Here is a 72,089-nt window from a genome sequence, read left to right as displayed (position 1 = left end):
ACTTCAGTAGATTCTTGTAGTTGGTTTGAGTGGAGTGAGAACTTTACAAGTCATACTGTAAAAAAAGGGGTATATATGTATATGTGCTGAACACGAGTATATAAGAGTATATACTGAGAAGAACTCAGAGCTTCCTTTTACAGGGGAAATGAAATGCACAATAAAAATCAATTAACCTGAAACTGAGAGAGCTGCTCTGACTCATAGCTGGAAATATGAATATTGTTTGGCTTTGGCTCAAAGGAAGCAGGCACATATAAACATTTATTCAAGTCTCTTTAAAATATAAACATGGAAAAAACAATGTTTTTTATAAGAAAACTAGGTTTGTGTGTGTAGGCAAACTGGTTCTGCTATGTGATCTGTAGTTGTGAAAATGTTCAGGTAGGAATACATTGCCTATTTCTCCCATAAGACATTGTCTTCTTTAAAGTGAAGACTGAGGGAATGAGTGCTTATTAGAAGGAGGGACAGGCAAACTTGTTTTGGAAAAAAATCAGAACAAACTGTGTTTTCATAGCTGTATAAACTGTAGAGAGTGGGATGTGCAGCCCCAAGCATGTTGGGCAGGGATATTACAAACATGTGCAGTAGGAAAAGTGTAAAAAAAAATGATTTATCTCTCTCTCTCATCTTCCCCAGAGCTGAGTATCTCTTTACGAGTGTTAGTGCAGTAAGTCAGTAAGTGTGAAAGTAGGTGACCTAAGGACCCAAGGCTCGAGCTTTTATCAATACAGCTGTGTGTAACCTAGGCTTTTCATTTTCAAGAAGGGCACCCTAAACACTTTGCCTTCACACGTATTTTACACTTTCTCTGCAGAAAGTGTCCCATTCACTAGAAAGTGCTGTGTGAATCCAGCAAGGCAGTCTGAGTGATACAAAATTATTCTAATTATGAGGAAAACATTCCTGCAAGAGAGGAAAAAGACAATATAAAATTTTACATTTACAAAGCATTTTGTGTATGTAAATTCCTACCTTCAGCATGATCTGCTGTTTCTGTCTTAATATGTTTCTGGTACTAACGGAGATACAGCTTTTGGACTCTCAGTGCTTCATCCCTGTAAGTTTGGAGTCACCTGTACACAGCACTTTTTTGCCCAGTTCTCTAAAATATTTTTAGCTTCTGTTATTACATCTGCACATTATAACCCAACACTGCATATCAAAATAAATGAGAAAAGGAAAAGCAAAATTGCACTTATTTGTAGTGGAGTGAACTGTTTCTTTTTAGGGAAGCAGAACGTACCACCTGCTGCATGAAGGGTGGCTACAAATAGCAATACATACAAATATTCAGACCTTCCCACACACAGCCTCATTCACCCACACACTCTGGCTGCTCAGTATGTAATTGTACTTCATTAAATTCAGCTTCAACAACTTGACTAAATCCTGTTGTTCTTTCTCAAACCAAATTTTCTTCATTTTACAGTAAATCAGCTTTCATAAGACTCAGAATCTGTGCTTGTTTATTTGTCATGGGACGGTATAATGAAAGTAACACGACCTCTGTGAATGTACAAAAATAGGTGAGAAATTTTCAAATTTCTTTATATATATATATGTAAATTTGGAATTTATTGTAAGATTATTTAAGGGTCTTATAAGCCTTTAGCAGTCAGATAAAGAAATTATTATTGCCCATTAAATGCGCCAACAAGTTCTATTTTCAGCACCAGGCAAGGTTTCCAGAACAAATCTCTCTTAATGAATGAATTGTGATAGAAACACAGCCAGATCCACAAGCAGATTCATTGGTATAACATGATGTTACTGCACAAAACATTTATGTGTCAAGCACCTAATGAAATTCATTAATTGAAGCTCAGCATTTAAGTCCTTGAGGTTATTCCTAGTGTGCTAGTAATGAGGATTCACAGCAGCTGAGAGACTAAGCCAGATGACATTGCAGCCTGTAGGAAATACTGCAGTGCTGTAGCAACACAAATGTAGCAATGCTTATCCTGAGATACTACAGGGAATGGTGACTTAATTTTAAAACAACACCTGTTTCATCCATTTGCACTCACATAGTATATCCCACATGTTAAATCCCATTAAAGCCTATGTGCCCAAGTAGACCATTTAGTATCCAAGGTTTTTCTGTTGAGGAGATGTGAACAGAATTCCTTGCAATGAAATAGAAGGTAAAGGGTCCTGTTCCTCTTCATATTTCTTGTATTGTCTTGTGCTGATTTTCAGTAGCTTTTCTGTTCCCTATGAGCTGACTTTCTATGAGTCTTTCCAACTCTTTAACTGTGAGCAGTGAGATTTAACCACCATGCTTTGCCTTTCAGTTTTGTGGTCCTAAGCAATTGCGAATTAAATATACTGAGATTGGCTTAATCTGTGGACCACCAGCAAATGAATTCTTGAACCATTTTTCTGATTTGTCATAATTCGTCCTAGAGCCTCATTCATTCCTCTTCAGAGTATTCCTGAAGTGTATTCACAGTGTGTGGTTACTTGTCAGTGTGTGTTTTTTCATGAACTTTAAGATGAACTGGTGAGTAAATAAGGCAAGTAGCCAGGGAAGCACATATGTAAATGGCCAGAATTGGACTCTGGTCACTGGAGAGACCATTGAATCTACCAGCTGATTATTGGGGGGGGCAGGGGGGTGGGGAAATCTGGAGGATAAAGCCAGGTGCTGAGCTGACCATGGCCTCTTGGGTTCAACCAAGGGTGCAGTTTGCAAATGTCAGTGCATGAGGCAACAGAAAGTGAGAGGATGTTAGGGGAAGTTGCTGGATAAAGTTACTGGATAAAACAAGTTACTGACCAGTCACTGAATCCACAATGCATGCGTGTGCATGTGGGTTCCAGCATGTATCAACAGCTAGAGTGAGGCTGCAGGCCTTGGCTCTCCTATGTCTGGCTCCTCCTGAATGAATGGGATCCAGCCACCATTTTCAGTGCAAACTGTCTAGGCCAGTTACTGGAGGGATCCATATCATATATGTTTAAATATTTTCACTAAGTGTGTTTTATCCTGATGGATGGGAGAGGGGACCTGGTGGAAGTCTCTGGTGTTGCCTATGTTTGCTCAAGTGCTGTGTTTTCCACCTGTGCTAGATGGTGTGTTTGATCATCTGTTTATTCATATTGTACACCTGTGTTTAACTGTGACCCTGCTGGGACCATCTGCTCAACACTGTTATTGGAGCTGCTGCTGCTGAACCTTTGTCCTGCTTCCGGATCAGGCAGCATCTAACACAGAGTGGTTCCTTTCCTGTTTGTGCAAAACACTTGACACTATCCAACACAATGCCATTATCTAAAAAGTTGAGACGTAGATTTGGTGAATGGACCACTCAGTGAATAAGATATTGTCTAGATAGTTGCACTCAGAGAGTTATGGTCATTGGCTCAATGTCCAAGTAGAAAGCAGTGATGGGTGGCATTCCTCAGGGGCTGGTATTGAGATTGGCATTTTCTAACATTTTATCCATGAAACTGACAGTGGGATCGAGTGCACCCTCAACAGTTTTATCAATGAGACCAGGCTGTGTGGTGCTGTTAACACGCTGGAGGGAAGGGATGCATCCAGAGGGACCTTGATAAGCTTGAGAGGTGGACCTGTGAAAACCTCATCATATTCAGCAAGACCAAGTGCAACATCCTGCACCTGGGTTGGGACAATCCCAGGCACAAGTACAGCCTGGCAAGAGAATGGATTGAGACTAGCCCTGGGAAGAAAGTCTTGGGAGTGTTTGTGGATAAAAAGCTCAATATGAATCAGCAATGCATATTTGCAGCCCAAAAAGCCAACCACATCCTGGGCTGCATCAAGAGAGGCATGACCAGGAAGTCAAAGGAGGCGATTCTCCACATCTACTGTTCTCCTGTGACACCTCACCTAGACTACTGTGTTCAGCTCTGGTGTCCCCAGCACAAGAAATATGTGGAACTGTTGAATTTCATGTCTGGAAGAGGGCCATGAAATTGATAAAAGGGCTGGAGCATCTCTCCTACACAAACTGACTCAGAGAGATGGGGCTGTTCAGCATGGAGAAGAGAAGGCTCTGATGGGAAGTTATAGCAGTCTTCCAGTACATAAAGGGGGCTTACTAGAAGTCTGGAGAAGGGCTTTTCATGAGGACATGTAAGAGAAGGGGAATGAATGACCTTAACCTGAAGGATAACAGGTTTAGATAGGATATTAGAAAGCAATCCTTTAAGGGTGGTGAGGTATTGGAAGAGGTTGCCCAGAGATGCTGTGGACTCCTCATTCCTGGAGGTTTTCAAGACCAGGCTGGATGGGCCTCTGAGTAGTCTGGTCTAGTGCAAGGTTCCCTGGCCACAATATGGGGTTTGGAGCTAGATGGTCTTTAAGGTCCCTTCCAATCCAAACCACTCCTTGATTCTATGATTCTATGTTTCCCCCTTTGTTCTTCCTGGCAGTGATACCAGTGAGATTTTCATGTACAAAATGTGCATGACTGATGTTGCTATTAACTCAAAGTTTCTAACAATATTAATTACTTCAGTTATCCCAATACATGGCATTCTAAAGAAATACCATTTTAGGAAGTGAACAGTACCTGCCACATAAAATGCATAAAGCTTTAAGCACTCTTTAGTTGGACAGATGAACATTGTGACATGCAAAATTATTAATTGTGTTTAAAAATGTGCACCAGTATTTATATAGGGCAATAAGATGACATAACAGTCTGTGAAAGTGAAAAATTATTTCTGCCGTGAGGAATTTATAGTTTAAACTTAGAGCTGACAACATAAGTGATTGCAAACACAAGAGTTACAATAATAGGAAAGTTGCATTTGCTATATTCTTGTTTACTTTTAATCTTGTTTCTGTGTTAGTGACCAGTTTGTAGTTACCTAATTGATGAAAACAGAAAGTTGCTCTGTGGTGAAGCAGTCACATAGACTAAGTATGTGGGGTTATAATAAAGAAAAAGATAGAGAGGAACACAGGACAAGAAGAAAGTAAAGGATATAAAATAACTGTGTGTGTAAAGAAACAGTCAAGACGTACAAGCTGAAAAGGAAGGAGAAAAAAATAGATAAAAAACCCACAGAAGACATGCTATAAAACATCCATAAAACTAGATAAACAATGTCAAACTATTTGTTACACATTCAAGATGAAGATGCTGAAAATTTCAATATGGTATTATCCTGAGGACTTTGGGACAATCCCCTTAGGAAGGGGGTAGAATAAGCCAGAGTGGTTTATCAGCAACCCAATCCAGTTACTCTTACTGTTGGAGGAGAGAGACCTGTAGAGAAAGCTATGGCTTGCTGGGTGCCTGGCTCGTAGATTTTGGATTGTTCTGTGCTCACACGGGCCCTCTAGGGCAATGGTCTCCAAAACTTTTTGATTGTACAGCCCTATCAATAAAAAAGTCTTGAGCACACACTGTCAATATATTTCATATGTATGTATTTATAAAGTACATACATTTACTACTTTGATATTATATATGTCCTTTATAAAACATACAAACCCCTTGAAAATACAAACAAAAAAAAGAAAAAAAAAAGAAGAGGTAAAGATGAAATGTTTAAAATGTTTTATTTATTGATTTTACTAAAAGTATTTTCTTCCATATTCCCCCATGGACTCTGCACCTCCGGGATGCAGGCACCGCAATTTGAAGACTGCAGCTCTGGGGTACCCTTAGCCAGATTAAATTATATGACAGTAATATACATTTCTGGGCTGAGTTTTTAATAGTTCCTTGCTCAAACAGATGTTTTCTCTTCTGGAAGTAGTCTTTTTTATTATCAGTAGAAAAGCGAAAGATGGCATAAGAGAGAAATTGTTATACAAGATGAGAAATGTTAATTGAGTTGATTCCGTTTCTTGGAAAATCTTCCTCATGGATTTAAATGTATCTACAACAGGAAGTGAGGGTCCTGAGGTTAAAAAGGCATTCAAAACGAGTGTGTAAAATAGGAGAAGCTTTTTTGTTAAATCCAGGTTTGAGCTGAAGATTGACACTACTACAAATGGTTCCTAAAATGAACTATCTTTTCTTGGCAGTAATTACTGACTCTGCTATAGCTTTCTGTGATTTGCCATTAAGATGAATCTACCTACTGTGGAAATATTTTTATATATTCTGCAATGTATGCTTTTAATCAGAAAAATGCAATAAGCTTATCTAGTTCAGAGACATATCTAGCTCTTTATCTGTGCATAACCAGTCTATAATAGGGAAACTAATTTGTATAAATACTTCTGTGTCCTAGGTATATGCTGAGAAAGTTTATTTTTAAACAGTCTAGCCACAAATATGAAAAAATGTAATTACTAAGATATTAAAATAGCAGAAAATTATTTTAAAGTCTCACCATATGCATTATCTTCCAAATGAAATCTTTCAAATGTTGTCTGTATGGACAGAATAAAAATGTTAGTTAATGAACAATACCATTATCAACTAAAACTTTAAATCACATGAACAATTTCCTTTGTTTAGATTAAAAAGTAACTTTAGATTCCATATACAATTCAGTGTGTTGTGATCGTTCTAATAGAGAAGGCAGACTTTTACACAGCAAGTAGAAGATGAACTTCTTTTGTTTTTTTATGTTGGTATAACCTGGGTGACCTTCTGTTCCTGTAAAAAGAAAACAAAATGCAAACAAAACTCACTGGACCATTGCAAAAAATGCTATTTCAAAAGCTGATCTGCTAGTATGTGTACATGTTTATTACAATGCACCAGAAATAAAATTTAAATTATATTTAGGTTATTTTGAAAGGACAAATTATTTGTGTCAAACTTATAGTTCAAAACATGAAATTACTATGTAACGATGAATGGCTTGGAAACAGTTATGCTGGACAAACTAAACTGTGAAGACTATGATTCAAGGTTATGAAAAAACATTTTCTTAATTTCAATCCCTGACATGGGAATAATATCTGGAATTTAATAGCTGGACGACAGAAAACAAAAAAAATCAAAACCAAACCAAAACAAAAAAAAAACTAACAACAACAGTAACAATGGGAAAAAAACAACCAACCAAACAAACAAAAAAACAAAACCAAAACAAAACCAAAAAAGAACAACAACAAAAAAAGCCCAAAATACAGGAGTAAAATTTTAGTCCTTTACAATAATATCCAGATACAGCATCCTACAGATCTCAATAAATACAAGATCAATCCCACATATCTTGCTAGTACAGTTATTGTAAGTATATATATATTTACATACTGATTATATATATATATATAATTTATACTAGGTCACAGCCATATAATCTGGAATAGATGTGGGTTTGTTACTTTGTCTTTGCATTTTCTCTAATCTATTTTCTGTGACATTAAGAAAACAAATGTAGTTGTAATTCTTATTACATTCTAAAAATTCAGCAGTGCATGAGTATTTTAATAGGTGTTTGTATATTGATACATCTTTTGGAATTATCTTTAAAAAGTACTGTAAAAAAGGAAAACATCAATATTTAATCTCATCATATTTAGTAGTCATGTTTTATATTACTCTAACTCTTTGTTAACGGATTTTGCAAATTACCCTATTGTACAATAGGATATGAATGTTTCCTGCTTTCCTCTTTCATTAATGATGGATAATTACTGAAGGAAAGATCACACAATGATCATGCTAAACAGCAAGATCAATTTTCATACAGTAGACTACAAGATTTGCTACCCTTTATGATGCTTGCATGTAATAAAAATTCCTATGCTTCTCAATGATAAAAAAACAGTAATATCTCTCCCAGAGGCATTATCTTTTTGGTTCTTATAAGAACAGTAGAGCAGCAGTACAGGCACAGTCGGGTTCCTCTAACCATTGCACATGATTCAGAAAAAGCAAAAGAAGAAGAAAATTATAAAGCAATTTTTCTTTTGTAAATCTTCCAAACTCTCAGTAAATCAGTGGCACGAGGACTCATAGAATAGAACCATAGAATAGAATTATTAAGGTTGAAAAAAACCCTCCCTGATCATTGAGTACAGCCTTTGGCCAATCTCCACCAAACAGACTAAACCATACCATTATGTGCCACATCCAGTAATTTCTTAAAGACCTTCAGAGATAGTGACTCCACCAGCTCCCTGAGCAGCCCATTCCAGTGCTTGACAGCCCTTTCAGGGAAGACATTCTTCCTGATGTCCAATCTGAACCTCCCTTGGTGTGGGTTGAGGCCATGACCTCTTGTCCTATTGTTAGCTGCCAGAAAAAGGAGACCAATCCCCACCTGGCTATGGTCTCCTTTCAGGTCGGTGTAGAGAGCAGTTAAGATCCCCCCTGAACCTGCTTTTGTCCAGGCTCTCCCCAACCCCAGCTCTCTCAGCTGCTCTTCATATGACTCACTCTCAAGGTCCTTCACCAGCTTCATTGCCTTTTTCTGTACATGCTCCAATATGAGCCAAGGTTGATTTTTTTCCTATGACTATTCTAAGTCTAAGAAAGTTTTCTTGGAACTCCTAAAGTATCTCAATGATGAATAGGAAGATATTTATTAAAACAAATTTTGAGGAAAAACAAGAGTCACAGGAGTAGAGGAAGAAGGCAAGTAGCTATAGACAAATGGGATCTCTTTGTGGAACAAGATTAGTGAAAGGCTTGTGACAGATCTCTGGCACTGAAGCCAGCTGGCACATCTCAGTCCATAGTTAATTATTACATAGTACTTAACTCTTTTACCATTCAAAACAAACTGCATGAAATTACCTATGAGGGATGGATTCTGGTCTACAAAAATTCATTATTCCAATTTAAATACTGTTTGAGACAGTGTTTTGAATAGGGCCAAGCTCACACTGAGGGCCATACTAGAAATTTTAAAATATGCCGTTTCACAGCTGGTTAAGCTTCCATGCCCAAAAGTCTTGCCTGGCAATATTAAATTATTTATGAGAGGTGAAACCTGAGTGTTTCTAAGAGTATCTGAAGTTCTGCAGGTCTGTGTTAGACTAGACTTAAACAATCTTTTCAACGTGCCAGTTACTGTTCTAAAAATCTTTTAATCTTGAAGGGAGAGTCTCAAGTTACAGGAAGAAATTTCTTTATCTTAGGAGAAGCTTTGCTCTCTCCATTAGAAGTCAGTTGTGCCTATTAAAGAGATGACAAAATATAACTGAGCCTTAAGGAGAAAATAATTGCCCATTAAAACACACAGAATGGCATGGGAGAAAATTGATTAGCCATTCAAACATGGTTACATCCACTTTCATCAGGATCTTCAGAGATGGCACAGAGTTTTTTTTACCTGTGGCACTGAAGGAGTTTGGTCCATGCTTGTGAAAGATTCAGGCCAATCCTTCTCTCTTCTCCAAAGGAGATCATTCTCTATACTAATCATCCTGTTTGCTTAGGTAAGCTAGTCTTCTCCATTTGTTCATCTCCTGGAGAAGATAAGAATTTAGATCCTAATTTCTGCTGAACACAAATGTTCCCAAATCAGCACTAAAGAAATATTTAAGAAACACAATGCAATCAAGACACATTCATTCTTCTCAAATAAGCAATGAACTTTCCAATGGATGAACTAAGTGGAAATTTCCTGATTAATTAGGTCATATAGATTAAAAACTGAAATGTTACTTTTGTCTTCAGACTGCAGCTCATTCCAAAATTATCTCTTCTAAATGAAATAATATTATTTAACTATTTTCAGGAATTTTTTAGTGCTATGTAAACTTATTTTCCCCTGGTTTATTTTTTTGTTTTGTTATTATTTTTTGTTTGTTTTTCTAACAGCTAGATAGAATTCAAGATTGCCAAGACACTGCAGCTGATAATGATGTTTCTTTACTGTATAACATTGTTAACTTTGACACCTAGTAGATAGTGTATGAAAAAGAGAAAATCCTGCTCCTGGTTTCTTAGGAAGTTTAACGAATTTGGTGTTCACAGGCCACTGTACCTGAGTGGATTTCAATGTTGCTCCTTGCACGGTCAAACCTTCATCATGCCTGTTCTTGAAGTAAATGAAACTTTAACTCAATATATGGATTTTCTGGGTGAATCCTCTTAAATGATTGGTACATAATATTATGTATAACTTTGAATGTAAAGTTGCAAATAACATCGTACTGAAAACTACATTTCAGTGGCTTGCTTACTGATTGCCGTTCATCAAATCCTAATACATTTAAAGTAATATAAGAATGAGAAATCTGTGGAAGGCTTTTAATATATTCTACCTTTGTTAAGGAATATCAATAGGCAGAAAAGTAATATAGAACATTTTGAATCAGCAACTCTCATTATTCACTGACAGTTTCTAGTCCCTCTATGACTTCTTTTCTTTCCCCTTAAAAGGATCCTAACTGATAAACGTTTAGCCACCCTCAATATTAAAAATCCCTCGCTGTTGATCTATGTCTAAATAAATTCTTTGAGCACAAATATCTATCAACTTTTACAGTCAATTTATTTAATGTCACACATCTCATAACCAATCTAACTTTTCCTGGCTGGCATTTTGAAGCACTTGCAACTGACTGCAAGAGAACTGCAAGTAGTATTGTGCTTTCATTTGCACTGACGTTGGCACTTACAATTTTGTAAATTGTGCTAAGGTTAGGCCCTAACCTAAGATCAAGCTAACCAAAGACAGGATGAAAAACCACGAGAAACATGATGAATGACATCACAGCAAGGTCATTTAGTTGCTAGTGCTACCCAGGGTGACATAGCCAGGTTCTCCTTTTTACGTAGCCATTGCTGAGTGGTGGCCTCAGGAAAACAGTATAATAACTTACTATGGAGCCAATAAATTATGAAAGATCATAAGTTGACAAGAGTTTATCAATATCTGGTCTTTTCATGACGTGTAATTTTAGTAAAAGTAGCAGAATGGGAGAATCTGCCCTGGGAAGAGACTCTGGATGCAGCCCTATAACCACATCTTTTAGATGTTAGATTTACTTACATTTTTGCTTTATTTTACTGTTATCTTTAAACAGCCTGTTACTTGAAAAAGTCATTTCACTGCTAAAATTCAGGATGTATCATGCTGTTCATAAAGTCATGTCGTAGCAGCAATTATAGTTGAAGAAATAACACTTAAGGTGTTCCACCTTATCTACACTTATCTTATTGACTAATGCATTAATACCTCATGATGATCCTACTAAGTAGGAAGGTTATACCTAAGGAAGGTTATACATAAGGAAGATTATACCTAACACTTCAATTCTGTAGCCCAGAATTTGTAAAGTACTGTTTCAGCATGTTTGTCATACTATAGAAAAGTTTATCTATTGAGTCTTCTCTCAGAGTCTTTTTGCAATTACTTCCTGTAAGAGCTCATTAATTCATATTGTGTGGGGACATGTTTTCTGTGTCAAAGGAAATAATAAAAACATTTGTAATTACATTTTGATTTATAGGTCATATATATGTTTTGGAAAATCATAGTTTCCTCTTTTATAGTTACAGGCTTTTATATTTACAGGCATTATGTCTTTATCTGAAAGCCATTTACCTACTTTCTAATACACACTTTCACTATTTTATGAGGTCTATGTACCGCAAAATACTAAATACTTTAGTTCTGATCCTGAAGAGGACTTATGTGCAACAAGAAAACAATATGAAGCCCTTGAGGATTGCATTCATGTCTTTAAAGCTTGATCTACCATAATCAAATAATCTACAAATAATCAAATCAAATCAGAAATCTGAAGTATTTAGATAAACATCCTCTAGATCTGTAATATTTACATCAAAGAGTTTGACCAAAACTTGTCTTTAATTACTTTATATAAGAACTCAGCCCTGCAACAGAGGGTACTTTGGTCTGAAAGGGACTCAGGCAATTAACACTTTATACAAACTCTCTGGAGTACTTTTATCTCTTCTGTGCTGTTTAGTGATCTCGATATCTCTGCCTTTGCTTGCTGTATTTTATGCAATAGCAGTCTGTTTGTTCCTTTGACAGTTTTAGCATGATCCTTTTCACAGCAAAATTATATTTTTTCCCCACCTTTCCAGCAGTTAACTTGAAGATAATTTACTTTCTTCTCTGTTTACAGAGCTTTCCATCACCACGGGTTTACTCAGATAGGAGCATCAGCTTCCACATTTTTGTGAGGAAATAACTACCATTCTCAGTATATGGATATCTTCATCAAAATTTGCCTGTATCTAAAAGAATGTAATTGTTGCCACTGCAAAAGAAACATCTCACTTACTGAAAAATTCTCAGATATAATTTAGCTGTTCTGTATTCATTAGCTTTGAAACTCGAGAGACAAACAATTATATGGCAAGTTCTGTGCGAAAAGATATGTAAGACTGGGAATATATAGCTAGAGCTTTGTTTTCTGTGCAAGATTTTGCAGTTCACCTCTTTATCAGCATTATCTTTATACTAATAATAGTTTATATAATATAATTGAGGGTTGATATATTTATGTAATATTTAATACAATTAACTACTGTATAGTTAATGAAAAATTAATGCTATGTCAGATGAATGATGTACATGTCAAGTCCCAAATTCATCCACTTAATCTTCTAAAGTAGTGAGTAAAATTGTGTCTGGCATTCTCATTTCTTTCTCAGGGAAAAAGATAGAATGCTCACATTTTTAATAAGTAAGGTCTGCTTCTGCCTATTCAAACTTGTGTTGTTTCATATATTTCCATATATACTTCTTTCTACCTGGCCTAAATGTTGGCAACCACCCTTCATATAAAGCTTATTTCTCTCAATATTTCTCTCAATTCATGTTCAGACATGCAGATCCATATGCTATGCACTCAAGGGTCACTGCATCTCAAGCTAGTGCTTCCCAAAGTTTTCACAGCAGTAGAGAGCCAGGTGAGGCACATACAAAACTTTCAGAAGACTGGAAAATTTTATTCCAGGTCTTGTAAAGTGACACCAATGTGTAAGAATGAGGCATAAGGAAAACTGAGGCACAGTTAGAAATGCGCCAACCAAAACCTGTTTAACCATTGGTATCACACTGTTTATGAATAACATAATATTTTTACTGCTGTTAAAAATTATGAAAAATAGACGGTTACTTTACTATAAGGCCCTCTCCAGCTTTTTCCTTCAGAGAAAAGGAATAAGAGAGATGAAGGGGCTAGAGAGATTAATTTATTAGAGAAAAAAAAAACCAAAACATATGTCTAGCTTGGCTAAATAAAGTTTAAGGGAATAACACTAACACTATGAAATGCTGCTTAGCAAACAATCCTGTAAGGGCAAAGTGAGGGGCTAGATGTGTTATTACTTGATAGTCGTGTTGCAGTTGTGCTTAGTGGACCCTGCTATGTTTGCTGCAATACAAGCATCCAGTAGGAAACAGTGCTTGGATATCTCACAGTGGGAACAAGGAGGAGGAGGAGGAGGAGGAGGAGAAGGAGGACATATCTCGCAACAGACTCACACAGCATGGGAGTAACTAAACTAGCAGTAGAAGTCCAGACTTTTATTCAAGACATCTCAGTTTTGCAGTTTCACCGGTAATTTCTCTGAAACCTTTGCTTCTGATTCAATAGGCATAACAAGAATATTATTTCAGAGATGTGGTGTGGTTCTCATGGTGTTTGGCTTAGAACAAGTTAGTTGTAACTGTAAAGACTCCTTTGCAAAAGGTAAAATGTTGCCATCCAACTAACAGGGTACAGACACTGCTAGACGAGAAACATGCTCATTATCCATGCTCATTATCTCCTGAAGTAAGGAGCACAGTACAGCTATGGAGATCCATATATGTGTTACAGGTTTTCATGGCAAAGCATTTTAGAATTGAAAGCATTTTTATTTCCAGGTCCACAGCCCTTTCCACAGTGAGACCAAACTCTGTTTTCTCTCTTTCTCAATGCTTACATTCAATGAAATTTAAGCTTCTTTTGGACACCCCACCTCCCAGTTGTTGTGATTCACATAAAATTAAGCTTGCTATGCTCAACCCTGAACCTTCTGTTGAACCCTGTCCCATCTGGACTTCATGCATGGCTCACTGACACGGTGAAACTTCCAAACAGTGAAAGCCCCTTTCTTTCTGGCGCTTTCATAGTCATCTGCAGAAGAACATTCAGGTCTGGAGCATTGTCAAGATGGCCACAAAGCCAACATGGACTCACCGTGCAAAATGGGGGAGCAGCCCCTGGTATCCACTGCTGTAGGCACCATTCACTTCCACAGTACAATGCCTTGGGTGTCCCAGAAGAGCAGAATTAAAAAGGAAGGATTGAACATTTGTGTATTTGCCTGTGGGTTAATAGGTGACACAGGAGCAAGTACATTATCTGAAACAACACTTTCCATGCACATTCTCCTTGCAGACCAATCCAACACAGGCAAGCTTAGAGTTTAAGATTTTATCCTTGAATTAGGTTTTATTGTGCCCAAAGATATATATCATAACACTTCCTAAAGAAGTAATAAAGGGGTTTGACTACTGCTAATCTGAAAATAATGTTTTCATGGTGCAGAAAATCCAGAAATAATTTCTTTTCAGACAGAGAGAATACTTTAATTTCTCTGTAAGACAGATGTGTAGAGACCCTTAGAGTAAACACCAGTACCATCTGGATGACATGTCACTATACCCAGATGGAAAATTGCTACTTAATACTGGCTATGGGCAGAGTTGTGTAAGAATACTATAGAATTTCAGATTTCAAAATGTTGGAAAATTCATTTAAATTGCCAGTAACTACTTCATAATTTCTTGGAGTCTGAAGGAAAATAAGTCTCTAAGAAAATTAACAGAGCCTACTGCTATAACAAAATTCTACAAATTCTGTAACAAATTCTACGTTCAGAAGTGTTCAATTAATGAGGAACATTTTCTTTCTTTTAAATGTGCTAAGTATAAATACAGAAGAAAGTTTCAGCTTGCATTAATTTGCTTCTGGAAGGTACCTTGATTACTGCCTCTCATTTTTTTTTAAAGAAAAAAAAAAGGATACAATTTTGTATAAGAATTATATGTAGATAAGAAAATTAATTATTTCATGGAAGGTATCTTTTTTTGAGATTAGTTCAGATCTAGATTTAAGACTGTTCTGAGAGAACTCTGTATGTTATTTAACAGGAGCTTTGTAGGAAAGAACATATATATTCCTCTATTCACTGTTTTTTTTCTATGCTGAATTAAATCTCTAACCTATCATGGAAATAAATAGAGATCATTCAAAAGAGTTTAGAAGCTGTGTTCAAAGACCTATGCAGGAAGAATAAATATTTTGCTTCTAACCCTGTTGACACTGTCAACACCTACATTGGATATTAAAGTATTTTCCTAGCCCTTCCCAAAAGTAACACCCAAAGAAACAGAGTTTCTAGGAGCCTCAGTCCAGACTTGCTCTGCTTCATTTCTCTGAAATACAAGAGGACCCTCTCATAGTGGCAGTGAATGAAATGAAGCTGTTGCAATGCTGCGAATGAGAGTCCCCAGGTGCTCCTTGGCTTCAAGGCACATTGCTGTTTACAGCAGCCTCTCTTTTCCAGGGATGGAAACACACATTGTGTAAACATCTCGATTATGCAGTGAGGCTCCAGAGTGTGGCTAAGGACAGCAGCTCCTTCCTCCCCTCTCCCCACTCCCTGCAGTCCAGCAGAGAGTGCAGCTTTTTCCTGCTCCCCATCCTGCTCCCCCCATCCTTCCCACACTGTCTGCTGCTCCTCTGCCACTCTCCAAAGCTGGAAGGTCTTCCTGCAAATGCATCCAAGGCAGCCTGATCTATAACCCTGGCAAACATTTTACTTTGTCAGTACAGAAGACTACCCCTTGATAATTTGTCCTTTACTCTGTAAAGCAAATGGTGCTGAAAAAAGCACCACCTATACCTTGGAAACTCTACCACTTCTGGAGAAGGAAATATTCACTGACATTACAGATTTGCTGGTTTTGAGCTACTGGCAGAGATTTTTCTCTCAGTGTCTGTGCTCACAATCAAGACGACACTAACTTCTTCTACAAGCCCTGCTGAAATGCTAAAATATATAATATTAGGAAGAGAACTCACATTGGCTTTTCTTTTAGGAAAAAATGAAGGTGTATATTAAAAGCAATTGATTTAACAAATTTTGCTGATAAACAATAGCTATAATATAAAAGAAAGAAATATTATAATCAGAATGCATCAGAAAATTTAGGCATGTCCATGCTGAATGTTGATTAGTGGGGCACAGTGAATACTAATTTTTCTTTTTGACTTGTGCTGCAGATTTGCTGAATTTAAAAGACTCCTGACTGCAATAATAACAGTTATGCAATATTTCCTAACTGCCCCCAAGACAAACTCAGATCATGACTGAAAAGCTATTTCACATTCTGTCTTTATTTTGTATATTTCCATATAGATTCTGCAAAACAAATTCCTTCGCTACATCTATAATTGTCCTGCCATCAGGTAGATAACCTGGTTTGTATGTGGTTGCTTATTGAATTGCATTGTGATTGGTGAAAGAGCTGGTAAATAATTTGCTACAATGTTTTTTCCAAGAATAACAGTATTTCAACATCCACCCATGGGTACTTCTATTGTTCATAATGATGACTGAATTACAATTTTGTCCACTGTTCCTGTAATGCATATCAATCTGAATAATAAGTTACTCTTGTTAGAATTACTGCTTTAAGTCAATGATTCACAATAGCTGAAACAACAGCTAAAGTTGTGTCTCCTTTTGTTCACATTTCAGAATACCATGGCACTGATCATGGTTGCCAAAACCGTTCTGAAGTCAATGAGGAAGTATCTGGATTGAAGGTGAATCAAACCACATGAAGGCTCAAATGCAGTGTTCTAGCACTTATTCTATCATGTCAGTCCTCCAAGAGCAGCACATCCTTCTCCTCCTTGTCCTTTTCCTCTTTGCCACTGCTTAAAGCAGATGATCTATCTGAGTCCAGCACTGTTATATCATTGTTCCTGCTCAAGTGCGCTCATGATAGGCTTAAAATGCTTTAAACTGCAGTGAACACAGATGTCGGCATGTTGAGTTACTGATCTGTGCCACTTCTTGTGTGGTTAACTGGCTTAACTCCAGGGAACATAAACTCCACCTGTCCTCTAAGAGGATTCCTGCCCTGAAGAGCAAATTTGCTTTATTTCCCGGTAGATAGACACTTCCATCTGCCAGGTGGATTTTAATTTTCTCAGCTTTACTGGACATCATGATGTAAGTCACTTAATTGACATGGCCTAAATTTTCTAGCGTATTGTTAAAACACACTCAGAATTAGGTTTCAAATTTGGGTTGATGTTTAAATCATGCATAGAATTTTGATTTACATTACTAAAGTATTCTTGACCTTTCAGCTTATATCTTATTTTTTCCAAATGTAGTATTCACCTTGGTGTTTTGTTTTTTTTTTTTTTCCATTCCAAGATGCTTGTTCAGAGCTATGATTACTTCTTGTGCAATGATTATCAGGCAATTCTTGGAACTTCAAGTAGATGTTTAAGAAAATTCTAAAGGCTCCCCTGAGCAGTTTAACGCCCATCAAAAGAGGATTAGAAATAAGAACGTTTTAAATCAGACACAAAGTACCATAGTAGAATTTTCTTGATTTGGGGAAGATTTAGATGTTAGGACCTTCATTATAAATTTAAGATGATTGCATTAAACCAGATATAATAAACTTTCCCACTCAAATCTACATAAACAGAAGACATTTAAAAAATAACTGTTGACCCAACTTGTTAAAAATTTGCATAAGATTTTTGAACTAAAGATTTGTATACAAATATTTTTTGCAAAAACCATTAACCTTTCCTAGCATGTGATTCTATATTCTGTTTTCCTAGAAAACTGAAATGAGAAGTCTATTAGGAAAAGTATGTGGCATGGGTGGGCAGGTTTTGCTTGAAGAAGTTACTGAATATTTTGATATGGCAGTATTCATGTGATGTTTTCTACTAACTATGTATTGGTGATTCAAAGCAATCAAAACTACAGTCTGCTGTCCAAGCTACTGACCTTTGAGACTGAAATCAAAAGCTTGCATGCACAAAAAAGGTGGAGTGAAAAGGTTTTGTCTTTCAGGACAAGATTTTATAGAGACACAGATCTTTGAGGACATGATGTTCGACCTCAGCTGGCTGATGAATCCAGTCCTCTCCCTTTAGAGTAATTGCATCATCACTGCCTGTCATCACTTCAAAGCAGGGAAAAGGTGTGCAATCTGCTTCTTGAAATTATCTCTATCTTCTGTTGTGCTTCATATGAAAGAATTTCCCAAATTATTTTGCATTTATCACTCTCACTATGAGATGTTGCAGCCTTCCATCACTATGAGATGTTTAACCTCTCAGTCATATAAGCAGTGTTTCAGGGTCATTATAAAGCTGTAACTATTCTTTCTTCTATGAGGTTTATAATTTGATTTGGAATTTAATATTAAAAAAAAATTTAAAAGTCTTTTAAAATGCTCTTGGCAATTAATTCTTATATTCCTGGGAGCAAGTAATAACTGCAAGACAAGTGGAAAAATGATTGCATATGGTTTTAAAAATCTCCTTTAGTTCTTGTTTTCATAAAGGTAAACAGAGAGGAAAACACTGTGGTGTCCAGTGAGGGCAGAGAGGTGGAATGAGGTCTGCTCAGACTTGAGGGAACAGGTTAGTTTTCAAGAAAAGATACATTTGTATCCCAGGAGGCAGATTCTGTCCTTGATTCAAATGAAACCAAAATCTCCCGGCACAATATATATCTTTTCAAACTTTTGAATTTCACTTTCCCAGGTTTTTTTTTTAAGGGTTACAAACATATTGGTTACCTAAATCCACTTTTGAAAACATATTAAAATACACAGTCTTTTACAGGAGACTTAGGACCTCCTAAATGAGGATAACACTTACTGAGCTGGAAGGGAGGCTACAGATATCAGTTGTTTTCTTTAAATTGAAGTTTTGAGGTTTCAACCACAAAATAAATGAAGGTGTATATAATATGTTTTGAAAGAACATGAAAGGACTTAGCATCTGGTTATTTCTGCTGGAGATGCTACATATGTAAACAATATATTTAACTTTCTTAAATCACACAAGGGAAATATTAGGAATGGAAACCAAACAAATCCATTACAGGATGTTAATGCTTTATAAATTTAACTCATATTTCTTTTCAGTGAACACGTAATTCTAGAGATGGTTGATTGGAATGTATAAGAGGTTTGAAACGTTCTTCCTACTGAAAAACACTAAATAAATACAAGGGTTTTTTTTTTCCTGTGTTATATAATTAAAAAAATACTGGATTACACCATGAAGCTGTATGTTTCATCCAGAAATATGTAAAATTAAAGAACATTTGAATTTTTGATGATGTCTGATTCCTTTTTCTTAAAAGTATCCAAATTTAATGAACTTAATTATTTAATATTTTAAAATTATATTGCTTCACTTTTACATTGTGTTAGAAGAAATTTTAGAGTATATCACTCAATAGGACAGAAGTAAGACAGAATAACTGTACAGTAAATAAGTAGAAAATAGAGTATTACCTTTCACACCTGCTTCTGTAACAGTAACTGCTGACCTTCTCTCTTATTATTTAAAGTTTTCTTTCAGCTCTCTGAGCTGCCCATGACTACAAGTAGAACATCTGCAGCCTCAGACATCGTAACCAAGGTGTTATATTTTGTACTGAAAAAGTAGATGCACCTCAAGCTGGTCAAAGCTGGTCAAAGCTGAATTCCAGCAAGATTCCAGGAAGAATTATTTAATTTTAATCATTTAATTTTCTCTTCACTGAAGGAAGGAGTTAGATCTGAAATAAAGGCACTTTTTCACTAAACCTCTTCTGATACACTGGAATGAATAAAATATTAAAATAAATTTACCAGGAAAGACTTTAATTAGCCCTAAGTAATTAAATTAATTAAGTTTGAATCAAAATTTTACTTGCTTACTGCTATTAAAATTTATTTAGATTTAATTTGTTTGCTGCCCTTCAAATGCTGTCATTCTAGAAATAAGTCATGGACATCTGAGTTAATAGCGTAAAAAAGTAGCAGAATACTAGAAATACAAATTACTTTGATTTTCTTAAAAAAACAAATAAATAAAAAGAAGAAAATCTGGACCTCCAGAAACCTTTTATAGAAACCTTTTATAGGTCACCCTGCATAAAAAAACACTCTGAACTCAGAATTTGCCAAATGCCAATTATAACACTTTCAAGTAAAAGTGATGCAAGCATTTAATCCCTATGTTCCACTATCAGAGGATCCAGAAGGCATTTCCTTTTGTAACCAAAGGGATTTCTGGGTTTTAAGATAGGTGAATGAGCACGTTCAGAAATGTGCATAAGCCTGATGGGACAGGAAGGCTTTTGGAGCATTGAATTTTATCCTTTATTATTAAATTAACATCAGGTTGGAGATTAAAAAGGCCAGTTGCCAGAAAAAATAAATAACGTTCATGTTAATGTTACTACCTGACCTGGAAAATATTTCCATGTTCTGCATTGGTGTGTCATTTTAAATTTGAAGTCATAAGGAAATATACTTAAGCTGGAGTTCTCATTAATAATAGAATGTTTGAAATGAGTAAAAATTAGGCCACCTTCAAGCTGCTATAATACAGCATGCCTAACTTGAAAATGTAATTATTTCTCTCCACAAAAAACTAGAGACAGAAAGAGACCCAAGAGTAAGGTAATACTTTTATTTGAGTTAAACTGATTCCAGTTGTCCAGGAAATGGTTGGACTTTGAGAAAGCACCAGTTGTATTTATGTGTTTAGACAAAACTTATATAATATATTTTGCACTTCTGTACCACCTTCATCACATCTTTAACACCCACATCCAGAACCATCACTGAAAGTAGGATTGAAGTGGAGACTCAAGAACTGTAATTGATGGACTAATGTTCCCTGAAGGAATTACATGGAAAGGAAGGAAAACACAAATTGGGGAAGACAAAAGGCACTTAAGAAGAAGTGATTTCCTCAGTGGTTTACAGCTCATGAGTTACACATCCTGGTCTAATTTCTACACTGGACTTTTTCATTCTCACTGGACCTCTGCTGCTCAAAAAGATCAGTGTGTGAAATTCTTCTGCAGAGCAGAAATTCTTCCCAAAGTGTTCTGCAAGAGTCACTGCTACTGCAAAAAAGGATGCCGCAAGTTTTTGTCAGACACTCCGTGCACAGTCAATGTTGTTCAATAATGAATTAAGCTGGAGAGAATATGATGAGCAAAAATAACTGCAATACATTAAATTTTTTAAGAGTTTCAGGGCAGAAACTAATGGTCATCTGCTGCTCTTGAAGCCTGAACACTGAGTTATGTAGCTGGCATGCTGCTGTTTCCTAAAAGGCATAATCGGGTGCCTGCAACTACCTGTGGAAATTGTATAGAGTATTTATTGCAAATTTAGTTCTTCTTTCAAATGAACAGTTCCCTGTTCTGCTTATTACCTCCAAATATTGAAAAACAGCTTTTGCTGTTATATATTCTTTTCTTGTCAGCCTCACCATTCCATATTGATGAACATGAGGAAATTACAATGTCCCCCAAAACTTGCATTTTTTGTGTAATATTTTTACTTTCTACCAGTTGCACTCCTGTTCTCTCTGAAACATTCTTCTCTGATATTCTCCATCCTTTACAAGACCAGATCTAAAAGGAAAAATGCAGAGATAATTCTGAGGTTAAATGGTTGAATTTGGATGGAAGCCTAAAGTTCCTTTCCCTGCTGCTGCAATTTAACCTTCAGTCCAGATTCAATCTTCTCGTTAACAGGCTTATCTAAAAGGGTAATGTTTAAGACAAAGTTTTGTAAAGTTCTACTAAAATGTCCCTGTTATTAATTTACGAAGATATTGGGGGTAACAGTAAGATTTTTAAGAGTTCATAAGTAACTTCATTTCCGAAGGAAATGAGTTTTATGTGTGTGTATATGCATGAAATCTCTTATCAGCTTTTACAGCCTCTGTCCCATCTCAATCATAATAAATGGAAGAGTGCAAGACTTTGTTTCTATGAATCACAAAACCAGAATCTTGGATAAAGCAGAAAAACCGTATTAGGCAGCAGTTACAGTGTGCAACCCTTACATTTCATAGAGAGAATCTGACCCAAGGACCCACTCAATATACAAATCAATAGGAGAGCAAGCTTGGCTGCTTCTGCTCCTCACAGCATCATATTTATGGTACTTCACTGTGCAGTAATAATTTTGAGAGAGAGAGAACTTTGACTGTTTGTTCATTAGCAATGATGGTATTCACTTCAGTCAGGGAGTCCACAAACCACATTACATTCTTTCCTTTCTTGACAAAAAGCTGAGAGAGCTCGTACAAAGCATCTTCCACCCTGATTAAAGTTACAGCATTCTTATTTCCCATTCTTGTCTCATTCTCAAAATTCCAATTTCTCCAAAGAAGACAAATTAAAAAAGAAAAAATAAATAAGAGACCACTATATGTTATAAACAAAACTTAGGAAAAGATTGAACAAAAGACAGGACTGATTGTTTTAATCTACAAGGGAAAAGCAGTTCAAACCATGTGATTCATAAGACACACAAAATACCAGCCTTTTTGACTACATCATCTCTTTCCATAATTTTATGAAAATATAGGATTATTTTCCTTGTGGGCTTCCCAGTATTTTCTAGATATTACATAAATCTTTCACTTTTTACTGTGGCTTCTCCGTCTCTCCACCAACAGGCTAGGAACCTAATTCAAATGCTTTATAAACATTTTCCATTGCTGTTTTGTAGATAAGAGACTAAATCTAGCATATAGACCAAACAGCTTTCACATCTCTCTTCATCCTGTAACCAGTAACTGCTATTGATGTTATCACAACAAATTTTCTCAAGAGGGGAAAAGCAGTCTAAGGATTAGAGTGTGCAGTTTTCAAGATGTGATTTTGATTCTCTTCTGTACCACAAATACATTATGTGATCTCTCACATAATATACATATCTCTCACAACATTAGAAATGTTGCATCAGGAAATTTTGCATAGAAATAGAAACTTCCATGAACAAGAAAAAATCTATTGAAGAGAAATAAGAGTTCAAAAATTTTATTCTCTGAAGTCCTCAGAAGTTAACATTTTTAAATCACTGTCCTCATAAGTGTGAACTCTTTTAAAGAAGACTTTATGATATCTAACATTTTGACACGTCTAACAATAGATGTTCTTATCACTAAACAAACATCTTTTTTCTCTTTGCAGGAAGATACACCTCCAGCATCACACAATTTTCCTATAAAGATTTCCAATGTGAGCATTGTAATTGTACTATTTATCTTAAACTAGTCATGCATTTGAACAATACTCTGTGCAGCTGGCCAATGATTATATACCAGATATGAGAAACAAAGAAACTGGAAACCACACCAGAGAAGAGAAAAAAAGAGAAGAGAAAAAAAACCCCAACAAATTAACTAAAGTATATCCTGCCACATAATTACATGTGAAATATGTTGATTTTTTCATTTTTGGACTGCCCTATAACATAACGCAAAACAAGACTCTTACAAATACACAATTCTGTTATAAATAACATGATTTATAGCTTTGTCTTTCAATATTTGTTTTTATGTTCTGGAATATTTTCTTAAAGAAAAAGTAAATGTATTTAATGCTTCCCTAGAACACTTTGTTTAGGCAACTTGCTCTTTAACACAGATTTTTGGATGGTTATAAGGGGAAAAAATTTGTCTAAATTTACGATAACCCTTAAGGATCCTGTACTATACTAACACTATATAGCAATATATTGCTATGATATTGTTCTTGTGGGAAGAGTTACAGAGGTTTAATTGAATTACCTTGTCCTGCAATTTCTAATGATGGCAAATCAGATTTTTTTTTAAATGAAATATTTGTTAAGACAAATTAACAGACAAAAGATAACAGATAAAAGATCTTAATCAGAAAAGCTATACAGTATAAAACTAAAAGAACTACTAGTAGATTATATGAATGGAGACAAAAATATATTACGATAAAGTATTATTCAAATGCTCTGAGATATACAAATGAAGTAATGACTTTCACTGAATTTTCTTGCAATTTATATCAAAGTAAGAAGATAAACAAAACCAAGTCCAAAGTATTTTGGAATCTGTATAATAAAAATGTGTGGAGTTTGAAGGTTTCAATCTTCTTTTATTTTCTAACTTTCATTTTTTAACATAAAAATTTGAAATTAAAACAGACAAAAAATGTCTAGTTTTTACCAGTCAAGTCCAAAATGCTCACTATTTCTTGGTACAGGAATGGCCTCTGATATGCAGAGGGAATAACCCCACATTCAAATAATAAACCTAATTCACAGTGTAAAAATTGTCTCTTAGGAAAATTTACTTATCCACTGCATAACTAGATTGAGCGTCTTGCATATACCTTGTTTGCTGAGGTCTTCACATACTATTGGAAGTGTGTCTAGAAATTATGTTCTGTTCTGTATTTTCTTTGCTAATGAAGTAGTTATTTAAAAAGAATCTTTCTAAATCATATCTTGTGATCTGAGTGTTATATGATAAATGGTCAGAACTCTTCATTGCGTTCTGATGTTCCTTGTGCTGTGCTAGTACATAGCCCTGCTTTCACTCACATGACACTTAAGATGTTTACTTGTGTGTTAATCCTGCACACTCCAGGTCCCTGTGAAGGGATCCTTGATCCCTTTAGATGTCTCCAGCAATTTATTATATTGTATCACAATATGCTTGAAAAACAGGGATTTTAATCAAGTGAACATATATGAACACACACACACACACACACAACCCCCCATATATATATATATATGCAATTTTGTAAGAATTGCACTTATTTTTAGTATTAATCCAGTTAAACTAAAGCTTTCTTTTGTCTCTTGATCATAGTGTTTAAGAAAAAAAAAAGCCCTACACAAGCCCTACATGTCCAGTCAGGTGTATTCAAGTGTAAATCAAATATGAATAAAAAAGTCTCTGGCTTCAGGCTGCACAGGTTGAGATTGAGAAGACCTTTCCATGAATGCATAGGTTTTATGTAATTGAAACTTCTAACTAGCTCTTTGTCAGTTGCTGGACCACTCATCTCATGCAGAGTCAGCAGATCTGGAAGAAATACTTTTGCTCAATACCTAACAGATGGTGCCACTTAAGGCTGACTCAGCGCTGGAGCTACAAATATTTCAAAAGAGATTGAAAGATTTTGTTAGCTTTTACTTTCTTAGCTCACAACATATTTTGACAAAAATATGGGGGGAAATTACTTCTGTTTCCTGAATTGGACAGAAGACTCTGGATATTATATTCTTGGAAGAGACTTGTTGCTCTCCTTGCAATGATTGTCACTCCCTTTCTCACATCATGTTTGCATCATTGCTCATCAAAATTCTACAAATAAGAATGAAGATTTCTTGTTCAAGAGCCAATTATTTAGATCTAACACATAACCAATCACAACAGTTATTCATGACAACTATGTACAGCAAAGCCACAGAACTGGACTGACACCTTATCTCTTCATCAATTAAAGAAATAACCCCCAGCTAAGAGAACCTCAGTCAACTAAGAACAGACAAAAGAATGGGAACTAAAGAAAGATTACACTTCCAAAACATCACAAGAAGCCTTGTATTTCACTGTACATCATCTCAAATTCCAGTCACGCCCTCTCCTCTGCAGCTGACATACTTGCAGACAGGCCAAATTACCTCTTTTTCATTCTCTACAGTGTGGTTTGTTTTAGAGAAGATTCTGTGGATCTAAGATTGTGTCTCACAGTGGATTGTAAACTTACTCTATGGCAGACATTCTTAAATGTTTTTCTAACAAAGAATAATATTAATGAATTATGAAATTGATGACTGATAGATATTCCTTAAATTATCTTCTATTATATATATGTAATTTTTATATAATTTTATTTTAACAGCTGGCTTCATGAAGTGCAAGATATAAATTCATTACAGTGCTGGCTCACCATCAAGACCATTTTTCTTCATTCCTACTTTTGCCATTTGGAACGTGTCTCATAGAAATCCCATGGCACAAATCTCTTCTGCACTTGCGAACTCCTTCACTTGCAGGCAGATAATACAAGCATGACTTTCTGTCACATTAACACATTAGTTAAGTTTTCATTTTATTAGAATGGAACACAGACAATTCTGGCTTCAGGGACAATGTAAGGAATGTCACTGATGGACTTTTCCCTGTGTTATCCCTTGACTGTATTTGTTTATCTGCTATCTTTTGCATGTAGATTTTTGGTTGCATCATCCCAGCTTCTTGTAACACATTTAGATGGCATAACATACTCCTTGCTCAAAATCCTATTTCCCTAACGTCATTGTCAAAAAGACATTGATTCAATGATGAATTCTAAATAACTGAAAAAATAAGAAAAAAGTATATTGTATTTTCAGTTCTAAGAACAACCTTACAACATAAGAGAAAATTGTATCAAAAGCATGTTACAGAGAGAGTACAGTCCCTTATAAAAAGGAAATCTGAGGTCACATGGCTAAGACTGACTCAAACACTGTAAGGGTGTATATCATTCTGACTGCAAGCTATAGGTGCACCCAGCTACCCATGATACTTCATGAGTCACTATCTACCCTATAAAAAATTATTTTGTCATGAATGATATCAAATGAGAAAGATGTTAGAATGCCCCATGTTTGCTATCAGATAAAATGACTTTACTTCCATATCTGTAAAGTTATGCAGTTATTTCTCAAGTCCTTCCTATACAAAACAATAATATTTTATCCAATTGAATGTTTTTGTTTAAGTTTCAGTTACTTGGCCAACATGCAATCTGTAAGATTTCGGAAAATGACCATTCCCAGTAAATTAATTTAGTGTAGACTAAATGTCAATTATATAAACTTAAACATTTCCTAAAAGCAAGCATAGTTGATCGCTACTAGTGCAGGGATTACTTATTTACCTCTTCTGCTGTTGTAAAACTATTCAAAGGTACAAAATGGAATTCAGATTTCAGTATGTAGCTATCTCTTCATCAGAATTGAGAGTGAAAAGCTCAGTGATGACAAATTCATTTTAGACCTTTAAACTGATTCCTAGAAAGGACCTAGGATGAAAGTCAAAACTGAATCTTAATTTTCAGTGATCATATTTTAAAGACCCCCTAATTACAACAAAATAATTAAAAATCTTCCTGGTTCCAGCCAGGAAGGGTTAATTTCTGCAGTAGGTCCTTTTCCAGAAGGAGCATGTCTAGGGCCTGGTAGTTATTCTGTATCTCCTCACACCATGAAGAGTGGGCAGGGAAGGAAAGGATTCCTTCTGGCAGGTAGGATGAATCAATCAGCCAGGGTAAGGTCCTGTACTGCATGGTGGGCAACCACTGTGATTCATTTGCCTGTCTTCTATGCTTTCTTATTAATATTATTGTTGCTACTGTTCATGTTCTCATGTAATTGCTGTTTCCAATAAAATTTTATTATCTGATCTTTACCTTCTGTTCCTCCAGTTCTCTTCTCCAGACTGCTGTAAGGGGAAGGGGAAAGGGATGGGAAAGTGAGTAAGCAGCACATGGTTTGGAGTCTTTCAATGGGAGTTCTACACTGGAGACTACCATTCCTAAACCATGACATGTGGAATGCATCTTGGCTGTGATTTTCAAAAGAGGCTAGGAAGCCAGAGATGCTGGGGGGAAATATGAATATATTAACAATTTTGAAGTTTGGTTGTTCTATACCTTAGGATGCTGGAAGAAAAAAAGTGTGTTATTAGGTTCCAAGGAAAAAGCCATATGTAAACAACTAGTCATTTCTAAAAACCTTGGCCTGATAATTTAAAGTCATAGTCTGATGAGTAGGCTTGGCCTTCTTTACCCCTTTTGCTTGTTCACACAGGTGCTTATCTTGCACTGCAGCAAACACATTGTACTTTTAGTAGATTAATAAATGAGAAAAATTACATCAATATAAAAGAAAAAGTTGGTGGAGATTGGCTTAGACGAGGATTCAAAGGGCAAACATCCAAGAACAGCAAATGGGTATAATCCTGTGGAAGAGCTGACCTAATGTTTCCTTGTTGCTAAGGCGGAGAAGCTGACTGTCACCACTCCCATTCATGCTCTCTCTTTTCATGATTTTGGTTACATGTTCTTGATCTGGTCTCCATCTGACCGCATCATAAGCCAATGCATTTGAGTCAGTTGTCAGAAGATTATTTGGTTCAGCTTTGGTTTTGCTGTGAACTGATCCAGGCAGGTCAGACACTGTCTGGATGCAGCCCAAAGGAAAGATGTGCATCACTCAGCTGGAAGGGAGGTTGTGGGAATGCAGATGGAGGGATGGATGGCTGCAAAAGGAAGGAAGGGAATGGAAGGGACTCTTTTGATATTAGTGGGCCTGTAGGAAAATGCAACAGTGTGGTAACACAATAGCCATCCTTCTAGATAAAAAATAAGTAAATGAAATGCTGACATCTTTATATTTAGTCTATTATACTACTTGAAAACAGATGGTGAATAAATACGTATACAGTAATTTACAGAGCCTTCTAAAAAAATGAAGACTGAATAAGATAAAATAAGCATACATCAAAAGCATTAAGGGAAAGGATTCTTGTGGCTATAATTCCCTTGTTAAATTTCCAAAATAAATGTTTGTCTAAAAATAATTAAAATAAATTTATAGAAAATATCAAAGATTTTTCCTCAGATTTACAATGTGGCTGAGACAAAGTCTTTACAGCCTGATTCTAGAGTGTACTTATCAACAACATATAAAAGCATATAAAAATAAATTAAAGAAATTAAATGAAATGTAAATGCAATCTACATTTCACGGAATGAATCAATTGAGAAAAATCTACTCTTTAACAATTTTTTCTACATATTGGTTGCATTCTCCAGCAGGAACTGATCATGAATTTCACCTAATGTGACCTAATATTACCTTTTATATGTTTAACCATTTTCCAGCAGATGTACTGTACATTTTATTTACATAAGGAACACTAATTAGGCTGGACCAAGAATCAAAGCCTGAAGAATTTTTCAGAGTTTACTCAGAGTCTCATTACTCAGTAACTTTCTACTGAAAACTACTTAAGATAGTCCTCAATCTACTTATCTTTACAGATTGAGAGTTAAAATAAAACAAAGGCCTATACATTATTAAGATGTATTATATCTAGATACTTAAGTTTAGGAATTAAGTGTGTTTTCTTAGGAAAGCATGTAAATAACAAAATAGGTTTGGTTTGGCTTTCTGTGGTTTTTGGTTTTGGTTTTTTGGTTTTGGTCTTTTCTTGACAGTTTCTGACAGTTTTTTGACTAAGACAACTGGTTAGAACTTATAATAATTTTAATTCTTAATTAAATCACTACTCTGTTATATCTGTTTTCCCACCCCCTCCCCCACCACCTGGCAATATTTATACTGATAATCCAACTGGACTGTAGCTGCCACCCTTGCTTTCTCTGCCTTTTTTATTGCTGGCAAAACAGTTCTTCTAGTTTTGCAAAATTCCCTTGGAATCTCCTGGTTTTTAAAAATTCAAAGCATCAGCATGTCAGATTCAGCCAGCTCCTCCAGGACTTTTTGGTTCATGTCATTTAGACAATCAGATTAAATACGTATATCTACAATGGAAGATTTTCTCCTATTCCCTGGGGGTTGTAATAGCCTGAAAAAGCATTTCATTTTCCTAATCTGATACATATATAGCATTCTGCTTATTCCCAATTAGAGAACATTAACATTTCTTGAGCATTAATTCTTTTTTCTCATTGTTGACATCTTACCATATGTGGCTGGTTATGAGCTTTTATCACCAAGAGAATTTTATTTTGATCCCTAGTATTCTTTATTGCCTTTACTCTATAGTTCTGTGCTTTTCCCTGAGTTCACATATGTACTATGTTAAAAGGTATACACTATTTACAACAGTACCTGCAGAAGTTATCCAACACTGGACCATCAGGCTCATAGTGTGTGAATTCTCTTATTACAGTAGCTTCTAAACAGAGTATTGTTTTCACACTGTAGTTTCTTACTATTTAATTCAGTTTTACTTGCAGTACTTAGAGGCATGTCATAAACTAGTTAAGCAATTTAGAAATATTTTATATTCCATCTTTAGAGCAGACATTTATGTTATCCAAATACCAGAATATGTGCCTAAGTGTCTTGTCAATAACATTACAAAGATTTCTTCATAAGTTTCACTGTCTTTGAATTCAGAACCTAATTGTAAGTTCAGACGTAATTTCCAAATAATCTTTTCTGAATAGAAACAGTTAAACTAGTTTAATTTCAGAGATATTCAGCTTTTTTTTTATGTATGTTTGTTCACTTAAATGCATAGTTTATTTATCAACATTTCAAATCTTAAGTAAAATGGGAAAACATCCAGCCAAAGAATGCAGATCTTTGCTCCCATAAATCATTTTCTGACCTTTCTGCTTGAGACTGACTCAGTCTTATCTTCTGTAACTGAACTCAAATATTATTGCATTTTCAATGACATGACTCCAGGACTTGAGCACACCTCACGTAATTCCTCACAAGGCAGCATTCTCTTCATTATAATTCTCAAGAGACCAATTAAGAGCTACAGCAAATGGGAAGGGAACCCACTTAATATCAGGGCTAAGTGAAGACCAATCTACAACCGAGGGGTAGGAAGGCAGGAGCTGAGGGTAATGTAATGTACTCCTGGGGCTGAGCAGGGAGAAAGCCAATGGCTGGTAACAGGGCAAGGGGCTGAACAAAGGCCACTGGGGGGGTCCCATCGGTGTGACAAGGTGACAGGGCTAAAGACAGCACTGAGGACAATGTACAAAATACAGGAGGGGGTCATCCAGATGTGTCTGATGTCCATCTGGGGGACACGGCTGCAGGCAAATAATCCTACATCTCAACTCAGACAGGTATGGAGGGCAATGGCTTTGGACAGATTCCTGGGGTTGAGGGTTTGGGTAGGGGTTCCAGAGCAGGCTGGTCGAGATTGCTGGGGGATATCAGTGCTAGAGAAACAAAAGAGGAAAAATATGTACACAGGTGTGCTACAGGAAACTTTTTACAGATGATGATAATGATGAAGGCAATAACAAATGGCCAGTGTGAAGTTGTTTTTGATATAGCCATCAACCTTGTTGGAAGGAACTGAAGTTTTCTACTGAAACATGTGATATTTCCTCTCCATTGACCCAAGAAAAAATTGTAAGCACCTTTCAGCTGTATGGTGCATGAAAACTTGATGACAATACTTAGGATTTGTATAAAACTCATGGTTGCACTAGGTAAAAATGCAGACTTAGGAACTTCTTTTCTTTGTTAGGTCTTCGCTGAAAGGAAAGAACTTATATTGGCCATCTCAGCTGCCTTCAAAAGCCTATTTCTAATTATTCTGTTGTTTGATTTAATTTACATATGAAAACAGACATTTCTATTGCATGCTATTTTATAATTTTCTCTTTCATTATTTCAGTCTGAAATAATCAAATTATGCCAGCACTATTCAAGTATTGCCAGACCATGTTTCTCTCAAAATTGCTTGTTTCAGTCCACAGCTGATAAGGAGGTTCAAAGTCACCACAGATTATGCTAAATTTCCTCCATCATCAGAAAACACATCTACGGGTCAAAGCTTTCCCTGCTAACACCACAGATTTAGAACACAGATTATACATGGGTTGTGGACTTTACACATTTAAACCAAAAGATGAATGAAAAAAAACTCTGCCCTGCAAACTGGTACCACTTTGCAGCCTTAGGACAGGGAGAGAGAAGATGCAGTCTGTCACTGCTAAGGCACACCTGCAAAGGGAAACCTGCATTATCCTGGGCTCACAAGGTCTTGGAACTGGAACTGTGGGAAATGGTAGGGGGTCGGTGGGAAGATCATGTGGAAGAGGAAGCTGATAGGCATTACTGTCTCTGTATGCGTCACCTTGCACAATCTGCCTTGTAAATTTAGGAATGCAACTGATAGCTCACATTTTCACTATATTCTAAAATAGAATTAAGATTGACCTAAGTGTCAAATTTTCACAAAGATTTTTTTTTCTTAATTTAATTTAGAATCTTGGTCCTGAAAAATTACTTTTTCCTCTGTTATTGTCATTTGCAGAAAGGCTTGTAGGCCTTACAACATATTGCCTTTCAAGTTATATCAGATATTTTGGTCAAAGATACAAAACTCCTGAACTAACTGTCTCCATTTTATTATTAGACAGTCAAACCTACAATACTACTATTTTAAGTGAGTTCAAATCATATGGGATTTTAAATATATTTTTTTTTAATAAATGCAGCAGGTGTTAACAAGAGACCTTTCCAGAGAGAACACATTAATACGGCTCCAAGTAAGCTAGAATCTAGGGTTTCTAGTAGGGTCTGTCTTCCAGTTTAATATCCTGGATATACAATATAATCAGATCATTGGCAAATTGACATGAGAAAAGATAAATTTCTCAATTCAATTGTCACAGAGTGTGATTGCATTCCATATAACACATACCAAGTTCAGCACAGCTAAGAAAACCAATGTTTGTATTTCAATTGTATGAGAAAGTTGATTTTGGACATGGTAGCTAAGTGCATGAAATCCCTCATTTTTAAACTAGATTAAGCCCCAAGCAAAACAGCATATACTGTCTGAGTGAAATAGCAAGTTATAGAAAACTTTTGAAGGATTTCAGCTTCAGTAGGTTCAGGGGCCTTGGCATGCATAAAGACATGCTACATAAATTTGATTTATACAGGCTTTCTGGTAAGTAATCCCAAACTTTTAAAAAAAACGCTTGTAGCCTTCTCCACAATGCATTTCTATTCCTTAAAGGAAAGGTCTCCTGACAATTTTATCACTTTCTTCCTATGGACATGCAGAAGGAAGAGCTTTTGCAAAAAGTGGTTGTTTTCAGAGTATAAATATTAGAGCCTGGAAAAAGCAGTAATATTTTGCCATGTGAATTTATGACATAATTCAAGGTCACAAACTTATAGTATATCTTTTGTTGCTACAATAAAATAAAAAGCAGCTCTAAATAAATAAATGTAACTGGTTGCTAAAAGAAAAATACATATTGTTAATTTATAACTTTTATTTTTCCTGATTTTTAAAATTTATTTTAGCTTTAATTATTTTGGGTTTTGTTTCCTTTGGTTTTCTTCAGTTGGTCTTTATTCCTTTGGGGCTCAGTGCTTTCATGTACCTCAGTGAATATTTCTTGACTTCAGATGCATATGTAGTTGTATATGGGTATAAGTATGTTGGTACCCAGAAAACTGCACCCTTGTCCCTCCCACATAAGTTGAAAAAGTCTAATGGAGAATTTAATTTAAGGATGTAGAAGTATCTAGCCTACAATATATGAGATTTCTTCTTTTTTTTTTTTTTTTGCTATTTTGTTGAATTTCTTCATTAGGTTTACTAAAAAGACATTATTTTTACAAAATATTAATGCATCAATGAAGACCTGTATGAAAATTAACACTCAGAGTGTGGTTAACCACAGGATGTGGTTAAAATTTATCTCTCAGACACAAATATCATATTATCAAAAATGTTAATTACTCTGATCTTTCGAATATCTTTATCTCACTAGTTCTTCAGAAAAGAAAAAATACATTAGCAAATTCAGAATAAGCAAAACAAAGAACATTTCTTCTCCAACCGTTTCATCTTTGGAAAGTCCATAGCTCTTTAAAAGAAATCTCACTAAATCCCAAAAGAAATAATTTTTTAAAAATTCCTTTCTTTTAAGGCCACCTGCTATATTTTCTTTCCAGTTCAACTCCTGATACTGGGCCATATTTATCTTATCACAACTTGAAGTTTGTTTTAAAATTTCTTTGAAAAATTTGACTCATGACTGCAAAATAACTATGTTTTGCAACTGTGTTCTCATTAGATGTATCCTACCACAATTGTAATAGTTTTGGATGGAAGAGGAATAAAATTTTCTTTAATTAAAAATTGAGGATTATAAGAAATGGAATAGAAACTCTGCGGACTGGTTTATGTTTTTTTTATTCATTTTGTACACTGCTTGACTTTAATACTAATAACTAAAGTACAGGGCTGGAACATAATGGGGCTGCTCATGTGCTGGAACAGGGCCAGAAGCAATAGGATTTCGTAGGCTGTAACTCCAAGGTACTGTCCAGAGTATGTTTACAGCTGCTCATTTCAAACAGTGTTTGGTAAACACATTTCCACCCAAGTTTGTTGTGAACACTTCTTGTATTTCTGTCTAGCAACAAGAAGGTCTGTCTGCGGTGCAGCTGAGAAACATATTTAGAAAAGATAATTTTTCTGCAGACATGAGAATAGTAAAACCTTGGCAAAGTAAATGCTCAACACAAATATCTTTGTTACCCTTTCCTTCAAACCAGGCCTTCAAATTGTGTCTTCTATCTCAAATCAAACTGATCATAGACAATCTATAAGGCTAAGAGTAAATCACTTTAAAGTCTAGGTATCCTAAAAGTGAACATACAACTGTCCCATGTCCATGTACACTTTTTAAGTATGCAAAACCTATTTTTTTTTTTTTTGCAAGGAAATTTTACATTATTATCATCTGTCAAAGAAGATCTATATTCAACATGCCATGAAGTGATTATTTCTTAGTCTGTTTCCCAGTTAAGACACTAACATAAGTGTAAGTAGCTACTTGAAATAGTTACATTAAATAATTGATGTAAGTTGCTGCAGCTGAATTAACTAAAATTTAAAAGGACAAACTGAAAATACAGACTCCAATATTAGTAAGATAGTGAAAAAATTGGCCACAATGTGATGGCAAAACTAAGTACTTTTTTTTTAATGCCTTTCAACCATTAGTGGAATAGATTAAAAAGAAGGGAAAGTTTGAGCCTGATGCATTCGGTATGCACCTAAATGATTTAGAGGAAGATAAAACTGTTGCTCTCATTTCCCTGTCTCCAGGTAACACTAAAGTATTTGGACCAGCCAACAGTCCAAAATAAAGGGATCAAAGCTGGAGACATTTAAATGGAAACAATATATAATAAGTTTATACTTATGTAAATTCTAAAATAAAGAGAATACACTTAATAATGGTATTTTTTAGGAGACATAATAGAGAATGAGCCAAAACATTACCAGCACTAAGTATGTATCTGATAGAAAGCAAAATATAGGGGCATGCCAAGATGACAAATAAAGACATTTTTACTTTCAGCAAAGGAGCCAAAAGTTTAAGTAAATTTTTCACAAGGCCTTAAGGTGACTATGAAAATACTTCATAAACACCTTAAATGGAATATATAAACCACAGATCAGAAGGGCTACCCAAAACCTCCCCCTCATCCCACTTCTAACTTGCTTAAAAGCTCTAGTTGCTTGTGTTTCCTGGCAAGAATTCTTTTAAAAACCTACAGTTGTATTTCTGTACTGTATTTTATGTGCACACCCAGGATTGGCACCCCATCTCTGTCTTCCACCTGTGGTTGCTTGTGTTACAGAAGCTTGGCAGTTCTGTGCCTCCCTTTACTAAAACACCCTCCTGAGACTCTGTACCTAACCTTACACTGTATCCAGCTCAAGGCAGAAAGGTCTTGTCAAACCAGCCCAATTTGAGGGGTACTGACCTAGAAAATAGAAAAGTTCTTCCTACTGTAAGAAAGAAGAAAGTGTTTTGAATAATAACCTTTACAGTCAAGAAGAATACCTGTAATTACCAGGGTGAGAGCTTTTCTAAGTGCTGAAGTGTCACCCTTTCCTGATTCTGAAGCAGAGATACAGGTTGCAAAAGGCTTGAAGAGAAACTGATGAACAAATTTTCTCTCCTTAGCTAATGATAAGGCTAAAGCTAGCATTGTCTGTCTTAGATTTTGAAGTGTCTCAAAAAGTGTCTTGAAATCCCCGACAGCAGTTCACTGGATTTCAAACTTTGACTAAGCCTTCAGGTCCCTAAAGTCAATGGCTGACTTATTGTTTAACCTTTTGTATTAACCTAATTTTGAATACGTAACCAGAATTAAAAGTGCCTTTTCTGGAGAAATAGGTGCTAATCTCTATTTATAGCTCTTCGGCACTTCAGATTTAGACTTACAACCATCTAAATTCTGAAGAAGTGAAACTTTTAGACTTACTGAGGTCTACAGTCAGTATGAAAGGCATAATACTGACTTAAAGGCAGTCCCCATGACTAGCCAGGAAGTGGAAGACCTAGGGCTATGACCTGTATGCCTTAGCTGCAGTGGATTTGAATTTAACATGCTTGTAGTCCAGGAAATTATATGTGCCACTGGCAAATAAAGATGATTTTCTGTTGAGATGGAAGTTCAAGAGTCTAATGGGCACAAAACAAATATAAGCAAAAGTGACTTGGAAAGGAAGAAAGCCATTTCTTTTTCTCCTATATATGGTATGCTGAAGCTTCCCTTGACTGGTGTTCAGTCTCAGTAACTCCTGCATTCCTGCTGTATAGGGCTTCATTTTCAGGACTGAAGAAGTCCCCCATTTTCTTCTTTCAATTGGTTCTCAGGTTAGGCTGCCAGGTTAGGTTAAGAGTAATGAGGAAAAGTAGAAGGGCATGTCCAGTTTTCAACTAGGAGTCCCTAGATTTTGGTCCTACCTGCCTTCACTCTCTGTCTGTAACTGTCTGATGTTCATACTTAAATACAGTCTGAAGAGCAGTACTGGAGGGCTTTTACCACTTAACCAAACGCCGTGACACCTAACGTACACAGGCAAGTTCAGACAGACCTAGTATTGTTCTGCTCAGACTCTGGGCTGGTCACAACTAGAAGCTGCTTAGCCATGCTGGTCTGGTGCTGTGCCAAAGCTAACAAGCTGTGGGCTTACCAGGCCAGGCATAGTGCCACAGAAAATCCTGTGTGGCTTATGGGTCAGAATAGCTTCTTGTAGTCAACCTCAGAGCTGACACAGAAAAACTCAAGTCTGCTTCTTCACGTGTGTGGAGATAGATTCAGGAACTGAGCTCCTTGCTGAGCACTTACTTTTTTGTCTGAACACAAGAATTTTCAGCGACAGGACATGCAGTGGCCCAACTCCAAAGCAGAGATAGTGGATGTTTCTTTCCAAGACACTACAGGGGCAAGTTACAGTGCAATATCCTTCAGCTACCCAAGGCCTGGGCTTCACTCAGTTCTCCCACTGCATGGTGGGGTCCCAATGATGCCTCTTATGTAGGGGACAGACATGTTTAGCCAGGAGTCACAGCTGCCTGACTCAGCCTTTTAAAGCCATCTTGGAAACCCTGTGTATTGTGGATTTACATTGCATCTTTGAGTTTGAATATATTACATTCTTCTTCTGGATTTTGACTTCATAGTGCTTTTTCAAACCAATTTATAAACTAATCTAAACCACTTCTTATTTAGACTGGTGCTCCCTGCTTCTCATTTCATTCTTTCTGCATTGACAACTGTAGAGAGACAGCTGATGAAGCTTAAACAACAGTCAGGTTTTCACAAAACTAATTTTACATGATGATAGCACCCTGAAATGGTTTGCCAGTTTCATCTATGCTTCAGTGTCAGGGAAGACCAGAAAATAAAGTACAAGTGACTGCATTCTGCAGGCAAGGTTGCATCACAACTGCACCTTAGATTGGCCTTAAGAATTTGGGAACACTGTAAAAGTTGCACTTCCATATGAAATTCCAGACATCTAAATTTAATGACTAAATTATGAATTTGTTTATTCAAAGTATGATATAAGCAACACAAAAAACCACCACCCTTTAACATCATTATCCAGAACAGCGAGCAGATACACAGCCTTTGAGCTGTCTTTTGCCAAACCCCAACTCTTCATGAGGTCTAGGAAATTAGGACTCCTGATGTAACTATGTAGGTTCCTCCTGGAATTGGAGGGAGTGAGCATTTGAATGGTCACATTGAATGTCAGCTGTTGGTGATTAAAAGTGGGTTGAGACATAAGACCTCTTCCATGCAGAAGACATGAATAGCAGATGACTAAAAAGGAAGAGGCCTACTGTTGTTCCAGTAAACTAGACTCCCCATGCTGTACATCCATCTTTCTTGATTGCTTCCAAAACCATTGGGTGTGAATTAGAAAAAAACACCTGAATAGAAAATACTCCCCCTGGTGAGCAGGAAATCTGAATAGTGAGTCATGTTACTGAGCATACCTATCAACCAGTTAAATTATGTGATAATGACTGTGCAGTCACTGAAGAGCATTTATGCACCTGCATTTTGAATTTGACACTGATGGGCAAAGCAAAAGGGAATATGTATGTATGAGATTGCTTTATGGCCAATCTTCACTATTTTCTTGATTGACTGATTGGATGACTCACTACTGTGATTTGCCTCTTACCACTTAAAAGATTCTCTGCCATAAGACTGTCACTAGGAAGGAGATTGTTTTTTAGCAAAAGCAGTCATTTGAGGCAATCAGGGAAAGAAAAGCAGCCATAGTAAACAGAGCTAGGTGGTATGACCTTAAATATCCTGTTAGTACTCACAATGTCCTGAAACAGGATATCTGCAGCATGATGGAGAGGGCAGGTCAGGGTCTTCCAGATTTTTAATGGCAGCTGCAAGGAAACCTCTCTGTCTTTATTTTATGTGATTTTTGTGTTCATCCCAGGTTTAGCAGGAAAAATAAATGCTGCTTACAAGAGTCTCTCCATGGGCAAATAATTGCAAATAGATTATCTAGCCACAAATAAAATGTTTTAACTAGAGCCTTTCTTTAATATGAGAAGTTTGCATAACCCTGTAACCACTATGACTGCTATGGTTACCTCTGTGGAGCAGCAAATACAAGGCAGGGACTCATCTCTGACTCAGAATAATTCATGTCCCCACAGTTAAACTCTGCAACTGCCCAAAACAGAAAGGCTTTATTCAAATGGCCTGTCAGGAGTGGGTTTTAGCTCTTACTAAGCTCCAAACTGTGCATGGATACTGCCTTTGCAAGCAAGCACTCATTCACATGACTCAAAACTATGCCAGGGAGTATCCTAACAGTCTAAAAGTTGCATGTCAATGCCTTGCCACTTTTTTTTTTTAAAAAAAAAGAGTAGCCACAGCCTGTAAAATAAGTAATATGCTTGAGAGAAGAAGTTAAAATATGATTTAACTAACATATCCACATATTCTGTCTTTTTTTGGCTAGAGCTCGATTTTTTATTTTTTGTTGTTTCAATGAGGGAGGATATCTGCTGGCAAATAGAAGTGGAGCAGACTCGTGCATATCTTGTAAACCATAATAGTTTGGATTTACACTGATATATTTATCATCTTAACTTCCATCTCACTAGACTTTGAGAGTTTAAGAGGATGAGGATAAATTTGCAGTTGGAAGTGGGTTCACATCTGTATTAAATGAAGGCAGAAATAAAGCTTAGATTATTCAGCTTGAGAAAACTAGACACAAACATATGGGCACAGATTTCTCTTTCACTAGCTCTGTTGGGAATCAAGAAGGAAAATATCTTCTTCAGCTCTTGGCACAGGTTTCATTCTAGCAGAGGCTAGTTGTTGTGTGGCAACAACTTTTACTGTGTTAAACCAGTAAGGATTTGAATCCATCCTCCTGAGGGGTAATATTGCTATGTGAACAACTTTATCTGCAGGAAGTTGCTGGGATGCCACATGTGTTTGTCACTAGGGAATTTTCTAAACAAAACTTCTGTAAACGCTCATGGAATCTCTAATGAGTTGTAGAATGACAAATATCAATGCCAGACATCTCTGTCTTCGAAAGGAGAGTGCCGTTTTGGATACCACTGACATTCACAGAGACCCGGGGCATTCTCCCTTAGCCAGTAATGAGCAGCCTTTCTGGCAGGGTGACACAAGCAAACTGACAAATCAGACTCTTGAAACCTATATGTTTATGCTCCTACAAGCCACACACTCTTAAAGTTTTTATGTGGCTATACTACTTGTTAGACCCTTGCTGTACCAGCTTAAAAATTGCTGGTTCTTGCAGACAGCTGCTGCTTTTGCTTCTCCCATTTTATACTTCCTGCTCTTATCTTTTCAACACCTTTTGTTGCTTTCAGCTCCCTTTAATCTTCTTGGTTTAATTGCTTTAATCTTGTTTTAATCCATTTGACAATAGATTTTTCTGTTTGCCTTGCCTTTTCTTACACAGGTATTTTAACACGTCTTTCCTTTCTCCTTGTTCTCTTCTTTGGTCTTCTGTTACAAGGTTTCTGTATTTTTTGGTTTTTTTTGCTTTGCCTGCCCTTCTTCCCCAAATGAACTCCTAGATAAATAGATTATAAACAGGATTCTTGTCCCATATTCATCTGTTAGTATGAGATATTTATCCGAACTAGAAAAGGCTATCTAAGGACTTCTGAAAACTGTCACCTATATGGGAATAAAAAAGCACATTTTGGCATTCTGGTACTTTTTTAGTTTTAACCATTTCTAGTAGCAAGGTCATTAGCTCTGTTGGGTAGAGCTAATAATGCCAAGGGCAGAGATTTGATCTCTGTACAGGCCATTTACTTAAGATCTGGACTGCATCCTTATGGGTCCCCTCCATCTTAGAATGTTCTGTCATTCTGAGTGAGTAATCACACAATAAAAGTTGAAGATGTTTTGCCCCGAACTCTTCCTTTTTTTTCCCCTGCAATGCTCATCAAATTTCTGTAATTTTGCAAGGCTATGGCAGACAAGGACTCACAGAAAAATTTACACAGACATGTTTGTGGAAGAATGTTTGGTATTATATTAATTAATTTAGTTAAATTATTGCATTATGATTTATTTATACATATGAAGTTTTAAAGTCTGTATGGTATGGATATTTAACCTCTAGTACAAAAGACAATATTTTGACAATATTTATTTTCAGGGAACATTTAATCTATTTTAAACACCGTCATGAGAAGAAAGTCCCAAGAGATGATGACAAGATGGGTATATATGTTATTTGCAAAGACTTGCGGTGGAGTATCAAAGTGCAAAGAAGGATTAAAAAGAACCTTGCAGGAAAGGTTTCGCTCAACCAGTATGTTTCTTTGTGAAAATGGTTCGGTACTGTTTTGCACTGTCACTTAAAAATACCTTTAAGATTTGAATAGAATAAGATTCCCTTGTACAGATGGCGACTAAGCATCGAACCTCTGGGTCTCAGAATTAGAAGATTCTGTTGCTGTTGTTTCAGCAAAGTCATAGTACAGTGTGTATATATCCCTCCAAATCTCACAGTCCTGCATGTGGCAAATTACAGGTAAACATAAATTTGTTACTGAAAGCCACATCCCTACAGTAAGTAGGCACCAAGTATACTTTCATCAGAGCTCATTACCTCTGAATAAGTTTCCCACTAGGAATTAAAATATGGACAAAATGAGTTTGTACCAATTCAAAGTGCAGGCAGGGAAAGCATATATTACGTCTGAGTGTGTGCAGCACAGGCTTGCACCTGCCCACAACAGACACACTGCAGACCTCTGTTCAGGGCTCAGTGTGTTAAAAGTGAATATACATTCCCTAAGAATGTATGGGGATTGCAAAAGGAAACATCCAGGACTGAAACATACTTGCCTGACAAACTAAAGGAAAGGTCACCCAGGCACATTATTTTTTTTTCAAGGAAAGTGGAGACAGATGACATCAGTAATTCTTTGTCATAAATCCTAATTGTATACTGAGAGAAGGTTTTTGGACCATCTTTCAGGCATCTGGTTTCTCACACTGAGATGAGAAAGCTCTCAAAAAAAAAAAAAAAATTCTGTCCTAATATTTTGCCATACCTATTTAATGATGCAAAATTTGGTTCTAAACCAATAAAATTCAGACTGTTAGCATGATAGTTCCAGGATTTTCCAACAAGATTTCTTAAAACTAGAGAAAATATGGAATAATTTAAATCAAGTGATGGCAGTGGCAAGTAAACTCCTAAGTATTCTGAGATAGGCCTGGATCAAAGTATTAGAAATAATTTGGAAATTTTTATAGATAAAAACACCCCAAGAGGACAATGGAAATGATAAAACATCAGAAATAACAGCAAAAATGCACTCAGAAAAAGGGAACTTCTTGAAGTTAGAAGGACTGAACTAAACAAAAAGGAAAACTATGAATTTGGGAAAAAAGGAGAAGAGTGGTTTTTTTTTAACTAATGGTCTTTAGACAAGATGCAACTTAGGAAAAAATGACCCAATTTCAGATTCAACACTATCATTTCCAATGTGATTTGCTCAGCTTTTACATAAAAATGTGTGGAAATAAATAATGAAAAGCAAAACCAAATCTTGCAACTATTTAAGATACTTAGAGCTATACTGCTATTGATATCAGGGAAAGTTTTTCTGGGGCTAGAGGAGGAGACAAAGAGGTGAAAAAATAACAAAAAGCGAGTTTGACCTATTCTGCTTTAGGAATCTGCAAGCTAAAGAGACAGACCTATGTACTCCAGTCCCTCTGCTTTCTTTTTCCTCTATGCTCATAATTTTACTGTCTTGACAAGTCCTATGTAAACAGCCTGTTCTAACCCACTTAGTGACAAAAGGCTCTTATTCCTGTTGTCCTAAAATCTATAATTATCTTTTTCAGTCAGGATTTCTTTGATGCAGGAAATGACTCATATCAGATCTACCTTGAATATTAGAAGAACTAGGACTGACCCCTGCAGCTCTTCTGATATTATATGGGGCTCAGGCAAGGTAGCAGCACTGGGACATCTCCGAGCCCAAGTATCTTCAGATGGCCCAAGCTGTCAGTGGTGACCTTTACCAGGGTGAGTGATGTCTATCTAGCACACACCTGGCACAAGAAATTATATAGGACTAATTATCAGTTTTAAGCACAATCCTATTATTTCATTTCATCTTCATCTGGCCTGTGATTTGGATGTTGAAATTTTATAGAAAGACAGCTGCTGCAATAAAACCACATGTCAAGCAGCATGTACCAGACACAAATGCCTATGACATTATACCTGTTTAACTCTCGTTCTTTCCCATCTTAGTCCCTCCCTTTCTTTTCTTTGGGAAAACAGAGCCTGGTTTCAATCCAGTTAACCAAATGTAAGCTTTGATGTGTTTGATAAGTCCAAGTTTCAGTTGCCATGGTAAAAGCTATCCCACTTGACAACTTGGTTCTGGCTTTTTATTAACCTTAGTTGGCAAAGAATATTTCACTTAATAATCTGTTTTCTTTCTGGTGAACTAGTTCATTAAAACATGGAGGGTTTTTATTAATAAATGGAAACACTGAATGAAGTTTGCCTTCTAATGTAAAACACTGAAGACTTTAGTTGGCACAAAATAAAATCAAACTAGATTCTTCCTGTCTTAAATACTTTTGTAGGATTTTGCTGTTTCCTGAAACATTTGGTATCCCTGCTTGATGCAATTGTTTCCAGTGCAGGAGAATTTCCGGAGTTATTTTAATCGAGATATATTATAAAGAGAAATTGAGAAATTGTTTTATCTTGGAATCTTTTTAAGTCAATTAAATTTGAGGGAAGTTAGTAGTAAAACAAACCTTTTTGACATGATTATAAACTGAATTTTATTGTTGCATAATTGTCTGCATGTAAGGGAAACACCATAGCTGCTTTGCATGATACTGTAAGAGCAAACCGTTGAAAGATAATAAAGAAGATCGGTTCAGTCATGGGCACAAAATTCTTGTTTTTATATAGTTTCTAATGTGTTTTCTAACATAGAAAATTAGCATTTCACTTTTATCTTTGTCATATTTGTCATATCTATGTCATATCTATGTCTAAAGTCATATTATGTAGTGCTTTTCAACCATATAAACATCAGCACCTATAAATTACAAATTACAAATTACTTTTTCCAATGTTAGTTGATAGTTTTGCAAAAGCAACACTTTCAAAATTTAGAAATGCTACTCCTTCAATTCAATGAATTTTAACCTTTGAAAGAATCGATATCCGAAAAATAATGTTTTGTTTGCTGAAATTAATCCTGAAAAACAGTACTCTAATATATGCTCTTGATTGTGTGGGACATTAATCTCTTCTCTCAGTCATATTTCAGGGTATTTGGGCAACTGATAAAACTTGTGTCATCAAATTACCCATAGCTAGAAAAACTAGTAAGTAACAGGTGAGATTAGGCAAGTCTATGGTGTGAAGATCTTTTAAGATCATGTGGTTTCAGGACCGAAAGACTTTGGTCCTGGTAGAAATTACTTCCAATGTCTGTGGACAGAACTTGGAGGCCTTCACGCACAGTGACTCCCATTCCTAGATCTGCTGTCATTCTTCTCAAAATGCTAGGGTATTTTTCCGAAGGAAGCTGCGTCTTTTCAGAGCTGTCTCTCTAGGAAGACTTGTGAGATGTACCTTTGCTACAGAAAGCTCAGCAGTGTCCAGATTGACATGCAAATTGGGCTAATAAAGACCATTTGTCTACCGGGGATAAAGCTTTTTTCTCAAGAAACATCTACAGCCATGGAAGAATATGACTGCCAATTTTGTAAAAGGAGGGATTGACAAATTTATCAGGAAAATTTGCCTGTGAGAAGATCCATGCCTGATCAGTTCTGCTTCACTGCTTTAGCAGCTATTGAGTTTCTGCTAAATGCTTTGTGAGACTGGAAATGAATCCTAGCAACTTGGCTAATACTGCTTGTAAAAAGGATTGCAATCAAACTCTGAATTTTGCATAAAAAACAAATCATCACACTGCTTGGAGCTGGGAGCAGTCTTTACTGGCTTGTTGAATAATTAATGATAAAGCCTGAAAGGGCAAGATTGACTCAACAAAGTATATCATCTGAAGCACAATTTTGAAAAGGTTTTCTTTACTTCTATCCCAAAAAAGTGAATGCATTTTTGTTGTTGTGATGTTTTTGTTTCCTTTGCCCTTTTTAGCCATTCTTAGATCATAAGTGCATAGCATTTTGCTTTGTTTAAAGAGGCTGCTAATAAAAATATTGATATTTTGTTGAAGTGCATTGATTTGCTCCTGAGGCAGACAAGGTTGTTTGGTAATGAGAGCTGTAGGGTTTAAAGGTACAGTTGTCTTCCCAGGGTTTTGGGGTTTGTTTTGGTTTGGTTTCCATCTTATAGAATATTATCCTACAGCCTGGAAAAGGAAACAGCATTACAAGTTATTTTCAAATCAATGCAGGTGTATTAAACAGATAAATATATTATCCTTAGCTTATGGAATAATTATATTATTCCATAAATATAGGATATTTTTATATCCTATATTTAGGTGACATTGCTAATTTGTCTATCTCTACCACTGTGAGTCCCTGTAAAGAAGTGATCCTGATATTGGCATCTGGTCAGTCACAGTAAACCAACTTGTTTTTTGAAGGGAAGATGTGTTTTGTCTTAGACACTGCAGAATGATGGTTTAAATAAGGATTATTATAATCACCAATTCACAACCACTCAAAAAACAAGAGAGACAAAAACAAACCATATCACATGTATAGTATAAACCAGAACATTCTAACACAGTGTTATCATTTCAAGGGTTATAGTGAGCAATTCAAGATCATGAAATCAGAGGTGATAAAACTTTTATCAAGGAGTGGAGGTGTGAGAGGTAAGGGAGACAGTGTCTCCAGAGTGTAGGAAAAGCAGGATTGCTCCTGCCCAGCAGCAGGTATATGCTGCAAGGAAGTCGTGCCCACCCTCAGCACAAGGATTTTGTTCAGTGCCTTAGAAGACAATACACTGAAATAGTAATACTGAGTAAATATTTTGATCAAGACTGTTTCAAAGAGTGTTATTACTCTCAGCCTTGTCATATTGCTGATGTTTAGCATACTCTAAACCAATTTCCAACAGAAATGAGATTGGTGCCAAATAGAGCTATAGTTTTTGTCCAGTTTGTGTTTGTGTCGACAAAGAACATAAACAGTTCTGTTTACCTAGTGATGCTTTTTCCTGGTCTTAAAACTATTGAGAGCCATGGTTAAGGGTTAAGACATGGTTAAGGGTTTCTACCTGTGTATTTCAACAAGGATCCTTATTGGTGCACCACTTTGCTAAGGTGGGATGCACTGCAAAATGCACACACGATAGATTGTGTTTGCACTTTGTAGACCTTACAAATTAGCATATCTAACAAGGATGTCCAAATGTGAGGTCTGGATGAATGGCATGATATTACCCCATTTGTGGAATTCCCCCCTGGATGGGCCAAATCTCTCGTTTACAGGCTATGTTCTAGAGCGGACCTTGGTTTCCCAAGATAGGGTAGGGCTTTCCAGCTTCCAGCTATGAGGTCTTTAAGATGTTTGGTCTCCTGGACTATACTAAATTATCAGACTTTTACAACTACAAGTGTACATGCTAAGAGTACTGAGAATGCAGAAAAGTTTATATAAAAGTTATATAAAAGAGCCAAAAAATCATCTTGGCATCACTAGAACAATCAAGAAAACAACAAATTCATCTTGAAATATACTTGGATCCTTTCCCTGTTGGACTAGATTTTCAAGACCTTTTTTGAGGTATTTTCCTGGTTTTGTCATCTTTCATGTTTTTTTTGGCAAGTCAGTATTTAGTTTCTGACAAATTCTTATCTTACCCCAGTCAGAGTAACGATATGCTGGACACAGAGGATACCCAGTTACTGACTCTCTTTAGATGCAGTATGGGCTGCAATTTTAATGACTTGAAACCCAGTGCTGGTTTCTCTAGTGCCATTTCATCATGCCGCCCCTGCCTATGTGTTCCAGTCTCTTCCCTGGGCCGGCTCCAGTGCCTGCCAGACCCTGTGTTCAGAGCAGTAAGTTAGCACAAAACAGACCTGACAGTAAAGGCAAGTGTTTTCTGATGATTCAGCACTCTGTGTCAGCTCAGCTGGAGCTGGCCCAAGAAGGCCTGATGGAAGAAGAATGAAACTCTGGCAGGAAGCACTGACATCAGTTTAGGCTGCCACAGGGCAAACCCTTTGTGTCTCTCACAACTATTTCTCTACAGTATCTGTACCTATCTCAAAAAATATTCCTTTCTATTTAATACCCATTTAACACTGATTGGTAGTGGCTAATGTGTCATTCAGCTTTTGCAGCACCTTCCTTACATGCACACTGAAGGAGCACCTGAAGGCTATCACTAATACTAGCACTGTAACATTTTTTTTTTTTTTTTTTTTGCTATTTAGCAGTACTGTTAACAGCTGGAATTGTAATGCATTACTTTTGTTGGAAGTTGTTTTTATGTGCTTAAGACTATACAAGGCTTTTAGGATAATAGATCTCCAATCACAGTGTAATAGGAGAACCTGTATAATGATAAGAACCAACAAGAATGGCTACAATGAAAACAAGACCTGCTAGTTTGTAGTGTTACAAATTTTCATAAAAAAATAATAAGGGCTAAACTACATGTCTAATAAAGCCTTTAATGTTTCACGTAGCCACACCCACTTCTGAAGAAGGATGTCTCTGTCAGGTGAAGTACATTTGCCTCTCACAGGAGGAGGGTGATAACCCCTAAATGTGGGATAGCAAAAGTCCCAAATTAATGATTCTAGGTGATATTTTTGTAGGAGAGAAGTGTATAGAACTAGAGAGCTCTAGGGCCACTCATTTAGTAGTGAAAAACATCAGGGAAAGGTCTGCAAACTGTTGGGGATACATGTCTTGGGATGCTGAGGTATTAGATAAAAGGCAGATCATCTCAATCATTTAAGGATGGATGAGAAACAGCGCAGGAAATGGGTGATTTTGTACATTTTCCATCTGTTGTGTTTGCATGATTCTGTTATCCACCCTTTCCCTTTACTGTGGATAAATAGGCTGAACTCACATAAAAGAACCTGTTCTGCTACCTCTGCCACCTGTTGTAAGAGCAGTTTGAGAATCAGCCAAAGAAAGGAATCAGAACACTAGCAATTTTGTAATTTTCCAGAATTTTGTTTTGCTGTAATTAGTTTCTCTTTTTCAACTCTCTATCAAACAGAAATTTATATTTGCTCATCATAGATTTCTTTCATTGAAAGCAAAAAGAAAAAAAATTCTCTTGAAAAGTTGTTCTTTGATGTTGCCTGGAAAACACAACAGCTGGAATATCTAATTATTCAACTTTAAATTTGCTATGAAAGTGGATTAAATGAAGTTTTTTTACTCTTCCCTCTTTGGTTTATCCAGATGCCAAGCACTTCATCCACTGATGTTTTTAATGGATGGCTCAAACTATCACAGTGGAGTTTCAGGCAACTCAGGTTTTGGAAGAACAAAGAACTTTAAACACTTGGCCCAGCCATCATTAACTTCTCTGAATTGCATTTAATTGCATTAAGTTTCTCCCAGAAATTGCAGCATTCTTTCATTATTTCCTGAAATTTAGAAATTGTGGTTGTAGTGCTGGTATTTTAAGACACACAACAATAACCAGGCTGAAAATGTTTGATGAGTCAAGTACTTCTCTGAGCTTTTTCTTCACCATTGATATGAAAATAGCATTTTGCTTTATTTATAAAATTGCAAGGATTTGTTTCTCTGTGTGTTGACAAGTAATTGTGAATTAGAGCATTTTCTGTCTACTCTGTTCAGGTAGAGTTCTCTGGGTTCCTGGTTTTAGTTTCTTTTCTAATTTCTTTATTTTGATAGTTTTTTTTTTTTCTTCCTCATGTGACTTGAATATAATATTACATAGCTTTTCAGTACAATTTTCATAGCTTTTCTTAACAAGACAGACATTTCCTCCATTGTGTTTGCTTCCAAATACATTTGAGTTGTTTCTTTTGTATAACGTTCTTGCAGAAGCAGATTATTTAACCTCCATTGGGAGGAATGCAGAAGTTTAGTTTCAAGCTCTTCTTTTATGGATTTAGACACATGATCTTTCAGGAATGTATTGCCTACAGATCAGTAATTGTTCTATTTAATATATATTTGGGGGCAAATGCAGCCACTTCTTTTCTTAGGAATTTTATATTAAAATGAAAAATAAATCTGGTTGGTTTTCTTCTTGTTATTTTTTTTTCTGCTTGTGTTACTCCCAGTTTACATTAAAGTATGTTTGGAATGAATAATATTTGTCAATGACTGCCAAGCTTATATTTTAGTTAGCAATTAGAAAAATTACATATAGTGTTCAATTTATCAGAAATAGAGTGGCTAGAGAATTTCTTCTCTCCCTCAAAGGTAGGTTATATATAATATAGGGCAGTTGTACTCTTTTAGAGATATATTCCACAAATTCAGTGAGAATTGTATGTACACTTGTGCCAAGTTTGGCCTAAGGGGCTAACATTTAGCAGGCCAATGAGCTGGAAAAGACAAGACAAAAAGAAATGAGAATGAATGATCTTTCTTTTTCTTCCACCAGGAATGCAGATTCCAGGTTGGAAGGTTTTATCAGTGGAGACATGCCTTTGTCATTTTTATGCATTTATTTTATATGGAACAGAACAGTTTCTTCTGTATTTAATGAAAAGGCTGCATTTCTTTTTCTGCTCCAAAGAAAAAACTATAAAGAAAATCCATTGCTTCCTTTCACTCTGGCAGCTCCTCATTGTGTATTTAAAGATAGACAGCAGAATGGCATTTCGATAGCCTTGCTATGCAGAGCTGTTAATGATATACAGACAATGAAGAAGACCTTTCTCAGTAAGGAACAGAAATAGTAGACTAGAGAGAGAAACAGATGGAAGAGTAAAATAATGCTTGGATCTCTGTCAGCAAAAGTGTTGTAGTTGGCTCCTTTCCTGTCCCCGAGGAAGTCCTAGTGCTGGGAGAGGCTCCTGCTGCCCAGCAGATGACATCAGTGTGATATGTTCCTGTGATGAGCTGTGACTTCTGACTGTCACACTGTCTCTCTCATGGGACACCAGTACTTTACACAGACACTGACGAACTTTGGACTTGAAAAGCAGCTTCAGACAAGCTGCTCTAACTTTTGAGCACAACGATGATTCTTAACTGAAAAAGATTGTAGTAATCTCCCTAACAATTACCTCAACGATACCATGCAGGAATCGTTGCTCTTACTCCTCTTCATGTGATCAGTAACCTGCTTTCTGTTCCTGAACTTTTCACTGATTAGAAGCTGTAGGTCATCTTTTCTCCTCACTCTCTCTGTCCCTCTCTCAGACAACTGTGACAAATTGCAGTCAAATCCCTTCTAAACTCCTGTTAGGTTGACAATTAAGAGAAAACAGTAAGCTATGCTTTCACACAAAAAGTTTCAGATAATATATATTTATTGCAACCTGATCCATTGAATCTCAACATTAAGAATTAATCACTTATTGCAAAGAAAATTACCATGCTGTAAAGATAACCTAAATATTTTCATTTAGGTGAATGTGTCAGGAAAGTGAAGCACCCTACACATGCTTTAAATTGATCATTGTGTCTGAGAACAAACAAAACACTTTTGTGCCTGAGTAGCATATTTCTGTGGCACAAATTGATCATTATAATCTACATTTTAACAATTGCAGTTATTAAAATGGTTGAAGGACACAGATTCTGAAGTCTGAAAGTTGTGCATCTTACACAATGGAAAAAAACTGAAGGAAAATAAAATCCATTTCTGCTTAAATTTTAATTTATATGATTTTCAAGTCATTGATATAATTTAAATTTACATATTTCTAAAAATTAAGGTTAATTATATAAGTAATGCATTTCAGGACTGTTACAAAAGTTTAGTTATTTTTGCTTGTCTGGGCTTTTTTCCCTAGTCCATTCAACTTTTCAGTTGGCAAAAGAAAGTAAAAAATACCTTTTGCTGTGCAAAACCTGCAAATTTTAGAAAATGCCTTATATCACAGCTCGTGTGCTGCACATGCTGCAGTAATGCCAAAGATCCAGGATTCCTCCAAAAACTATTAGTGTAATAAATGAATATTCCTGGGTGAGACTCAGGAAAAAGTGATCAATGTTGAGGTTTTTGGTGCCCATAAAAGAAATCAGGTTTATAAAATAAAAAGATAGATAGGAAGAGGAGAAAAAAGTGAAAGGAAGAAGATAAATAAGGGGGAAATGTACTAAACATAAAGAGAAATAAATAAACAAACAAAAACTTTCTTCTTCCAAATGACATCAGGTAAAATAACATCTTATTTGGCTGGTGTTCTTTTTTATTGCTCAAAAGCTGAAGAGATGATATTTAAAAAATATATAGTAAAGGTCTTGAAGAAGGAGGAAATCCTGGAAAGACTTCCAGGCACACATACACACCCTTCCCATAACCCCAAAATAAAACTGTTTGTTTAGCATGATTGAACTACACCATTAGCACTTGCAATTTCCCTAAGCAGCCTCTTCCCTTCCTGACATCTGGTACCTGTCAAAGAACGATATTTAATTGGTTTCAAACAATTTGTCACTGACAAATTCATATAGTTTTATTCCTTGGGTGTATGTGGGCAGCTTCTGTTAATCTAGTCAGCCTTAAATTTTGCCCTGGGGACAAGATGTTAATGAAATACTCATCCATGCTGGTAACAAAGTTCACCAAGACCAAGATTTTACTGCTAATATTTCAAATTACTTTTTTTTTTTTTTTTTCCCTCTACATGTCCCATTGAACTTTTACTTCTATCTCAAGTAGCGCAATTGGAATCAATTTCCATGCAAATGGAATTAATTCAAACACATCACATCGCTTCTTGTCCTAGTATTTTTGGAAGGCACAAAACTTCTTCCTTAGTAAATTGGCAAAACAAAGAAATGCAAAAAAGAAGTGTTCTGTGATGAATTAAGAACTTTGGAGTGATTATTTACATTAACACAGGCCAAATGGAAAGGATACAGGATGTGCATTTTCATGCAACATTAATATTGGAGGTGTCAGTCCAGATGAGCTAGTTTTGTAGATGTTGCTCACAGTTACTGTGATGATATTGTATATGTTCCCCTTAGTTCATTCCACATCTTTCTACTGTGTATATTATTGTACAAATAATCTTAAAAAAAAAAACAACAAAAACAAACAAACAAAAAAAAAATCCAAAAAACCAAACAACCTTCTTCAAGTCTTCATAACTATGTGAAAATTAATGGAGCATTTGGAACTGCTGATGTTAATTCAAATGACGTTATGCTATGCTTCTTTTCACTTCAGAAACAAGAGCCGAGTAAAACAGGTTATGCATTCTGAATGAAGATATGATCTGACACAGATGAGATGTATACAGTGCCTGCACTCTGTAAGGATAAATAAGAAACTAAAGAGACTTCATCTATAATACTTCAGGAAAATGAGCTTCAATTCCTAAGCACACTAGAGGCTTTTGTTTTGGAATGCTTCTTGAAGATTTAAGAGCCCATTTTTTTCAATAGATGACATGCAAAACATTAAGAAAGCCAGAAATCACTAAATAAAGGAAGACACTTATCATAAGCACACTAAATTATCAAGCCATGTTTAAGTGATATTGTCTACAGTTTGACAGTCAACTTGTGAAAATCAACAAGTACTTAAAAATAAAACACACAAGCTAACAAAAGTTTGTTTCAATTTACCATAACAGAACCTCTCCATAGCATGATACTGACCAATCAAAATAATAATAGTTTTTTAGACTAAGGGATTTATTTTGTTTGGGGTTTTAAAAATAAAATTGCACTAACATAATGACAACAGTCTTATCTCTATATATTTCAAAGGACAACAGTATTTGTCCTCTATCAAAAATAAAATAAAAAACAGGAAAAAAGAGAAATAGTGAAGAGAATCTGAATATGCAAGGATGGAGCAAGATCAAGGCTAGTTGACTTGGGTTTAGAATAATTTATTTAATATAGAGGAAAAAATTATGATCTTCTTCCAATATAATATCTACTTTTTAATGTTTCCCTTTGCTTGCTGGTTGATTATTTATTTAAAAGATGCTATGAAAAAGGGATCTGTACTGTGGTTCTAATGCCCTGTACACTACATTTATCTGAGGATTTTTGTATAATATCCATCAAAACTATCACCAAGCATTTATGTCAATTAAATTATATCTGCAAAGCCATATATAAAATCATATTTTAATAAAGAAAAAAACCCCAAACACAAATGCTTCTACTATGATCAATATGACTGAACCCTCACCGTGAAATTGCTTCTTCAGTTGCACAGTCTTCCATGTAATTTTGACCCCAGCATCACTTAAGAAGACAAAGTAATTTTCTCCATGGAAATTTTCCACTAATAACTAAATAACCCTCAGTAAGGAAATAGTCACAGGACACAAGGCAGCAAAAAGGAAGGAGGAAACTGTAAGGAACAGAAAAGGGAAAATGTGATAGCTGAACTGAAAGCATAATATTTGTGACAATGTGGACTTAACAAAATTCTAGTTCTAAAAGTAGGACCTTCAAAAAAGGAAAAAAATCCATGGAATAATCACTGGGTGGATAGGGACAGTAAAAGAGAAGGCATATTACAGTAGCAATCAAGTAATCTATCTGATAATGGTATAGATGATTAGCTGTATGTCTATCAGGGAAAATTCTTACTGTCTCTATCCAAATGGGAGTAGTCAGATTTGAGAACACAGGAAATAAATGAATGGCTCTGGATCACTGACTGCACATTTTTCTGTTCCCTGGATGTGTGCAAGCATTTCTGTGCATCACTAGTGCTCCAAGAGACAAAAGCCCTGAGAAGGCAAAGTAGATAATTTCAGAAAAAAAATCGTGGTGATTTTTTTCAGCATTAAAAAATTACCTTTTGACGAAGATTTTCCTAGAGTTAGATCCTTTAGAGGGCTTATCTAGCAAATGCCAAGTAAACTTTAAAAAGGCATATTCAGAACAAAATGATGTTATATTTAGATGGAACTTTATCTATGTAGTTTAGCCACTAATGAAACAATGAAAAAAAGATGTAATGCCATAACTAATTCCATCTAGAATATATTTAAACTGATCAAATTCAGGTCCTTTAAAAGACTCATTTCAAAGCTAGAAATTACATCAGAAGCACTTTAATAAGATGGAGAGATATTTTAATTCTGTACATGGGCTACAGAAGAGAGACTGAAGCGTTCTCTAACTTTTTGCAGGAAATCTGTCACGCACCAAAGGGCAGTGACTCAGCACACTCATCTCCATCTGCATGAGAAACTCTCCAGTCATTCTCTCACCATATAGATAGAAAAAAAAAATAGTCACACTTCAGAACATAATTTTTTATCCAGAAGCAAAAAAGGTAAATCATTTGGGAAATGGATCATTATTTGCAACTAATATCCACCAGCCAAATACTTTATTAATTCAAAAGCCAGAAATCTAAATGGGCGCGTTAGGCTTCCATGGCTTCTCTCTATGGCAAGAGATCTGAGCTAACTGGAGACTGTGGGACTTGCATCTTGCTATAGAAATTATTGTGATTAGCATTCAAGTAGTCCAGGCAATTTCAGATTTTGTGGGTTCCTTTTCCTCAGTTTTTATTTCCTTTCTCATTTTAGTGTTTTCTTGCTTTCTGTGTTGGTCATGTACATCTTTGCTTTACCTTCCACAGTTACCAAAGAAGTGAATTATGTAGAAGAAAAGATAAATTAATTCTTTGAACTAATATCCACTGCGGAGAAGCTGAAAGAGTGCCTTTGTTTGATGGTAAAGACAGTAAGGGATCTGAGTCAAAACCAAATGAAAGATGAGTTCACTGTTTGTAAATGCAAACGACCCACATGTGAAAGCAGAAAAGCACTCTACAAAGTGACAAAATGATGGCTTTTCAGATGGACTCTTACCACTCTGGATATCTTGGATTTTTTTTTTTTTGGAGATAAACATATCAATCTGCAGACCACAAAAACATGAGCTGAATGGTCACAGCCATCAGAGAGCCAAAATGAATATTAAGAAGCACACAAAGAATTAAATAGGAAACATCCCTTTAAGGTCTATTTAAACCCAAGCTGTTCTTGTGCCTTCAATAGTATGTGCAGCTGCCAATTTAATCTGAAAAAAAATTGCATTAGCTGGAGGTGACCACAGGTATGAAGTAACTTTCTTAGAAGAAAAAATAGGTGAGTTTAAAAACTGGGAAAAAACCCAAAATGATAACTGGGTGGAGTTATGATGCATATGTATAAACCACTAATTACATAGAAAAGGTTGTAAATGAAAGTTCTGTTCAGTGCTTGTTACAATATGAAATGCAGAAACATAAATGAAGGGATCAAGTTCTGGAAGAAGTACTGTCACAAGCAATATGCTGTACTGCTACTTGCACAATACCAAACCAGTTTACTGTGACATTTAATTCTGAAGAAGTCTGTTCAATTCATGAAAGTAGGGCCTGTCAATCTCTGATACAGGAACTCACTGGACCATAAATTGCTTCAAGCATGACGCCAGAGAGAAGGTAGGGGAAAGGGGATATACCTGGTAAATCTTATTGTACCTTTCCCTATTTTTGACTACTGTCAGAGGTAAGTATTAGTATAGATACTCTTTTAACATAGTTCAAAACACTTTTTATTCGCTTTGGCATGTTTCTTTTTTTCCTTTCTGCCTCATTTTTTCCCATTTTTACTATATTTTTTCCTCTGTCAATGAGCCAGTCTCACTTCCTGCTGAATGCAAGCACAACTAGTTTTGTTATACAGCAGTTTTGCTATATTAAAGATCATTTTATATCTATAAAGTAAGTAAATAATATTTTGCTCCTATAAATTTTAAAAAAGTTATAAAAATGTAATTTAAAAAAATAGAATTACAGAATCATTAGATGAAATAAAGCACTACCTGTGATAGTGCTTTTTAGTAAAGAAAGTAAAGAAAATAAAGTTTTTAGTAAACCTCTTGATGAAGTGAAAAATTAAGTCGTACCTGAAAAATAAAATATTTTGAATATACAGAAACATTTTATTTTTATTAAAAGTTTTGTAGAAGATCATAAACTAAGTTCAATGTTAAATATTAAATATCAAATTAGGAAGAAATGTCTCACTTTAGATTAAGTCTTTCTTAGTTTCTTTGTTAATGTTTTGGAAAAATGGGAAAAAACCAGATTGTTGATGACATTCAAGCACTGGAATAAAAATCAGGAGTACAGAAAGGACAGAGGAAGGGAAGAGAATAGCATCCAGAAAACAAGGAAATCTATTTTAGAAGCAGACAACTTAGAGAGTTTGTGAAGATCATTGAAAACAGGTTGTGAAGTACTTGAAAAGAAGTCAATGCTACTTCCCCAAAACTGTATAAAAATGGTCAATGGATTAGTTAGGGCACTGAATTTTGTTCAATATTCCAGAATTTTGGAGAAGATTATATTTTACTCTGGTCAATTACTCCAACAGCTTGAAGAAGCATCCATGTTAATTTAATTTGAGTGACAATGAAAAGCATGCAGAATGCCAGGTAGAGATGTAAGGAGGTTCCTCCACACTTGAGATATGTGTGCTTATAACAAATCAGGCATGCTGGTGAATGTTTCTTGTGCAGCATGGCTGACACAGAGGTCATAGTCCTCTATGCAGAGTGGATTTTTCTTTGTTAACCCTAAATTCAAAGCAGACACAGGTGTTTTGAAGTTCATGCAATACATGCTCACTTTGGTATATTTCTTCAAGGGGCAACCTGAAAATCACTAACAAAAACAGAATCAGAAAAAAGTAGATAGCTCTCTGATAACGTCCCATTGGAGCAAATTTTTCTGGGTACTCAGAGACTTGTGTCATGCATGAGACCTTAGAAGGTTTGCATTATTTGAGGTGAGAATGAATGGAAAAAATGCTATTTTGCTCTACATGGATGATTATAAAAAACCGATATGTTACATACACAAGGAACAGGGGAATGGTTAAATGAACACTGAAAAAGAGCAACATCTTTTATCAGTGCAGAGCTGTAAAGTACAGACTTGACAGGTCAGTGATCCTGCATAGCATGTACTTTTCTTCAGGATACAGAACATTCTGTTGCTGCAACAAGAAAATTTGACTTCAGAGAACCATGTAGCATAGCAAACAACTAAGCTTAATTTAATAGAATAGTGGACTGCATGATTATACGCAAACAGTTGCAACATCATGCCATATTTCAGTTACCCCATCCTCAGCTTTTCATCCTGTCTTGCCCTCTATGTCCCATTTTTCATCACTGTTGAATTTTGTTTTTCCTGTTCCTTTGCCTTTCCTCATTTTCCACTTTTGGTGGTGCTGTATATATTTGTTAATTTCCCACCTTTCTTTAACCCTTATCAAAATAAGCAAGGGGAAAAAAAATATTTTAAAAAGGAGGGGGTAGAGAAAACCCCTGGTATCTGACAACCAATGGCTTGTCCTTTTCAGCCGATAAGTTTAGAAAAGTTGGACAAGAAACTACAGAAATTATTATTTGTCCTAAACTTCTTGCCTTCCAGGAGATAACTTCCAGGAGATCCCCTTCTGAGAATGCCACACCCCTTCAGGATATCATCCTAAACCTTAAACATTTTTTCATCTCTTTGGAACAGTCAGTATAACAGTCCTTGAGAAATCCAATGATTCAAGTGGTAGAACTAAAACCAGGATTTATTAATAGATTTAATCAGATTTAAATAAGAGAAAATTTACATATTATTGGATGTGCAGTACTTAGAGAAATTTAAACCAAAAAATACCAGACATGTTACATCATCATGTGATTTTGACTCCTTTTCATCTCTTTGACACTTTTGTCTAGCCAGTCAGTCAGAGAAATAATCTTCTTTCTTTCATATACCTGGAATAATATTTTTCTCTCTTTTGGTTCAAATCCTGTAACCTTTGGGTTAGCAAGCTCATTTTTAAACAGCAACAACCTGTTCTGTTCCAACAAGGCCTAAGTATTACCCATTATGCCTCTCCCATTGCTTGGACTCACCCTGCTAGTCTGTGCTAAAAATTATAAAAAATTAACTATACATTTTCTTGTTTCAACTTCATATTTTAACATCGCAAGCAAAAATCCGTCTCTCCAATAGCATCTGCCCTTGGTGCTGGCCCTTAATGACTATGATTTTGCATGTTAATTGCCTTGGCAGGAGGTTACCACATTTTGCATGTTAATTGTCTTGGCTTTTAGGGATGCAGAGTTTATGAAATTATTATAATTTATTCTTGGATTTAATTCTTGTCTGTCACATATGACTCATGAATGGATTAACTCTTCTGTCACACTTCTTTTTCTGTCAGGAAAGACTTTAGAAGACATGAGCTGGGAAACAGGGAATATTTGATAAATTCTGACCTCCTGCAAGAAGGAAAGTTCGATTAAATTACTTAACTCATCAGCTCTTATCCTGCATTATTGCTGAATTAGACTACCAAATTAATTTTATAATTGGAATTAATGGCAAAGTCGGTGACATTTGATCATGGAAGGATATTTTCCTTTAAAATGTTTACGTTAAATACACAAATTTATTGGCATGCAAGTGCATTTAATATTTTATCTCCAGTATTCAAACTTATGCAAAAATACAGTACTTTTCTGTGATCTTAATGATCAAATAATAGCATTTATTTTCTGTATTTTTCCAAATCATAATAATAGTCTATTGCAAAAATAGCATATATTATTCATTAGAAGGTTTGGTATAGAAAAGTGGAAGGCAAATGTCCACCATTAATAAAAATAATAAGCATATATTAATAATAAGGTGAAATAAGTATCTATGATTGTTGTGATGTAAACAGTGTAGAAGATTAGAAGAAATACAGTTATTACATCTTCAGTAATTTATTCTCCACTGTATAAAAATGTAGCTGCATGGAGTTACTGCAGCAGCCACATCAGAGACCTCCAGCCAGACACTCCTGATGGCCTGTGCTCTTCAACATCTTCATGAATGACTTGGATACAGGACTTGAAGGGACACTGGGCAAGTTTGCAGATACAAAACTGGGAGGAGCTGTTGACTCCCTCAAAGGCAGAGAGGCCCTGCAGAGAGACCTCAATAAATCAGAGCTGGGCAATCACCAACCACGTGAAGTTCAACAAGGGAAAGTGATGGATTCTGCACCTGGGATGGGGCAACCCTGGATGTACAGACAGACTGGGAATGACGTGTTGGAAAACAGTGCTGGGGAAAGGGACCTGGGTGTCCTGGTTGATGGAAAGTTGAATCTGAGCCAGCAGTGCTCTGTCAGCCAAGAGGGTCAGTCCTGTCCTGGGGTGCATCAGGCACAGCATCACCAGCCAGGCAAGGGAGGGATTGTCCTGCTCGGTTACGAGCTGGGGCAACCTCAGCTCCAGTGCTGGGGGCAGTTTGGGGTGCCACAATATGAGAAATGTAAAGCTGTTAATGGGCTCCACAGGAGGGCAATGAAGATGGTGAAGGGACTTGAGGGGAAGCTGAGTGAGGAGAGGCTGTGGTCTCTCGACCTGTACAGCCTGGAGAAGAGGAGACTGAGAGGAGACCTCATTGAAATCATCTTCCTCTTGAGGAGAAGAGGAGAGGCAGGCACTGATCTCTTCTCAGGGGTGACAAGTGACAGGACCCAAGAGAATGGCATCAAGGTGGAGGTTTAGATTGGATATTAGGAAAATATTTTAAACCTAGAGCATGGCTAGGCACTGGAACGGGCTCCCCAGGGAAGTGGTCACAACACCAAGCCTTAAAGAGCTCAGGAACTGTTTGGACAGCACTGGGAGCCGCACAGTGTGACTCTTGGTTCTGTTATGTGCAGAGCCAGGACTTGGATGATGTTTGTGGGGCCTTTCTAGCCCAGGATATTCTATCATTCTGTGATTCTATGAATTTAGAACAAATAAGTAAGGATAGATAGTAGAAAGAAAAATCAATATCTATCTTTTCTCTTGATTGTTACTAACTGAAGAGAAATACACATTCAGACAATAGTGTCCTCTCTTGTTGTCACCTGGAAGAAGAGAAACCCAAGATTCAGTGACCAATTCCTTGTCCAATACATCCACGCTTCAATTTCTAACAAATCTTCAAGAATTCCCACATTTTTATTGGAAAAGGATACAATCAGTCTTATATGTTAAAACATACAAGACTTTTAGAGAATTTATGTGAAGAGCTTCTCAGCCAGAATGTTAAGAAAATATATTAATTACTTTTAAAGATCAATAGCCTTAAGTGAATGCATATTGCAAATTGTGAAGTCCATATTATACTCTGTAGCATAATTATTACCGTGTTGGAATATTTCTTTTTGAGGTGGCTATTTATCACATATCTAGCTACTATAAATAAATAAAAAACAAACAGTGACAAATGCATGAGAGAAATAGGGATTGATTCATGTGCATACATGTGGCAACTTTATCCAACTTCAAAGCTAGCATTTGTATTTATTCTTAAGTATATGTATATGGCATATCATTTTTTAATGCACATTCTGAATTTCCTAACCCAGCAGTCAAACGGGAAATCTTTCTCCATGTTTTAGATGCCTTTGAAAAACAGCCAGAGTGAAGAGACTACACAGGATAGTGTATCTGCAGACACTGCCAAGGTTAAATACAGATCAAGAGAGACAGTTTTATCAATAAATAAATAGCAAAGAGTTATAAATAAGAAATAAATAAATACATTAAATCTATACTTACTGGCATAAAATACATAGATTTAATAAATATGTCTGTCATGATGGCATATCCAAAGACAGAGAGGGAAAACTGATTAACCTGTTTTCCTGAGCATGGCATGTGTTGCAAATTCTGAAAGGTAGTGCATGTTCCTCTGCTGAATTCATACTGCTTTTATGTGTTTGAGTTTTTAAATTTATTTAATAGAGATCCCAAAGAAGATTTAATTTCTAGTTTGTTCTTCATAAATAATTGCAGCTACACAGTTAAAAGTCCTACGTTCACACATAGAATGGACTCATTACGAGCCTGGGGAAAAAAACCCCACCACAGATATTATCTCTGGTCTCATTCCACTGCCACTGACATTGAAATAAAACTAAAATTTTTAGTAGGAAAAGCAGGATTTGTTTCTCTTTGTTGTTCTCTTGCAAATGGGGATTCACTAAAATTCGTAAAAGGAAATGTTTTTGGCTGAAATTCACCAGTGTGAATCGATCTTGTAAAAGGTATAGGTATTATTTAAACCATGCTTTCAAAGTTTATTTAGTTTTACTTTGTACTGAAACACAATTAATTCTTTCTGCTTGCTAAAAAAAATCTTTGATTTACTTAGTTCAGTCTAGATGTGGATTGATTTATGTACATGACAACTGCACTTCTCTTAATTTCTTCAGATTTTAATCTGTGAATATGACCACAGAGTAGACTTGGATATACTTACCAAACCATCTGTTGCAGGACAAGAGACTACGAGATTAATTATTTCTACCCCATACATGAGGCTTTCGATAACTAAGTTTTAATAATGTGAACCTAGGGTTAAAAAATAACGAGCACAGTAAGATCTGACTAGATATTACTGAACATGAAACTTGAAGAGAATGCCATAGGTTCTAACAGAAACAGGAGTGTTATCTAGGCAGGAGACTTAACTGTGGTTGCTAAATGTCTCTGGTGCAACACCCAATACTGAATTAGACTGCTGACAAAAAAACCTAAGTTTTTTGTTTAAATTGGAATACTGATGTAAATACATTGTTCAATACTGTGCTGCATAGTCAATAAAAAGGTAATTTTTTTATGCAGAATCTCACAACTGCCTTCTTTTACAGAATGATTTCATCCAGTGTTCTAATATTCCAGAGAAATTACTAAATTAATCACTGTGTTTGTGTTTACCTTTTCTCTCCTTAAAGATAGAAATGTCTTTCTCATACCCCCTGATTTAATAATTATACAAATATTTCCACTTAGTTTATCTACTTTTTCCTTCTATTTTCTTGGGGTTTTTATTGTACATTTATTCTTTCCCCTCTACTACATTCTCTCTACTGCATATTTTCCAGTATATCTGCATCACTTCTTTGTTTTTATTCTTTCACACTTTACCTGTTTTACAGTTTTGGAAATGGCCATTAATGAATATTAACAAGTACAGCACAGCAGAACAGGCACATCAATTATTAATTTCTTGATGATGTCCTCAGTTATGCAAACATTTCTGTAGCATGGTTAATTAAGAGCCTATAACCACCAGAAATTTTGTTCTATTTTATTGACTGCTGCCTGAAATAAACAAAGAATTCTGAGAGATTAATGGTACCTACAGGAGAAATAAGGACAGTAGGATTTTAAAAGGCGACTTCACTGTATTTGCTTGTTGAGTTGCTTAGTTAGGAGTGTGTTATTTGTTTTTTTTTTTTTTCCCACAGTGGATGGTATTTTTCTTTGTGTTCCTCTATAAGTAGTTAAAACTAGAAGATATGCCTCAAAATATAGACAAGTTCAAAAGTAGCTAGGAGGGACAGTTACTAAAGTTTATGTAATGAGAGAAAGGAGCTGAAGGCATACGATCTGGAATGGACAACAACATAATTTTAAGCTGAAGATAGATAGCTACAAAACACAAATTAAAAGAGCTAGATGGAGAGAAATGAGAAAGACAAAGATCTCCCTGAAGCACTGGCATGTCTATTCACGTAATGGATTGCATTTACCAAATGACTTGGCCTGAGAATTTCTTCTTCAGTTTTAAACACTATACCATTAATCAGTCTTCTAATATCAATCTAAACTCCAGAAGGCCTTTCACTTTTCATAGCACACATTTCTTATTTTTGAGAAGACTGCACCTCAAGTTCTCTAATAGCAGTTAGTTTAAACCTAAACTCATAGAAGAGAGAGTTCAAGGAGGAGGCATTCTAGGAAGATGTTTTAGTGTGACACAAGGTTTCACCTTTAAGACTGCAGCCTCAGGTTCTGCTTCTATTTTTGGGAAGAAACAGAGCACCCTTTCTGTAGATGCCTTTTATTGCCATAGCCAACTCAACACTCAATGACAATGAAAATAAGCCTACTATGCAAGACCCAAGGGTAACACTTCCCAAGTCAGATGCAAGTGAGCAGGCCTGTTTGCATAACAGATGGAAAGCAGGATAGCTGTCCTTACTTGGTTGCATCACTTTCAGCTCAATGCATCTGACTTTTCTGTTACATTTCCTTCCATGACTGCTGATCTGGCAGATTTTATCAGCCTTCGGTTTGCTATTAAGAAAGTAAAGGATTTTTTCAGTACTGGGAAATTTTCATCTTTTGGCTTTGTTTCCAGACTGATAAGTAGTTACCTTTTAAATCAAGCACCGTGTACGTTTTGTTCCTGAATATTATATCTCTTAGTGAGAAAACTAACAAACACAAGAAACTCCAAGTTTCTTTCTCTAAATGCCTTTTTATGAGTCCTATATCATCTTTTTATTTGTTATCTGAACTGCAGTTTTAAAGAGTCTATATACTTCTTGGGGCAGCTAAAAGACACATCCATTGTCCACAGTACTGTACAAAGTTTAAAGCATTTATCAGCACAGAAGTTACAGGTATTAAAGAGGGAAAATAAGTCAGAATCAGAGAGTATAGATGAAATTTAAAAAAAAACAACAACAATTTACTCATAGACTATGAGGTATTGTTACAGTAAACTGCAGCATGAATCATAAACCATTTGAGTACATTTTAAAATATCTTAACTACAGATGAAGTACCAGTTTTCAGGTAGCCATCTTTGAATGAATTAATCCACTTGCTGTGTTTAAAAATATTTTTGAAAAAAGACACCACACTAGAACTAATCCCAATGTAATGGGTGCTTGCTATTCAAGATTCAGCTTCATTTACCTGATTGATATTTCCACTGTGATATCCAACATAAAAGAAAATTAAGTCAGAAAAGCTCAGTCTTTTGAAAGTGGAGTGATGGAAGTAAGTGAAAGTATACCTTGACCATACATGGGTCTTCAGCAATAACAGGCTGAGCTCCCCGGCATTACTTTCAAATTCCATAAGAGGTTTTAACATACATCTACCTACTGAAACATCTTGAATAGCCTGTCTGTTTCTTGTTGTCTCATCCTGAACTGAATGACTGTGTGACTGAGAAAATAAGAGTACATTTAAAAGAGATCCTGATTCTGCTATGATCCTTTATGTGAAATTAAAATTTTCTGCAAGATGTAGAAGCATTATTGCCACCATCTCTACATCTGTTCATTTCTCCACTGTGACATTGTGGCACTGGCAGTGGGGTCCACAGTGAATACTTTTAGACATAAAAAATTATCAAACCATTATTCATCTGGGTCTATTATTTACTGAGATATGATATTTATTCTAATATTGAAGAGACTGTCAAGAACAGCAAGTGTAGGCCGAGAATATAAAAATAAAGTATTAAAAATTAAATGCAAGTGCCAGATGATCACTAATAAAATGTGTTTTAATTGGTAAGGAGAAAGAGACATAAGAAAAGAGACATTCCAAATCAGTCATGTCTTTGAGAAAAAAACTGAAACTCTTAGCTACACAAAGACTTAGAAGATTTTAAATTCAAAGGAGGGATCTAAATAAAATTTAAATAAGAAAATGCAAATTTTAATATAAGCCTTATAGCAACTGAGTAAAACAGAATGGAAATATAAATTTAAAAAAGGAGTTTTGAAAGCAACTACTTATCTACCTTCTTAATACTGTTCTTGTTATTTGGTCCTTTCATTCTAGTCACACATACATCTAAGCTCATCCGCACTCCTGTGAACACAGCATCCTCATCACTAAGAAGAGACCCACACCCCAGAGCATGGCTGTATTTCCTTCTGAGTTCCTTGAGTGGTCCTTCAGCTTCTGTTGTTCCTGTCTCTTTCATTGCAGTGATCTCTAATCTTTGTTCTATTGTCACCTGAGCATCTCTGCTCACTCAGCTAGGTTGTCCCCAAATTGCTTATCCATGCACTTAGATACACATGAATCAGACACAATTTTTTACAGGAAAGGGACATCATAATAAATTCCAAGCAGACTTGCAAATATCTAAACCATTGCCAGACCTCTAAATGATCAGCTATTGCCATCATAACCTCAACAGCACAGTAAACTTGGCTTAAAGAACTTGTATCTATACAGGAATACCTACTAAGGCTGTCTCCCCCGTCTAGCAAGGCTGGATGTTGTCTGCTGCACCTTTATTTTTTTCTTTTTTCCAAATTGTTGTTTCTTTCCTTTTTATAAGCAGGAAAGAGGATTTTTTTTTAATAGCCTCTGTTTAAAAAGTAATTTTAAGTTACCTTACTTTCTTTGTTTTCTGTTTCCAGTATTCTTCAACACTGAGAGTGATGGGGTGTGTAGAATCTATACCCTGAGGTCTGCCTTTCCTACAGTAGCAATTCATGGTATGTCAACAATGACCAGACATGGATGAATAGGGTCAATATAAGCTTTTCAACCATCTTCATTTTTTTAAGGTGCTTGCCATAGAAGGATGTTTTAGGCTCATCCAAGCACTCATATTATCAAATCCACCTACCCATGAGAATTTTTACTAGCCTTTTTTTACTGTTTTGATATTAAAATTTGCTTAATTTGTTGAGTTTGCCATTTAAAAAACGTTACAAATCTCCACAGATGAACTTTTTTAATAAGTCCAAATTCTGGCTCCAGACCTGTAAATTTACCCCATTTTTTTTTTATTTTTGCTAGAGTAAACAGGACCTATTTTCTCAAAACCTTTTTACATTGACAGGTCCACCTAACAAATCTACCTTTGTCTTTTAATCCGTTAGCTATTCTATAAAAGACATCAGCACATCTAGTATTTCTCCTGGCTTTCATACAGTAATGAACTGAAATGTGAAAGAGGTAGCGTACCGTAAGTTATCCGTGCGAAATTAATTTGATTTTGTCTTCGTTCTGAATTCTCCTTTTGGTGATATATGAAGATTTCTTCTTTATGGCAACTTATGTAATGGAAATTAACAGACAAACTAAAAGTTTTGAAATAATTGTGATAGAGACTATAATTATGCATATGAATAAAAATTAAATAGATCATGGTTGTAGATAGGTTCTGCTGTATTTAAGATTTCTTTAAAATTAGTATTTTTCATTAAAAATTAGACATATGGTGTTGCTCTACAAGAAATTTTGGGTTGCATTTACTTCTAAGTAATATGTATCATGTTCACAGAATATTCTGACTTGGAAGGGACTTGCAAGGATCAAGTCCAACTCTTAAATGGATGGGGATTGAGCTCACAACCCTGGTATTATTAGCTCCAGGCCTGAACCAACTGAGCTAAGCTCAAAGAATTCACAATAATTTAAGATTAAAATAATTCAGCAACTTCTGTGCCTGTCATGACTTTTAATACGCGCCTCTTACATATCAAACTCTTCAGAAAAAAAGAAGTCTGGTGAAAGATTTGGTTCATCATCATGCTAATCCCTCTGCTTTACCATTTACTTGAAGTGCATTTTTAAAAATTCATGGTACTATTCAGCATTCCCAAAATACAGCCCTTCAGAATCTCTTCTGCCTATGATTTGGCTGATGTTACCAATCTCTATACTTTTCCTTAGCTCCTTCCTCCCATCCTTTGCCAATAGTATGCTGAGTGGGCTAGATTTTTTGCATTGACTGCATGATTAGGGAAAATAGTAATTCCTATGAAAATGTCCCTTTAGTTACTACAAGACTCAAATGTGTATATTTTTAGGAACTTTGAGTACTGCAAATAATGTAGAAATTTTCTTGAGCACACACGTAAATGTTTAAAGCAAAACATTAATAGACCACAATATAAGGTAGAATGTTAATTAAGGATCCAGTAAAGGCAAACCAAATGCTACAGCTGAAATTCAAATAAATACATCTCAACAAAAATCAGATACTTCTTGAAGTCTCTCCCTCTTTCCTTGCATCATGGTTTATGTTAATGAGATTTATTTCTCAGCTGTCAGTCTGAATATGAATGTACCAGAGCTCAGTTACTCGACAGTAGTAACTCATAACAGCAGTAAACTGACTCTTGTTACCCATATGTCTGGAATTCTGGCATTTCATTCTCCCAGATATTTTGATTTTAAGGGCCTGATCAATCATTTTCATCATTAACTACTAGAAAAAATAGAACTAGAGACACTGTTATAAAGGAGTATTTCAGTGTTGAAGTTTCCTCCATTTGGCTGACTTAAGTTGGAACTTAGATTTAGAACCTAAACTGTGGGGTTATTTTCTAACATCTAACATCCTGTTGATAATTCTGTAACAGCTGCAGTTCTCAATCCTCAAACAGTAAAAGTAAAAAGCAAAGAAAAAATGCTGGTCTGAGCTTGCACAGTGCCTTATCTCATTGGAAAGAGGAATCACTTTAGTCTTTTCTGCTCCTACAAAGCTCTAAAGGATACACATCCATCCTCCATGATGGATGCTAGGTCAGTAGGAACTTCACAGCAAAAAATTTTATTGCAAAGCAGAAGGAGGCATGGAAAGAAAAAGGAATGAGGATATTCTAGGTTAAGATCAGCTGGAAATGGAACACCACACAGCCACTTACTCACTACCCCCAAACCCAGCAGGATGTGGAAAGAGGATTGGAAAGGTAAAAAAAAGACAACTCATGGGTTAAGATAAGAACAAATTAATAATTGAATTATATATGTAATATACTAATAATAATGTAATGAAAAGAAAAATTAATTTTTAAAAGTGAGAAAAAAAAAACCAAGAAAAACAATTTCTCACCATCAACCAATGCCCAGCCAGTCTCTGAGTACCAGCCCCTGGCCAGCCTTCCCTCTAGTTTATAGAGCACTGACACCACTTGGTCTTTAATATCCCTTTGGCCAGTTGGTGTCAGCTGTCCCAGCTGTGTCCCCCCACAAATCCTTGTGCACCCCCAGCCTGCTCACTGACAGGGAGTGTGAGAAGCAGAAGGGGTCTTGACTCTGTCTAAGCACTGCTCAGCCATAGCTAAAGTATTGGTGTGCTGTCAACACTTCTTTTATCACAAATCTAAAACACAGCCCCATACTAGTTGCAAGGAAGAAAAATTAAGTCTACCCCAGTGAAAGCCAGTTCTCAAAGTTCTCAAAACAAGTTCACTCCTGTATTAATAAGAAACCTCTGTGAACTTTACAGTCAGAAACATAGCCATTATATTATCAAATGTTTTACCTATTTTGACAGAACATTGTTGTTTTGTACAAAGTTCATTAACATAATAATATGCCTGGCAGGTACTGCTCAAGATCTTTAAACAACCTAAAGCAAAGATATTTCACTCTTTATTCTCAGGCAACTGAGTTGGAAGACCTGACAGAAAGAGAAAATTATTTGCCCCTATTCTACAAAATTTTCAGAAAATTTTGTTATAAGCTTGGAAAAAGTTAGACATTGCTAAAAATTGCTCTAAAATACAGAAGTCAGCTGACTTATACTTAGCTTTATTCACACGTCTTTGGTCTAAGACTACACTCAAGATGAGATTTTTTTTTTCTTATATAAGGGTTTCGGGGTTTTATTTTTTGCTATATGTCTTGTCAGAAATTATGAGTATAATCCCAATTGAACTGTGTAAAAAGAGTGTAATTCTGGTTTCAGTATAGTCATAGAGCAAAGAAATTGGTAAGAACAGAGGTTTGGACTCATGTACAACTTAAGTTACTTTGAAGGGAGGGTTAATTTCTAAAATTTCTGCTTGACAGTAAATTTGTTAACCACAGTCAGTCCTGAAGAAGGCATTAAGACACCACCAGTATTTTTTGCAGGGATTAAGTTTCTAGTGTTCTGGTTTGTGAAAGAAGTTAGATTTTTAACAGCTGTGAACAAATATACATATTAAAACTTTGTGCTTTCTCTCTAAAAGGGATTTCCATGTTATTATTTTTCCTTTGATTTCTGTCATAAGAAACAATATTTGAATAAAATACCAAATCACTCAGTTTGTCCAGAAAGCATACTGAGCAACTGATCTTTTAAGATTGTCCCCCCCAAAAAAGAGAGAGTTCATTCAATATCAAAAATATACATATCTCTCTAGCCTTTTCACTCTGCTCAGTGTGGCTGTAATTTCTTTCACAAAATGCCATTGTTGAAACACTGAGTGCACTGAGTGCAGAAACTGCAGAATTTTAAAGATTTCAATGTTTAGATTCAGCTAAGTATTTAAACTTATCCATGCTTTTTCAGAAGTTTCAAGCTGAAAATTTCCCAAAAATATTCGGGGGGGGGGGGGGGGGGGGAGAAAAAGAAAAAAAGGAGGATAGTTTCATGCTATTCCAATTACTTTACTTTCTTATTTGTACCTAATTGTGTTTTTTGCATAATGAAATTACTTACTTGCTTCTTTTTATTTCATCTCAGTGTTCTTTCACTGATTTCACTAAGAATATGAAGATAGGCACAAATTAAACAGGACTGGAGGAGAGTTTTATACTTCTTTCTTTAAAAGAATTTACTGCTGTCAACATAACATGGATGTTGGGGATTTTCTTTGTACAGAATCTACTTCAAAATCAAATTAAGGTAGAAAATTTGAGTGCTTGGACTGTTATTACAATTTTGCAAACTCTAGACCTTGAAGTATTATATAAGTCCAAATGATATGATCGTTGGTGGCGGCAGAGGGGGAAAATTTAAAACCATTAGTTATAGTAAATTTTCTTAAGTATCTTATTTCAAAGCTTTTTGGTCATGTTTTCAAGGTTCTTCGTATAACCCAGAGACACATTTCTATAAATTTCTTATAACAGTGCAGAACTACAATATTGAATTCTCTGAGAGATATTAATTAATATTTGTACCTCAGAAATTGTATTTTTCAGCAAGAAAATATTTCTTCTTAAATGTATAATTTTTTTATAGGTAGTTCATAAACTCTGCCTTGACTTCTGCACTGTTAGGTGGTCTCTGCACAATGGACTTAGCATAAAGTCCCTGCTCAAGGGGAACTAGAGGATTTCTTGGGAATCAGGGAGAGGGAGGATCAAAGGGTGTCCTCTAGACAAATTATTGCCTTCTCACCCACTGCTTCTCTTGTGCAATGGCAACATTAGCAGGACAAGACCAGGCTACTATAACTCTGGGCAGCAGCTGTTGGAGCCTTAAGGCTTGTTCACACATCCCCTCCGATTGCAGCTGTGCAGGCAAAAAAATACTGTTTTGTTCCAGCCTGCCTCCAGTAGCCAGCATTTTAACCTTCCCAACTTCATTTGAACTGAAGCTTAGCAGAAAGGTTCAGATGAGTGCTCGATTTCCAGGGGCAGTAACCTGTGTGGAAAGGGGCAGTGACAAAGAGCTGGTAAGGGAGTGAGACCAGAAATTTCTGCAGGCAGAGTAAAATAATGTGTCAACAGCCTTGCTAAACAGGTATTTCTCCACCACTTTGAACTTTACTTCAGCACTAAGTCAAAGAGCTTGTCTATTGCTTCATTTGTGAGTCACCACGGGTAAATTATTCCAGGGAAAAAAAGGTATTTTCATTTTTTTTTTTATTAAAGAATTGCCAAACAAGTATTTAAGCCTGTGCATTTGGATGTTAATAGGACAATATCTGGCTCTGATAATATCCAGCGTCCCATGAATGTTTTGATCTACTTTTGTGGGAATTTTGTTTGTATGGATTTCAGTGAAGTCTTAACCTGCTCCTTTCAAATGTTCCGTGAGTATTCAGTAACGGGAGCCTCTTAAATTTTTTTTGAGATTGAGGATTGAAAGAAAAATTTGTTATCTTAAGCAATAAGAATCCATTATTATAAATACTTAAAAAATCTTTATTTCAAAATATTTATTTCAAAATGTAAGGGGAGGTATGAATTTTGGAGTTAAATACCAGAAATACAATAATCCCATTCTTTCAAAACCTGAAATAATACACTCAGCACCAGTGACTTCTTAAAGTGGAATAGGTTTGAAAATAATTAGTATCTGCCAGAATCTTCTGTGAATTCAGTTCCTTAATACCTGTACCCTTTGATTTGAATTGAATTCAATGTTGAAGAAGCCTCATGAACAGCAGATTCTTACTATACTTTGTCCTTTCCCCAAAAATCTATCCCAATTCTGTTTAGGAATGGATAAAGGATTTATTCTGACTGTTTTATGAGACAGTGGCCTGCAACTCATTTGTACAGATATAGGATTTTCTCTCAGGACCAGTGCGCAGACAACCAACAATTAACTTTGTCAGGTGGCTAGCAACCATAACCAATTATGTTTCAATGCAGACCTCTTCAACCTCTTATAAATAAAAAGGAAAGAAGCTATAATAATGGAAAACTGAAAGAGTAAATAGAAGAATTCTTTACTAATGTGATAAATAACCTATTCCCTATTCAACTGACTTCCATGTGCAGCAGATGTTGCCTTGCTGATTGCAAATAGCCAGTACTCTGAAGCAATGTAAGTGGGCCTGAAATGTCTGCAAGTCTGTCTGATCTGCTCTTCTGTCACACTGGTTTTTCCATTAATTCCTTCCCTCCCCCAGCTTCTTTTTATCCTTCACTACCTTTGCATGCATCAGAAGTGACACACGCATTCTCTCTGATGCTAAGGTTAAAGTTTCCCACAAATGGAAATTAATTACTTTTGGCTACACAGTCTAACCCTGCCCATGTCACTAATCACTCTGCTACAGGCTAAAAAACAAAGGTTAGCAGGGCTCATTGCAGATTCTCTGTTGCAATTAAAATCATTTGAGTACAAGAGACATACTCTTGCCTGCCTGACTCATATGGTATGACTGTCATCTGAGCTGTCTGTGACTGTCATGTGGGTATGAGCTTCCACAGCTCAAGTAAATAAGACTGTAGCTACTTTGGGGATTCTCCTACTGGCGGATGGGTTCTTTGCTGAAGAGATTAACACATGCACTCACACTCAGTGTAGCAGCCATGCTTCTGTGAATGATGGACACATGAGAGATGCAATTATTATGTAGCTGATTTCATCAGTTATGTAACAACTGGACCATGGAGGACCATGGATGGACCATGGTCCATACAGCTGGACCCAGAGGACCCTGGCAGCAGAGAGCTGTGTTCTGCTGCAGCAGGGCACTTGCTGTGTATCTGTGAGTGGTTCTGCTCAGTGCAAATGCCAAGAGCCACAACCATGCTACAGCTGCTACTCGTGTGCCTGTGTCTTCTCTCGAGAGGAATCAGTCTCCATCCTCACAGAGCTGTCATGATCTGGCTCATCTCAGAAAACTATGATTATTGCTTATATTTTCTGTTTGTTGATCTGCCTTTTGATATTTAAGCCTCAAATTAACACCATGCTTGTAAATTTTAAATGTTTAGCCTCTTTCTTGCCTCTGTGTTTTATCCTAAGAAGTGAAGTCTTTCTGTCACTAAGGGATGAAATGCAAAACCTTAACTTGAGACTAAACTACACTGTGTATATCATATGTTTTTCTTGACTGACACAGTTGGTCAAGGAGAGGTTTTGTTCAGTT

The sequence above is a fragment of the Cinclus cinclus genome, chromosome 1 (assembly GCF_963662255.1).
Source record: "Cinclus cinclus chromosome 1, bCinCin1.1, whole genome shotgun sequence".
In the NCBI taxonomy this organism is placed as follows: Eukaryota; Metazoa; Chordata; class Aves; order Passeriformes; family Cinclidae; genus Cinclus; species Cinclus cinclus.
Note: the sequence above shows the minus strand (reverse complement) of the source record.